At 44.6% G+C, this 72089-nt stretch overlaps 1 protein-coding gene across 3 annotated transcripts; it reads right to left on the reverse strand.

Annotated features, from left to right (window-relative positions):
- Positions 1-394: 394 nt before the first annotated feature.
- BNC1 (basonuclin zinc finger protein 1) lies at positions 395-38397 on the reverse strand. 3 transcript variants are annotated; one of them, XM_077918851.1, is made up of 5 exons: positions 38236-38397; positions 15664-15766; positions 14625-14860; positions 9017-10926; positions 395-5708 (listed from the first exon to the last, which is right to left on the reverse strand). In XM_077918851.1, the coding sequence occupies exons 3-5, from the start codon at positions 14769-14771 to the stop codon at positions 5021-5023; spliced, it is 2745 nt and encodes a 914-aa protein (XP_077774977.1). In that variant the 5' UTR covers positions 14772-14860; positions 15664-15766; positions 38236-38397; the 3' UTR covers positions 395-5020. The 3 variants fall into 3 exon arrangements, with proteins under 3 accessions (XP_077774977.1, XP_028561743.2, XP_077774978.1); XM_028705910.2 differs by having other exon boundaries at positions 38087-38397; XM_077918852.1 differs by having other exon boundaries at positions 5585-5708; positions 9652-10926; positions 38087-38397.
- Positions 38398-72089: the final 33692 nt, after the last annotated feature.

Here is a 72089-nt window from a genome sequence, read left to right on the forward strand (position 1 = left end):
CTCTCTCTCTCTCTCTCTCTCTCTCTCTCTCTATCATCTATCTATCATCTATCTATCATCTATCTATCTAATCTGTCTACCTATCATCTATTATGCAACATTTTGGTGGCGATACCCATCAATGGCCTATTGGCTAGTCTAGCTCAATAGACCTTCCATGTCATGAGGCACTATGCCTTTATGTAGCAAACACTGCCCCAGTTGTGAGCTTTGGGGAACATCTGGCTGGCTGGTGTTGGCAGCCAAATATTGTGATTAGGGTGACCTTTGGCCTTCTCCAGCTGGTGCCGTGCAACCTCTTAGGTTTGAAAGCTAACAGCATCAGATATCCAGAGTGCTAATTCTAGAAACCGATTCCTCAGGGGAGTTTTGCCTGGATGCACTCAGAAGAAAATTATTGTATATTTTTTATTAACACATAGAAAATTCTGAAGAAAATACAAAATGGTATTACTTTAAGGGGAACAGTGAAAAAACAAACCTCAAGAACTGGGCATTACAACTTTCATTTACGACAAAGGCTTCTTTCATTTTTTTTATAAAAACAAAAACAAAACCCCAAATCTTATTAAGATTAAGCAAGCACATTTATACAGCAATGACAACAAAACAGAGCTTGAAATAAATGGAAATATTGGTAATGGGCGTCAACCCTGCGCCCGGTTATACTGACTTCAGTAGGGTGACACAACCTAGCCGCATCAAGGCTGAAGCCTGTTGGTTTTGACCACCTTGTAGTGACCAAGGTTGGTGTTCAACTATGTCCTACTCGGAACAGATCCATTAAAATTACTGAACCTATGTTAGTCATGCCCATTAACCCCAATGGGTCTACACTGAGTAGGACTAGCATTGCATACCACCCCAGGCTCCCCGCAGTCCACTTTCTATCCAAACAAGTATTCCAACATGAAAAGTAAATGACACAGTTCAGTTGCAAAAACGAAAAAAAGTAGTCTTATTTCTGCTGCAAAATAGCATCGGACACAAATGTTTTCTGGGCAATAGTTTCATTATTGTATCCATCTAGCGGAAAACATGGCATAGCACTAAAAAAAAATGCACTCATTTCCATTTGCTCTCTCTACCTTTCCGTCAAACTGCTCATGATACGTTTATAGCTGTGGATGTGGCAGCGCTAAGCACTTCTCTCTCTCTCTCTCTCTCTCTCTCTCACACACACACACACACACACACCAGGTGCTAATCCTGAACCTCCTAGGCTATAAGAGCTAGCAAAAATTGGGCACATTCAGTTTCCTGGATCACCCACTAAGCTGAATGCAGCCCACCAGCTTTGCCAGGTGTTTATAGGCCAGTATTGGCATTAACACCTGGGATCATCAGGCAGCTGCCAGTGACAAATGTCAGCAGGGCCCACGCTGTGGGTGCTTGACCCACCTGCTCACCTGGCACCAGTCGTGTCACTCTCAGGCTTTGTGGGAAATCAAAACTGTGCCTTTCCAGACTCAGCCCAGCAAGTTCACATCTGGGGACCAAAAAAAGGTGGGCTGGGAAGGTCCTTCCAAAGGATGGGGAGCTCTTAAGCTGGTTCAGTGTTTAAAGTACCTGTTTCTAAAACAGCAAGATAGGTTTACAGAGTCTCTGGTAGGCTGCCAAACATGTATTACCAGTTGTGCAGGCCTGCTTTGAAACTAACACTGTTTGCAGGACCCTCAAAGTGGCCACTCCATCCAGGGCTCATTCATAGAAATGTATCTTGATCTACTGGTACCTGCTGTCCCTCGAGATGCTTCCTTTGTACCCAAATGCTGCACCGTGGAGCCAAACCAGAAACACAATAAAATGCTCCGTGGGTGAGCTTTTAGCCTGTTGTGGCTGATCAATCATCTGGGTATGTCCTAGAGAATTTGGAAACAGCTCCAATGTCAGGCTGATCAATTGTCTACTCTAGCTGCACCACCACATCAGATCGGACCATGCTGAAAAGCTAAAAAATGGTTGTTTCCCCATCTTTCTAACCTCACACAGTGGGTTTGGAATTCTTGTAGGTGTGTCTAAACACACAGCAGTAGCTCCGCTTTCTGTTTTGTTTAATGGAGTTGTCTCAACCTTAGTAAATCTAATGGTAAGCCACTTTCACAACCTTCAATTTCCCTCTGCTTTGCCACCATGTCGTGGTTTATTCCCTGCTCTTTCAAGCCCTTACGTAAATATTCATGCTGCTGCAGAAACTGCACTGCTAACACACCCAACACACCCATACCCACATCCAAGGGTATTCTGCCAGCAGCACAAACAACCCTCCTCTCCTTCTCTCTCTATTTTGCTCTTGAGAAATCCGTGCACAAACCCATTTTGCAAAGCTGGAATCCAGATAAGAATCAACCCAAGTTCTCTTGAAGAAGCGGCAGCTGGTTATCTGAATGGTCCCACCTCTATCTGAAACCAGCCAGCCAGCACTTTGACATGGGAAATTCAGAATTCTGATGGCTATGCATAGCTAGAATCTTCCGTTTTAAATCAGCTGAAGATCTGCATCAGCTGTAAATCCGAAAACTAGTTTACTGTGTATAAAAACTGAACCTGGAGTGATCTCAGCCTGAATTCCAGCACATCAAACTGTGTCCATCAAATGTGGCACATCAGAGCAACACATATCACCAATCTACTCTGTGATATGAAATTGTGCTACAAACTTTTTTGTGTAGAATAAATTAAACATTGAGACCCATGGACAGTTTTTCCTATTCACCCTACATACTAAGTCCAAGATTTCAATCTAAAGTTTTCAGTCACCAGCTAGCCAATAAAGCATCAAGACTAAAATTTAGCTAAACTGCAAACTCCAGGGGGAGAGGAACATTGCAGAAACCACAAAATACTCTTAAAATACTTTGGCATCGTATGTACAAAATGTGCAGTCAGTGTCATGCCTGGGTACCACAACAGATCAAAACTGGATTGAATGGGGGAAAATAATTTGAAATGCTTAGTCAATAAAAACAAGTATTACCCCCCTAAGCTATTCAAAATGATTTCATCAAAGACATTAGCACACCATGTACACAAACACAGCAATGCTATGACATGATTACAAATTAAATATTTTAAAAGTGGTTTTTTTTAAATACAACGTAAGACCAATCAAATTAAGTGCACAGAACATAATGCAGAATACTGGTACGTACAGTGACAAGGATATTGAACAAAGTTATTATATTTATACTAAGCAATGCTTTAATATAAAAGAGAGTGTCAACAAAGCTAAATGGATTACTCTTCTTTATGTTGCAACAAAGACCAGCATTCTCCCCTTGGTGGCAAACAACTACATCAACAAAACATAATGACTTAGTTTCCCCAATCTCATGCTGTTTCCTGTAAAATGCTGGACAATGCTGAGTAACGCCCCCCCCCCCCCGAATACCCAATGTAGCCATCAAAAAGTGCAATAAAAATACACACTGCATTTATAAAATGTCCTGTATGTGGTTCAAAAATCTTTGGAAGCATGTTATGACACGTTAGGCTGTACAAACTGATGCATTTCAGAGGCTCCCAAAGTTAACCAAGAGTCTTTTTAAAAAATAATAATAATCAAAGAGGGAATGTTCTGTTCTTTTCTCAAGGCTGGTCCTCTTTTGTGTGTGTGTGTGTGTGTGTGTGTGTGTGTGTGTGTGTGTGTATCCCCAGACATGGAGTAGCTCAGAAGCAGGTTCCAAGACAGACCCATGAACTGCTGAGTGGCTTCTGGCGTCTGGAAGTTTACAGATCCATCTTGGAGCCAGCCTCATTATTCATTTAGACAAGAATTTTACATGTCTTTTCTAGAACTGGGACCTTTCGTTCTTTTCCTCTCTTCAAATGTTGTAAAAACAATGGACAACCCACAGTGGAAGAAAACCCTACAATACGTCTTCAAGTAAAATAGCTCCTGAAATCAAGAACTCCAGAATCATATGCTACATTTCCCTAAAACCTCTATTTTAGTTTCTGGCATTCAATAATAAATTACGTGGGAAACACCACATTTATTTAATACTGCAAAGTCAGCCTCGGAGCAGAGGTGCGTGTTAAACAAGCATGGCGCTGTTGCTGAAAATGACGTCCGTGCATTTAGTTTCCCCTCCATATCCCCTTGGTTGCCACTGGGAAGAGGTGTTGAAAATGCAACAGAATGACATTATGACATGGATAAAGAGAGGAACGCGTGGACTTCCAGATGTTGTGGACTCCAACTCCCATCAGTCCTACCAGCATGGCCAATAGCCAGGTATGATGCAAGTTGCAGTCTAACCACATCTTGAGTGTCAAAGGTTCATCATCCCTGGGATAAATTTTTTTATTACTCATTGGGGAGAGAAAGGGAAAACTGGACATGGCGCTCCCATTTTCAAAAACAGCTTTGTGTTTTCTTTTGTAATGTGTAGCCCAGCCTTCACACTACGATGTTAGACAGAGGTGTGGAAAAAGCCCCATCATGGCATTATGGCATGGGCTAAGTGGGGAACCTGTATGTCCCTCAAGATGTTGTGGCACTCCAAACTCCCATCAGCCTCAGGGAATTATGGGAGTTGGAGTTTAACAGCATCTGGAGGGCCACAGGTTCCGGTTCCCGATCCTTGATCTCAGGATAGAAACGACAGCGTTAAAAACCCTCCAGTTCAACCAATGGGCTCACCCAGCAGTTCCCACCCATCCCTCCACATTGATCATGTAAACGAAACATTGGAATAGTGTCTTCACTGTGTCTCATCTTGCAAACCATCAAGAGTACCTTTATTATGTCTCCTGATCCTCTCTTTTTTTTAAAGTGTGTATCTACATCTAAGTGAAAAACTCAGGCTAGTGTTGTCGGTGTGCCCTATTTTGCTCGGTGAAAACACATACTGTGTAAACGGAAGCAGAACGTGGCCCTGTGTTTTCAGTGTGCACTGTGGAAGAAAGCACGCTGGAAGAAAACAAAACAAAGGGAAACCTCACTCTTACACTTTTCTTTTTAAAGTTGAAATGATGACTCTTAACCAAACAGAAGCTGCTGCCCAACAGCGAGATGTTACTGGGGGCTACCTGTTGACCTGATCAAGCTCTTGTGTAAATTGGGGTTTTGACTGTGTCGGTTTCTGCTGCGCACAGAAGAAAACATTGTATTGCAACCTGGGACTTTGCATTGGTGGAGCTGGCGGAGATGGACTGTTTTGTAATGGGCCCTGAAAGTTCCTTTATTACTGTAGCTTTTTTGGCATATGTGGCAGGTTATTGGCAAACTGGAAGGTATGCTTGAGAAACTCTCGTTAGTCTTCTCCACCAGAGAACAGTCTTGGTAGAGGTCTTCATTCGGGATCAAAGGTGGACTTTCACAGCTTTCGTCACTGTCCTCCAAAACCCCAGGACCTTCTTCATTGTCTCCGTCAGAATCCCAAGAGGAATGAGCACTGCCCTCCGACTTGATGCTGGACGTTGTGCTTAAATCCAGAACGGCCCCATCGTTTACCAGGTCATACTGGTAGCTCTCGGGGCAGGCCTCTCCCATCTTGCTCATTGGGAAAACCAGGCTGCCAGTCCTGTTCATCCCTTTGAAGATGACCGACGTTTGCTGCCCAACCTGTCCTATCAAAGAGTCGCCTGGACAAATCTCTTTCGCCATATCCTTCAAGAGGTACGTTGCATTGAAATGGTGGTTCTTGATTTCCAAGGGATCTTTGGTCAAAAGCTTATGGTGAAGGTTGAGGTTGGAGCTATGTCTGGAGAAAGAAGATCAGGGATGCTGTTAGAATCAAGGAGGAGAAGCAGCTGAACAGTCAACACTTAGCACAAACTCTGAATGTGAGCATTGTCCCAGCGTGGATACTACCCCTCGCCCAAGTGATGAATGCTGTAACAGCAATGTAACCATGGTGTGGAGATAGAGGCACCTTCCTTGGGTACAATTGAGATAAGGGTACTAAATGGGCAACCAAGGGCATGTAATATATTGATGGCTATGCCTCTAGGATGACCTGTCTCATCACAGCACTGCAGTCATTTCTCTTTGTTCAGGCTTGTGGGAAGGGCGAGGTGAGGATTGTATTTTTTCTGTTGCTGCGGTTTCATTTGCATGGAATTTATGTTGGCCTCTCTTAATATGATTGGTTTTAATTTTATGTATTTCTGACCTGAGACCTTCAGATGAAGAGCAGAATAAATAAAATTATTTTTAAAAATATATCTGTCAGGGAACTGCCATCGGAGCCAGGAGTGGAGACAAGGCTCTCAAGCGATGCCGGAGAAGGGCCCAGCAGGGAGAGAGGGGACTCATCGGCCGGGGAAGGAAATCAGCGTGGCACCAGGGAGAAAGGCGGGCAGAGGCGGGCTTCGGAGAGATGGCTCCAGGACTCTTCGCCAGAGACCAGCGGGGAGAGCACGGGTCCTCCGCTGCCCACACCCACCCTGCGCAGAAGACTTCCGCGCAGGGAGGCTAGGCGGAGACTATCCGTCAAGGAGCTTTTATGTTGGAAGAAGTTCAGGAAACGCCCACTGACGGATTCTGCCAGTGACTGAGACAGCCGCAGAGTCAGGGCTGTCCAGCCAGGGAAAGGTTTATCCAGGCAACCTTGCCAAGAGTGGCGGCAACTTACGCACGAGCAAACCCCAATTTCCATTACAATATCTTAAATTCAGTCCAGTTTGTTTGATCTCCGTACCATAAACAGCTAACAGAGCGTAGGGTGACCAAGACAGCCACATTAGCAAAAATTTTAAAAGGACAAGATACATCAAGTGGTGGAGAACTTTTGGTCTTCTAGATGTCACTGACTACAACTCCCATCAGCCCTAGCAAGCATAGCCAATGGGCAGGGATAACGGGAGTTGCAGTTCTGTGACATTTGGAGAAACAAAGGTTCCCCACACCTAATATCCATGAACAAATGGTGCCATAGCCTTAAGTAAGACAACACATTTTCTCCCAGTACAGAACAGCTAGTCCCGTTTTTCAAGATGAACAGCCGGATGCAGCAGCTAGTTCTGAGGTCTGGCGAGGGCAGTGAGCCAGCCAGAGCAGCCCTGTTGCATTTTCTCCTTAGTTCTGTCCCCACAGCCTGACACAGGAAGGCAAATCTGGCCACTACATACTGCTAGTAAAAGGTAAATGTAAAGGACCGCTGGTTAAGTCCAGTCAAAGGCGACTATAGGGCTGTGGCACTCATCTCGCTTCAGGCCGAGGGAGCCAGCGTTCATCCACAGGCAGCTTTCCAGGTCATGTGGTCAGCATGGCTAAACCGCTTCTGGCGCAACAGAACACCGTGACGGAAGCCAGAGCGCATGGAAATGCCATTTACCTTCCTGCCACAGCGATGCCTATATATTTACTTGCACTGGTGTGCTTTCGAACTGCTAGGTTGGCAGGAGCTGGGACAGAGCAATGGGAGCTCACCCCATCGCGTGGATTCGAACTGCCAACCTTCTGGTCAGCAAGCCCAAGAGGCTCAGTGGTTTAGACCACAGCGCCACCTGTGACCCATACTGCTAGTGGAGAAGGGGGGAAGCGGAAGCAGGAGGCAGCAAGATTTGGGGCCAGCAGCTTCTGAACAGGAACAGTCATATCTGACTGCAATCTCAGACCTTAAATAGTCCACAACAATTCTTCCTGTTTGTTAGCTACTTCCCAGCTGGCAATGGGATTGAATTGGAACCTGCTCCTGGGAAGAGCAAGACGGGGAACGTGTGGCTCTCCAGATCCTGTTTGACTCTCAGTGCCCATCATTCCCAGCCAGAGGAACAAAATGAATGTCTGGAATTCAGTTGGAGGTGATGTGCTTCTGAACACCAATTGCTGGAAATGGCAGCAGGGGAGGGTGCCGATGCACTCAGATCCTGTTTGTGGGCTTTCCATAGGCACCTGCCTGGCTGCTTTGAGAACAGCATGCTGGACCAGACAAGCCCTTGGCCTGATCCAGAAGGCTCTTCTTATGTTCTTATCTGCCCAGAGGGCAAAAAGGGAAGTGGGAGGGGAAAGCAGAGGGGGCAGGCAGGGAGTAGGCTGAACAGATGGTGTGATTGATGGAGGAGAGGAAACTAAGTCCTCTGCCATCAGTTCAGAAGACGATAGATGATAGATAGATGATAGATAGATAGATAGATGATAGATAGATAGATAGATGATAGATAGATAGATAGATAGATAGATAGATAGATAGATGATAGATAGATAGATAGATAGATAGATAGATAGATAGATAGATAGATAGATGATAGATAGATAGAGATGATAGATAGATAGATAGATAGATAGATAGATAGATAGATAGATAGATAGATAGATAGATAGATAGATAGATAGATGATAGAGATAGATAGATGATTGATTGATTGATTGATAGATAGATAGATAGATGATTGATAGATAGATGATAGATACATAGATACCACTGTAGATTTTGCTTTGAAAATTTAGGGAAACAGCTGAAAAGGCAAGTTAAATGCAAGACCTTGTTACCCTACGTGTGCAAGAAATTGCATCTCTAAAAACGACAACCCACAAATAAAATTATTTTCAACCACTGTTATCTACTAGCAATGAAATTTCCAGGGTTTCATTTAATGCCGTGGTTCCCAATGTGAGGCACACGCCCCACAGGGGGGCGAGTTGTTGTTGTTTTTTTGGGGGGGAAGACAATTCAAGATTGAGTTATTAACAGTGAATGGCCTTTTAGGCTTCCTCCACGTGAACAGGACTTTACTTTTTGAATAACAGTATTCTATGTCACGGGGTGTGGAGGGGCATCAGGATTTTAGAGACACTTAGGTGGGGCATAGCTAAAAAAAGGTTGGGAACCACTGATTCAATGCCTTCTTCTCCAGGGGGAAAAGCAAGGTTTGGTCCCATGGATTTTCAGTGCTCCAATAAGGTACGGAACAGCATGAGGAAGATACATGGGGTGAGGGGGCACACCACAAAAACATGCTTCAAAACTTATTTGCATTTCAGACTAGGCTCCATTGTAGGACTATTATTTTATTTTTATTTTTTTTTTAAATAATAATAGAAGGATTATGTGCACTCTTTTCTTACCTGTCTCGACTTCTACGAGAAGGAAAGGCAGCACTGCAACCCTCCACGGTGCAAATATGCATTTCTTTTAGGTGTACGTTTTTAAAATGCATTTTCACACTGTAGGGGTTTTTAAAGGTCTTCTTACAGATGTCACAATGGAAACGGCTGTCTTCCCTCTGAAGCCCTAGCGGCGCATGTTGACTGACACGATCTATCTCTTTAAAAGCTTCGAAACCAGGAACGGCTACACTCCTACCGGACAGTGTGCCAAACGCCCCCCTACTCAGCAAGTGGTGTTGCAATTCAGCGCAGTCGTTCATTGGGATCCTGTAATTCAGTTGCTCTTTAAGATAGCCATGGGGTTCTGTCACTGCTTTGATCACATCGCGCTGCTGGTTCGAATCTTTGCAGGCATTTTCACAAGAAACTACCTTTAACAATTTGCCTTGTTCGGGCTTAGCTGTTTTCTCAGGGCGATGCAACTCGTCCGCGTTGGTGCATGTGTTATTTGGCTCAACAGATTTAAAATATGTCGGCCCTCCATCTTCAGAAATGGATTTTTGTGATGTACCTGAATGGGACTTCTTTTCCATTGGGTGGTTTGGGTTTTTTTCTATCCTAGAACTGCCCATCTCAACATGCCCGTCACTTACCGGCCGAGGAGGCATGTCGTCTTCCGAGCTGGCAACTTCGTGAGCTGCGCTAGGGGTATCAACGGCTTCTGTCTCTATCTTGATGGGCATGCTAGACTTGCGGGATTTTTTCTTGGGCAGCGCATCAAAGGGCGATTCGTTGGAAACCAGCGGCTCAGGGATTGACGAGGAAACCAGAGGTAGGGAAGGAAGGGTGCCGGGAGTATTTGCAAGTTCAGCCGGTGTGACCGGACTGCGATAGAATGGAAGAACTGGCTGCACGGTCCTCAAGTTTGGAAAGAGAATGCCATTTTGGCCAGTACTGTGAAAACCTGGCTGTGTCTTTGAATCGCTGCAAGAGCTTCCGTAGCTGGAAACGGATCTACTGTCGGGAGGCAAAATATTAAAATCCGTCCGTTTGTTCTCTTCCAGTCCGGTGATGGCCAACCCGTTTCTCAGATCTTTATCCCGGTTGTTCCTGTTCATTGGCATGTGAAGTCTAGGGTTGGGGTTGGCACTGTGTCGATTTCGGCTCCGGAGGGAGCTAAAGACCATGTTGCATCCTTCAATGGTACATTTATGTTTGATCTTCAGGTGGACAGCGTTGTAGTGGATCTTCAGAGTCCCTTTGTCGTAAAAGGTCTTTTCGCACGCTGTACAAAAAACACGCCCTCTCCTCGTGGCGAAGCCGTTTTTATCGACAGATTTTATTTTACTTTCTGGGGAGAGCTGGCTCATTTCAGGCTTTGTGATGCTGCCGGGCGAACTTAAATCGCTTGGAGAAGTGTCGTCCTTCAAAGCGATATCTGGGCTGGTTGAGGCCACCTCCTTTTCACCTTGAAATGAAGACTCGGAAGTTAGGAAGCTGTTTGTTTCCGCAAACTGCATGGGAACATCTTGCTTGAGTTCATTGCTGCAGTCCTGACTTTGCTCCATCAAAAGCCTCTCAGGGGGTGAACCTATGAGGGGCGGAGGAACAGGACTGAAAAACTGAAACGGCAACATGAAGGCCATGTTGTTGACAACGTTCTCAAAGTGGTGGATGTTGACAGGGTTCATTTTGTCCAAGGAAGCCGGGAGGCTTGCACTCCTCTGACTGCAGCTTTCGATGAATGCCCTAATATCCATATTGGCTGCGGTTGTGGGGATGATGATGGACTGCCCTTCTTTCTCCTGAATCGCCATTAACTCCACAATGGACTTGGTCTCGCCAAAGCGCAGAAATTGCTGCAAAGTAGCCAGTTCTTCTTCACTGGTCATGATACTCCAGTGGTCCAGGACCTTTCCTGCAGCATCCTTAAAAAGACAACAGACAACACTGTACGTAAAAGAGGAACACACCAACATCAAATTCATATGGATGCTTCAGTGCAGGGGCAGCTAACATACCGTATTTATCGCCCTATAGGACGCCAAAAATGAAGGGGAAATGTGTGTGCGTCCTATGGGGCGGATGCAGGCTCCTTGGCTTCAGTGATAGCAACGCAAAGCCTCTGAAGCCTGTGCTCCGGAGGCTTTGCGTTGCTTTCACTGAAGCCAGAAGAGTCGGCTCTTTGAGGCTGGCGGTGGGGGAAAGCAGGGCTTCCCCACATCGCCAGCCCCACAAGCTGGGTCGAAAAGCCCGCAGGAGCCGCGCACCCTTTAAAGAGCGAGCGGCTCTTGGGGGCTTTTCCCCAAGGAGGGAGAAGGGACTGACTGGCCGAGTCAGTCCCTTCTCCCTCCTGTGGGCTTTTGCGGGAGATGGGGGAATTCCCCTACCTCCCGCAGAAGCCGTGCGCTCTTTAAAGGGGCTGCGCGGCTTCTGCTGGCTTTTCTACGAGGTGGGGGAATTCCCCCACCTTGCAGAAAAGCCCGCAGGAGCCGCGCAGCCTTTAAAGAGTGCGCCGCTCTTGAGGGCTTTTCCCCAAGGAGGGAGAAGGGACTGACTGGCCGTTTCAGTCCCTTCTCCCTCCTGGTCGAAAAGCCCGCAGCAGTCGCGCGCGGCTCCTGTGGGCTTTTGCGGGAGGTGGGGGAATTCTGCCACCTCCCGCAAAAGCAGGAAGAAGGTCTTGGAGTAGCGCACAGGCTGCGTGCTCCCAGAGCTGTGGGGGATCATATTTTTTCCTTGATTTCCTCCCCCGAAAACTAGGTGCGTCCTATGGGCCGGTGCGCCCTATAGGGCGAAAAATACAGTAGATATTGTTGGACTGTAACTCTCATAATCCTTGACCATTGGTCATACTGGCTGGAGCTGATGAGGTTTGTAACCCAATGGTATTTGAAAGCACAACGTTGCCTACCTCTTCTTGAGACGCTTATGCTTAACTTGCAAAGCGGAAGGGCCACAGCTCAGTGGCAGATAATCTGCTTTGCATTCAGATTCAAGTCCCAGGTTCAATCCCCGGTGTCTCCAAGTGTGGCCAGAAAAGACCCATGCCTGAAACCCTGAAGAGCTGCTGCCAGTCAGTGTAGACAATATTAACTAGACAGACCAACGTTCTGAATCAGCTCCCTATGTTCCTGTGTGCTCAAGTTGCTACTCTGCATGGCCTTCTCCACCTCCCAGTAAAAAAGGAGACAAGACAGACATGCTCCACTCACTCACTCCTTCTGATGTCCTGTCACTCGTCCCACTCACTCACTTGCAGTACAACACACCTGGGATTCTGCTTGCCAGAACAGGTGAAAGATGCTCCATGCACCATGATAACCACAGAGGGAGCAGGCTAGGGGAACTGTGTTTGCCTTGTCCCGTGCTTCAGTGGGAGTTTGAAAGGGCTATATTTGGGGTCAGGATGGCAATAATAATAATACAGTCATACCTCAAGTTGAAGTAGCTTCGGGTTAAGCATTTTCGGGTTGCGCTCCGCAGCGACCCGGAAGTAACGGAGTGTGTTACTTCCAGGTTTTGCCACTCGCGCATGCGCAGACGCTCAAAATGACATCACACGCATGCGCAGAAGCGACAAATTGCGACCAGCGCACGTGCAGACGTGGGTTGCGTTCACTTCAGGATGCGAACGGGGCTCCGGAATGGATCCCGTTCGCATCCAGAGGTACCACTGTAATAATAATAATAATAATAATAATAATAATAATAATAATAAATATTTATTTATTTATACCCCGCCCATCTGGCTGGGTATAAATAAAACATTAAACATTAAAAACTTCCCTAAACAGGGTTGCCTTCAGATGTCTTTTAAAAGTCAGATAGTTGTTTACTTCCGTGACATCTGATGGGAGGACATTCCACAGGGTGGGCACCACTACCGAGAAGGCCCTCTGCCTGGTTCCCTATAACCTCACTTCTCGCAGGGAGGGAACCACCAGAAGGCCCGCAGAGCTGGACCTCAGTGTCCGGGCAGAACGATGGGGGTGGAGATGCTCCTTCAGATATTCTGGGCCGAGGCTGTTCAGGGCTTTAAAGGTCAGCACCAACACTTTGAATTGTCCTCGGAAACATACTGGGAGCCAGTGTAGGTCTTTCAAGACCGGTGTTATATGGTCTCGGCGGCTGCCCCCAGTCACCAGTCCAGCTGCCGCATTCTGGATTAGTTGTAGTTTCCAGGTTACCTTCAAAGGTAGCCCCGGTGGCATTCCTGATTTGTACTGTTATTTTTTTTTTGGTAGGGGGCAGCTCAGACTAAATAGACACAAGGTGAGGGTTGTGTCTTAGGGTTAGCATTAGGCTCATCTGGCTTAGTATTGTCCACAGTGACTGACAATGACCCTACAGGGTTTCAGGCAGGGGTCTATCCCAATCCTACATGGAGATACCCAGAAGTGAACCTGAATCTGAGACCACCTGCATGCAAAGTAGATGCTCTAACACTGAGTTATCGCCCTTCCTATAAAGTGACCAAGTGATGGCCAGAGTTGGAAGTGCAGGGTGAGGAGGGTGAGCAGGTCAGGATCCAGCTCAGGAACCCACAGCTGCCCATCACTATTCCAGGCAGTTTTCTGAGAGGTTAGGCTTCTTTGTCTAGCCCAATCCACCCAATTTGCTAAGGCGGAGGGCAGCTTGTCTTGGCAATTCTGTGATATATATTATTCTTGGATTTCAATCACCCCAACATTTGTTCTTTCTAACACAGCACCGATGATTAGAAAGTATTTTGCAATCACCCCAGAAAAAAAATGAAGACGTGTACCAGCGAAACAACATGTACGAATGGAGAGAGAGAGATGGAGCAATCAGAAGAAGATTTAGCTCCACATTTAAGTCAAGTATTCTTCCACTGCAAGTTTAATAATCTTCCAAGCTACTAAGATCAGAGAACAAATGAACCTGCATCGATCCTTCGCCAGTGTTTACAGAGCACAGCTGTAATTACACTAGAGTGTTGCAAGTTCTTTCAAACTCCAGCCATACCTAACTTTTCCCAATATCTGTAATAAATATTTTATCACAGAACATGTATTTGATGGCCTACTGAGGGTTTTCACTGAGCACACAAGACTTCTCTAAGATGATAAAGAATGTATCATCATCAATTTTTCATGCAAAAAAGGTTCAAGGTAATTGAGCCCATATTTTTTAATCCTAACACTAAAAAGCAAAATTATCAAGTGCCATGAAATATTTATTCATACCATAACGTAAATCATAATGCTACTTTACATTGAAACAAGAATGCCAATAGAGAAGCAGCATTTGTGTAAACATAAGGAGCTAACTTCTGCCCCGGTGTAACGGTACTGATGATGCTGGAAAAGTTCAAAATGGCATCACTGAAATAGATAAATTTATGGTGAATGTCTGCATTATAAGGGTGCTAGTGCGGCTTCAAGTTCTGATGCAACTGGGTGAGCTGCTGGGATGCCAGCAGAACGTTCACAAACATTCAAACTTCTCAGGAAACAAAGCTTGCAGAAAGCTTTTCTTAAAAATTCTTTGTACTTCTCCAGATGTTGGGGTGCCCACCAACACACAGACCACTGGTTTCTCGGCCTCATTTCGGCCCCGATTCTCTTGTCACCCTCCTAGCGGGAGCGAGGACCTAGAGATGTACCTGTAAGACATATCCACGTATGTAGTCTTGAAGTGTCCAGTCCAGAGCATGGAGGATATGAATGACTTCTTCTTGCTTCAGGACACTGAAAAGCCGATCTAAGAGAATTTTGAGACGGACAGGAACTGCCTGAGTTCCATACAGCATGAGGCTGCTGATATCAAATACCACATTAGACTGGACTATTTCCACTTGGCTTGTGGGGTATAGGTTAGGGATCCTTAGCTTACTTAAGGCTGAAAAGAAAAGGAAAACAAAAGGCGAGTGACTACTTACGTATAAATGGGTATGAAACAATTAGACAAAAAGAACACCATTGGGGTACTAGGGGTTTGAACTTGAACAGTATTTCCCAATTATTTAAGCTTGGGGAGGGGTTGGGTGCAAATTTCTGGTTTGGCGCATGATCCCTTTGTTAGGTTGGCTAGGCTAGGGATGGATGGGGCTGTGAACTTTGGTTAGCTCCATTTTTCCACCTGGAAGGCACCATGTTGACTGTAATAATCATCACCATCTTTTTACCCCACCTATTCGACTGGGTTGCCCCAGCCACTCTGAGGCAGCACATACAAAAAACATACTAAAATATTAAACATCAAAAACTTCCCTATACAGAGCTGCCTTCAGGTGTCTTCTAAAGGTTGTATTGTTGCTTATCTCCTTGACATGTGATGGGAGGGCATTCCACAGGCTGGGTGCCAATACCAAGAAGGCCCTCTGCCTGGTTCCCTGTAAACTGTCCCCAGTTTAGCCTAAATCGTGTTCTGAACATTCAGAATTATGTAATCCTCTTGCAAAGCAAATTGCTATTAGTTACGTAGCAATTCATACGAGTTATGGATTGCACCAAAGAAGTGCTTTACTATCCCAAAGCTGAGCTGAATATGACTCTATAGACAATTAGCAATTTCTGAGTTTTGTTATTAGTGACTTTGCAATGTCTCCGTTAATAAACTGAAAACTGTACTTAGACAGCTGGTGGCTACTTGGTAAGGCAAGGATCTTTTATTTTCTTTTAAAATTCTTTGAGGTTTATTACCATGTGCTACCCATCCATGCCGACACTGGTCACATTGTCGCTGGTTTATTTTCCCAGGTTTGAAGCACTGGCAGCTGCAGCTTACCAGAGTGCAACGGATGGCCTGAAAGAGCAGAAAGAGATTAAAAAGTTAAGGGGTGAGTAACATGTGCAACACGCTGGAGAGAGGAAAGGGGAAGGGGAATGGAACAAGCATGGGCAAATATGCAAAAAATGAAGAATTATGAATATGCATAGATAGGGCTGCCATATGTCTGGAATTTCCTAGACATAGCTGGGATTCGTTCGTGAAAAATAGTGTCCGGGTAGAATTTTAAATGTCTGTGAAAACCTGGGTGTATGGCAGCCATATTGGAAGTGGGATTTTTTTGGTCAAAATTCCTAAAAAAGAGCTCCAAAACATCATATTTGGGGGGGGGATTTTTTTGGGAGGGAAAGCTGAACAACTTTTGTGTCTGGATTTTCACTTGTTGAAATATAGCACAATAGTCACAATGTGGGTCAACCTTTTTATGGACTGTACTACTTCAGACTAAGGATGGTTTCTCAAAGTTTGTCATTTTTCCAGTGTCAGGTTCAGTGCTTCACATTTCCCCATTAGTTTGAGGGTGTCTCTTTTTCTTTTTTTAAAGTTCTCATGAATATGTACCAGCATTTTAGTGTGAATTTCCCTAAAATACACATGTTTGTGTGCAATTTTGCCAGGTACACACCTTTTTGCATTTCTCTGTGCTATTTTTTTAAAACAATATATGGATTTTCATGCACACTCTTCCCCCAACATATGCATTTCTGTACACAACAAATGGTTGCAAAATTCAGAAATGTGCAAATTTCAACAGATTGCTGTGTTCCGGTTGGTATATTGTTTCGGAAAGCATGAATTTGGTGGGGTTGCTTTTAAATGCAAACTGAACTAAATTTCTCCCCTGCAGGTTATCCCATGTTTTCATATATATATATAGGTTATTCCATGTTTATATATATATATAAAGGGTAAAGGTACCCTTGCCCGTATGGGCCAGTCTTGACAGACTCTAGGGTTGTGCGCCCATCTCACTTAAGAGGCCGAGGGCCAGCGCTGTCCGGAGACACTTCCGGGTCACGTGGCCAGCGTGACATCGCTGCTCTGGCGAGCCAGAGCCGCACACGGAAACGCCGTTTACCTTCCCGCTAGTAAGCGGTCCCTATTTATCTACTTGCACCCGGGGGTGCTTTCGAACTGCTAGGTTGGCAGGTGCTGGGACCGAGCAACGGGAGCGCACCCCACCACGGGGATTCGAACCGCCGACCTTTCGATCAGCAAGCCCTAGGCGCTGAGGCTTTTACCCACAGCGCCACCCGCGTCCCCCTATACACACACACACACACACACACACACTTTTCCCACAGAAAGCTAGCACATCAGAGAGAACCATTCTCCTAGCTCAGCCTTCTCTGTCTAATATTTAGGGTCAAATGACAAATTATGCTAAATGTGTTTCTTTCCACCTCTCTCTCTTTAACTAAAAGCAGCCACAGGGATGGGGAGGGTGACCTAGATCAGCACAGCAGCACAAGGGGCGGGGGCGGGTTTAACCCTTTCCCTATTCATCCACTTCCTGCTGAAAGATCCCCAAAAGCTGCCATTTCACTCCCAGCTTTGGGGGAGCATTTTCAAAAGAGAAACACCCTGTGCTAGCGTCTTTGATCTGAATCTGTTCCTCCTTGCAGCTGCTGTTAGGTTGCTGGTTTTTTTTTTAAAAAAAAAGAGAGAGAGAGAAGGAGAACCCCAGTCACGAAATTCAAAGATATGTTTAGCATCACATGTAGTTTGACCCACATTTGCTACATGCCAATAAATAAATGGGACTTAAAAAATGCTTCACCTTAGAGAGATTGTACCCTAAAATAAGAAAACAAAGGGCAAGGTTTTCCCCCAAACCATGTATTTAAATGCTTCTAACTATCAAACTATAGATACCAATTGCAACCCAGATCATTTAAAAGATGTGTTATTTAGGGCTATCTTTTAAAATCTAAACAAAAAACAAAACAAAATATCCTTCCAGTAGCACCTTAGAGACCAACTAAGTTTGTTATGAGCTTTCGTGTGCACGCAAACTTCTTCAGATACACTGATACAGAAGTCACCAGACCCTTATATATAGTGAGAGGGTGGGAAGGGGTATTACTCAGAAGGGTGGTGGGAATGGGTGATTGGCTGATAGGTGTGGCAAACCGGATGACATCTGTTAACGACTGCAGTTGGTCTTACAGGGAAAAGCAAAGGGTGAGATGGCTAAAAATAGCTTTATCGTGTATAATGAGATAAGAATCCAATGTCTCTATTCAGACCAGGTCTCTCCATGGTTTTAAGTTTGGTAATACGTTGCAATTCAGCAACTTCTCTTTCCAGTCTATTTCTGAAATTCTTTTGTAACAAGACAGCTACTTTGAGATCTTGTATTGCATGTCCTGGGAGATTGAAGTGTTTTAAAATCTAGTTCTTCTTCCTGTAGTTCCAGGGATGGGAATCTGTGGCCCTCCAGATGTTGCTGGATTCCAGCTGCCAACATCCCTGACTTGGGATGCTGGCTGGGATTGATGGGACTCCAGAAATATCTGAAAGGCTGTGAGTTCCCCAACCCTGGTAGGGCATGTCATTTTAGGGGGTGAAACTTAATTTTTGCTCCCCCCCCCCAGGTATGGGTGTGAGGAATTAAAATCTGCTATTATTACTGTCATCAGACAACATATAAAATTATTATTATTATTATTATTATTATTATTATTATTATTATTATTATTAGGCTTGGTAAGTCTATGTTTGGTGAAGAAGCACATAAACTGCTTTCAGAAAAACCAAAGAATTTTAATGTTACCTTCTGAAAATGTCGCGTAATGATGACGTTGATGATGATAATAATCTGCAAGTACTTGGAAATCGTTTTTAATGATTTCCATGCAACTGTACACACATTTTACTTACCAAGCAAAACTAAACTATATTATTTTAGCCAGAATTCCCAGGTCATGCTCCAACTTTTTTAGCAACCCTCGTTTTGGGAATTTGAAAGCTGAAAAACTCATCATGCCCTACTGCGCCAGCTCATTTTGCAAGGGCTGAAACTTGAGCAAAGAAATTTAAGCCAACCAGTCATATGAGTTTTAACTGCATAAGTTTGCATGGGTAAAAAAGAGTATCTCCAAAGGGGGGGTGGGTGTGAATCTTTAGATGATGTCACTACAGGCATCATTCTGCAAATAGTGCACTGTGTCATATTTCATAGAGACTTTGTCAGGCGAGGCCTCCTTCCACCTGCCTTGACCCTCTAGTCTCTGCTTCTCAATTTATATTGTATTATTTTATGTACTGTGGCTTGCCATTGTTTTATTGATCATAGTTTAGAAATTATTTATTGTAACTGTTGAGTGGATTTCTTTTTAACTTTTATATGTTGACATTATTATTTTATACTGTTCTAATGATTGTTGAATCTTACTTTTTTGGTGTAGGTTGCTTATTTTAAAGTTTTGTTTTATTACCACATTTTTGTATCGCATTCGATTGTTAAAAGGTGTACATTTTTTGTTTCTTCAGCCTGTAAACCGCCTTGAGTATTGTAAGATAGAAAGACGGTATACAAATTATAAAATGATGGTGATAGTAAGTCGCAGGTGAGGCTTGGCATCTACAGTGGTGCCTCGCAAGACGAAATTAATCCATTCCGCGAGTCTCTTCGTCTTGCGGTTTTTTCATCTTGCGAAGCACGGCTATTAGCGGCTTAGCGGCTATTAACGGCTTAGCGGCTATTAACGGCTTAGCGGCTTAAAGAAAAAGGAAACAAACTCGCAAGAACTCGCAAGACGTTTCGTCTTGCGAAGCAAGCCCATAGGGAAATTCGTCTTGCGGAACGACTCAAAAAACGGAAAACCCTTTCGTCTAGCGAGTTTTTCGTCTTGCGAGGCATTCGTCTTGCGGGGCACCACTGTACAGGGAGCAATCGCTGATAGGAATGTTATGATTCCGAATAAGTTACATTCCCATTCTCAGACACTCACTCATTCTCACACAGACAAATACAGCCCATGCTGGTTTGGGAAAAAAGTGTTTCCTGAGGGCCAGAGACAGAGGTTGAAGGGCCATATTTGACCCCACCCCTGAAAGAGGCCTTCATGCACACTGCTTCTTCCCAGTGCTATTTTTCAAAAGTAAAAAAGGGCCAGAATTCACCATTACCACTTCCCTTTTTTGTCTTAGAATGGCAATGGTGCTCACCTGAGAGGCGCCGGAACTGGGTTCTGGCGAGTTCTGACAAAAAAAAAAAGCCCTCCCCATCCCGCATCCCGAGTAGTAAAAAGGCACACAGTGTGGTAATTAATAGTAAAACAGGGATAAAACGGGGGGGGGGGGGATATTGGGACAGGGGAGGAATGATCATTTGCAGAAAGCGACTAAATTCCTTTGTGTTTAAAAGCAATCTCCATGACTGATACCTCCACTGCCTGTTTATGGCAGCCCCCTGTACCTTGTGTACAGTTGCACAGAAAAAGGAATTCAAGCAAGCATCATCATAATAATAATAATAATAATAATAATAATAATAATTTATTTATATCCCGCCCATCTGGCTGGGCCTCCCCAGCCATTCTGGGCAGCTCCCAACAGAATACCAAAAACACGATAAAACGTCAATCATTAAAAACTTCCCTAAACAGGGCTGCTTTCAGATGTCTTCTAAAAGTCAGATAGTTGTTTATCTCTTTGACATCTGATGGGAGGGCGCCCCACAGAGCGGGCACCACTACCGAGAAGGCCCTCTGCCTGGTTTCCCTCACTTTCCCTCACTTCCACATGATGGGGTACAGTATCAAAGGAAATGTAACCCTCTTAGAAATTAATTGATAGCTTTCCTATTGATACAAGTATCGGTCCTTTAAGGAAGCAGGAGCTTCCATCTTCAACATCATCCACAACAACCTTTGGTTACTTTAGAGAGAGGAGAGGATTGGACAGTATATGTAAAAGTATGTTGTTGTTGTTGTTGTTGTTGTTGTTGTTGTTGTTGTTGTTGCTGCTGCTGCTGCTGTTGTTGTTATATTGCCCTTTATCCAAAGATCCCAAGGCAGTTTGCAACAGAAAAATAGGGAATGAGAATACAAAATAAAACAAAAACAAACCAATAACCCTCTTCCCACAAACACATTTGAAAAGCCATAGACCTGGTTATAGAGAAACATTTTTGTCTGGTGCCTAAAGATGTGTAAGAAAGGTGCTAGACCAGCCTCCCTGAGGGGAGTATTTCACAAATGGGGAGCCACTGCAGAAAAGGCCCATTCTTATGTTGCCAGCCGCCAGAGACACATGAAGAAGGTTCTCAGGTGATGAGTGTAAGATCGGGGTTGGTTCATATAAAAAATAAAAGTAGATTCCAGGTTACAGCAATGGTATTAAAGGCGAATCTCAAAAAAGTTTAAAGGCTATGGATGGAGGAACACTTTGTAGGAGTGGTTCGTTTAAAAAACGTTAAGTAAATCAGTAAGCGAACATTGCAAAAACTAAGAAATGTACCTGAAAAAAGCCATGAGTTTCCTGTGAATTTACAACACATTCATCACAACACACACTGAGAACTGAGCTCTGAGAGTCATTTTGCTTTAGATAGCCGGTTAGCCCAGCAGTTGGCATATTTCTGATAGAGCAGCAGAAAGTCATAAATTTTCTTTATAAGGTTCATCTAAGTGGGATGGGGGGGGGCGGGGAGAAAGTATGTTGTGTTGAGCCAAGGCCTCGTTGACTTCACGAGATGTCAACTATAACTGGAGTTCAATTATATTACCTCACTGCACTCCTGAAAGATGCCGTACTTTCCATAGACTGCGGTCTGTTCATCAGCCCCAGAAGATCAGAGTTAGATCAGCATTCCATAAATAAAGAGAGTCCGCAAAGAGGCGTCCCAGCAAAAATTGCAAGGTGTGTGTGTGTTTTTTCGAAGGCAGTTGTCCAAACAGATACATCAAGATGCAATCTAATATTCTTTCAGATAACCTTCACTTATTTCATGGGCTTTTACTTTCTTTCTCCATTCATCAAATTTCATCACCTCGCACTTTTTATTTGATTTGTTAGGCTGTATCGCCGTCTGCTTACAGGCATGAACCTCTATATAGGATTGCAAGAATGCTAAATACAACAAGGTATCCATTTGCTAGATACCGGGCCAGATTACTGAATATTCAGCTGATGTTGTAGGATAGTTGTGTGGCTAAAGACTTCAGTGCCTAAGTAAGAAACCCCTGTTTTCTAACCATTCCCTCCTTGCTTTTTATAGTGACTGGTTCCTGTGTATTTGTTGATACATCTCTTATTTGCTGTCATGTTATATTCACTTTTGACCAGGGTGGATTTGATTTAAATCCCTAGTCAGTAAGGCTTGAATTAGGTGTGTTTTTTTACAGAAAGACTCATTCTTGCTGGTATAATCTTAATATTGACAACCAAATGAAGGTTTCATTTTTGGAGTAATACATTTTCAGAGTATCAAAATCAAAATGTTTATTCGGCTTTACGCCCATCATGAAACACAACACAACAAAACAAATCAAAACAAATCAAATCAAATAAAACAGCCGACTCGTACAAGCCACAAGTAGTATAACACAGTTCTAAACTCATAAGGACAGATATTTTCAGAGTAGTTTTTACAGTTCTATCAAAAATTACTGATATGGTTATACTATTAGAAATACACAGACAGATAATTATGAAATTATTGTGAGGTTTAATAAGTTAACTGTTTATATTTGGACAACTTTTCTGCTGTACTTTATTGGAAGGAGAAAAATAATCATTTCCTTAATAGCAAGTTAAACAATTTATTTAACTAAAACAATAGCATTATAGCATATGTATCCATGTTTGTTAACTGATGTGGTTAATTTTTTTTTAAAAAAAACCCTCACAACTTATACTGAGTTTTAGCACACATGAAAAACAAATCCTTATTTCCCGATGTATAGCCTTTGGACTATAATGTAACTTAAATAGAAAACTATCTTTAGAAAGATTTTTCCTCCAAAAGCATTTTATTTTAAAAATCCAATTTAAATAAAAAAAATCTGATTTAAATAAAAAAACACCGAATTATTTTTTTTTTTTAAATCACTGATTTTTATCCACCCTGCTTTTGACTGGAAGCCCGTTTGAGTGGCATACACAGGCTACAACAGCAAAAGCAATAAATTCTTTTGGGAGTGTGCCTCTGGAAACCTTCGAAAATCCCTTTTAAAAAGCAGCAGCATTTGCCAGATTGGTATGAATGGTGGCAATGGCAGCTGTCAGTCTTCCTCATCGCTGGAGGACGATGTGGAAACAATGACAAGGCAGGCAGACTGGTACTCCAAAGTGCTTGGCTGTGATTCAGAGGTACACCAGTACCCTGAACTGCTAGCCATTTCCCCCACTCAGTGTCAGCCATTTTTTCAGTTTCCCCACTCTCTCTCTTTTTGGCTGTTTTTGCCCTCTTTGCGCCTTTTTGCAGATTAAACTGATGTATTTAATTCCGCCCCCCCCACCTCGCATTTACACAGTCGTGCGCGAGTTGAACACATGGCAAGTGGGGAGATGTCTGTATTCCACTCCTTTCCCCTTCTTTTCTTGACCCTCCCACCCCAAACCCTCGGTATCTTGCCACTGAGCACGCTCAGTTCTCATTGGGCTCTCTCCCCTCCCTGCCTTTAGGGGGAGGGGGCTCCCATTTCCTCCCCCTTCTTCCGCATATATTGGGAATCCCTCCAGCAGGCCGATATTTCCATTTCGTTTCCTTAATGGGGGCATTTTGCTGCATCACCATTATAACTTTACTGCAGAGTCGACCATCAGTATATACGATGCAATGTAAAGACATAATGGCCGGGTGTCCCACCTCATAGAAAGCATTCCTCCATTTGAAGGACTGTCCCGTCTGCCCAATTTAAACATAAATAACCATAAGGAGGGAGAGTGAGGGCACCGAAACTGCCTACCAACAGGAGTAGCTCCATCTGCACCACACATTTAAAGCAGTATCATTCCACTTTAAACAGTCATGGCTTTCCCTCATAATCCTGGGTTCTGTGGTTTGTCAAGGGTGCTGAGGGTAGTTAGAAGACCACTACTCCCTTCAAAGAGTGACATTTCCAAGAGTGGTTTAACAGTCAATCCTTCTTCCCAGGGACGCGGGTGGCGCTGTGGGTTAAACCACAGAGCCTAGGACTTGCCAATCAGAAGGTTGGCGGTTCGAATCCCCGCGATGGGGTGAGCTCCCATTGCTCGGTCCCTGCTCCTGCCAACCTAGCAGTTTGAAAGCACGCCAAACTGCAAGTAGATAAATAGGTACCGCTCCGGCGGGAAGGTAAACGACGTTTCCATGTGCTGCTCTGGTTCGCCAGAAGCGGCTTAGTCAAGCTGACCACATGACCCGGAAGCTGTACGCCAGCTCCCTCGGCCAGTAAAGCGAGATGAGTGCCGCAACCCCAGATTCGGTCACAACTGGACCTAATGATCAGGAGTCCCTTTACATTTAATAGCTGGTATGCAGGAATTTTTAACTGATTGTATTTGATAGTTGACCTGCAATGGCATTTGGTACAGGCAACGACCCATTTGTGTGGGGGTTACGTTCCTGAGCCCCATGCATGTTGGTGGAGCATGCATAAGCTCACTCTGCCCTATTATGTCCCATTCTGCCCCCTATTCTGGCCACCTCCTGGACACTGTGATTAATGTGTGTGTGGTCGTGCCTGTATAAGACTTGTCATTGTATTTAATATTTTTTGTGAACAGCCCAGAGACCTCCAGGTATAGGGCAGTATATAGGTAAACGGCATTTCCGTGCGCTGCTCTGGTTCGCCAGAAGCGGCTGAGTCATGCTGGCCACATGACCCAGAAACTGTACGCCGGCTCCCTCGGCCAATAAAGCGAGATGAGTGCCGCAACCCCAGAGTCGGTCACGATTGGACCTAATGGTCAGGGTTCCCTTTACCTTTACCTCTTCCCAGGGAATTCTGGGAATTGACATAACTTGCCACAACAATTGATAATTTTCTTTGTTGCTAATATTAACTTATGGCCTTTTACGGATGCTTCTTCCAAATGCTCAAATACCACTGGATATACTATTTCAGTAACCCTTACAACAGCCCTGTGAGGTAGTCAAGAACGAGTACAGTGGAACCTCGGGTTGCGGACGTAATCCGTGACGGAGGCACATCCGCAATTCGCAGCGTTCGCATCCTGAAGTGCCGCATCTGTGCCTATGCGATTTGGCACTTCTGCGCATGCACAAGCGGCGAAACCTGGAAGTAACCCGCTCTGGTACTTCCAGGTTTACCGCAGTCCGCAACCCAAAAACACATAACCTGAAGTGTCTGTAACATGAGGTATGACTGTATTATCCCCACATTGGGGGCTTTTTTTTTTTTTTTTTTGGCCAGAACTCACCAGAACTCAGTCCTGGCACCTCTCAGGTGAGCGCCATTGTCCTTCTAAAAGAACGAGGGAGGCGTTCATAGTGAGTCCCAGCACCTCTTTTCCCTACACTGGCTCCCAGTATGTTTCCAAGCACAATTCAAAGTGTTGGTGCTGACCTTTAAAGCCCTAAACGGCCTCAGTCCAGTATACCTGAAGGAGTGTCTCCACCTCCATCGTTCTGCCCGGACACTGAGGTCCAGCTCCAAGGGCCTTCTGGCAGTTCCCTCCCTGCAAGAAGCGAGGTTACAGGGAACCAGGCAGAGGGCCTTCTTGGTATTGGCACCTGCCCTGTGGAATGCCCTCCCACCAGATGTCAAAAAGAAAAATAACTACCAAACTTTTAGAAGACATCTAAAGGCAGTCCTGTTTAGGGAAGCTTTCAATGTTTAATAGGTTATTGTATTTTAGTGTTTTGTTGGAAGCCACCCAGAGTGGCTGGGGAAACCCAGCCAGATGGGTGGGGTATAAATAAATTTTTATTAATTATTATTATTATTAGAATAATAGCACATTAGAGATGGGAGGCTTGAGGGACAAAGAATGTGCAATTGAAGCAACTGCATATTATTTCATTGTACAGTCCTGCTTCCCTTTTGCTTTCGCTGTTTGTTTCCCCTGCGTATGTCTTTAGATTGTAAGCAAATTAGGGCATGGACCTGTCCTTTTGTAATAATTAAAGTGCCACCATGCTCACTGGTGGCGCTATATAAATTAGGAAATTAGTAAGTTATAATGCCATCGAACAAGTTTCTACCAAAGCTAAGGTTGGAATCAAAGGCTTCTTGGTTCACACCTCTACCTTTGGGATGAAAACAGATACTTCTATACAGGCAAACGTCACTGTAAGTTTTGTTCTGGCCTGCTTAATTTAAACAGAGACAGCTTTGTAGTCGGCATTCAGGGTGGCGATAAAGAGGTAGATCAGTCCCAGAGCAAAACTCGACCAACAGGACAGCTGGCAGATTTGTGGGTTTCACAATGGAAAGCAGACCGTTATCAGAACTCATCTGTCTCTGGATTAAGGTAGAAATTCTTTCCCAAGTGCAGTTTAGGTCATTAGAACATCTAAATGCCAAATTCTCTGCTCTGTGTACATGATGGGAACGAGAGAGTGATTTATAGCTTCTGCTAATAGACTGGCGAGCTTGGTACCAGCCGGGCTGTAAACAAGAGAGGGTGTTTTTCCTTCCCTTCCAGGAATCTAATTTCTTGGGTGCCATTATCCATTCAAAATATTTCCTCCGGCTGCTCTAAAATCTTCTTCCCTCCCCGAAATCCTTTTCCTTCTCACACACCCCGTTTTAGAAAAAATGTACCACCTCACTTGACACCCTTTTATGATGACAAAATTTCCCATTTTTCTTCATCTCCCCACAGTGAGATCCATACCAAACTGGGTCTGGATCAGATCTGAGCTCAGTCGTGCCCCCGGTCCCCTGAGATTAACCTTGGGAACTGCCTGCAAAACGTCAAGAACGGCGGTATAAAATTAAATTGGTCTGTTTATTAGGCAGTTGGCCTCTCTTAGCACATCTTGTGCATTTCCCTGTTGTTTACAACACATCCCGAAAGAGTCCTGAAGCAATTTACAAGAACTTGCAAGATTCAAAAGGTAGATAGATGACGTGCAGCAGAATTTCAGTGCCACAGAAAGATTTAGGACACGGTGATGATTGCCAGGGAAGGAGAGGGCAGGATTTGAAGTGAAGCAAAACTGCCCATTAAGAGGCAACCAGGGAGCCTGCTTTTATAACTCAGATCCTCCAAGTATCCCTACTTTCCATGGACAGTCCTGGATTTACAGAAGCCATCCTGGTTTCTGATTTGATCTCGGAATGTCCCACTTTTCCTTAGGACATCCCTATTTTCATTAGAGAAATGTTGGAGGGTATGGAGTTTTCCGACCCCCCAAGTCAAGGAGATAAGTAACTATATAACCTATAGAAGATATCTGAAGGCAGCCCTGTGTAGGGAAGTTTTTTTTTTAATGTTTAATGTTTTATTATGTTTTCAGATATGTTGGAAGTCACCCAGAATGGTTGGAGCAACCCAGTCAGATGTGTGGGGTATTATTATTATTATTATTATTATTATTATTATTATTATTATTATTATTACTCAGTGGTTTTCTGGGGGGACGCAGGGGTACACATACCCCTAAACATTTTGTGAATCCGATGACAGCTTCATTTCCTTTCCAGGTTATTTTCTTGAGTCAAAATGAGAGTACCCCTAAACATTTATTTTATTTTTTCAGAAAAAAGCAATAATAATATTAAATAGGGCACCTGTATTTTCATCAGAGAAATGTTGAGGGGCATGATAACTGGATTATTGTATTGTTGTAACCTGCCTTGGGAATTTATGGTGAAGGGTGGGTAAGAGATCTAATTAATTAATTAAGATGTGGCATAATGTCATATGGTGGTAATTTCCTAAACCTCTACACATGATGTACTCTGAAATATGCTTTTAAACTCAAGGTCTAGATTAGAAGATGAAGCCAGTATACATTTGCAAAATGCAGGATATAATGCCCTGATCCAAATCTGTGTGTACGCTTTTCTGCATGCCAGGATTTCTCCGTTTTAAAATGAAAGGCAGGCAGATATTCACCGCCCTTGAAATGAATGGAGAAGTCCTGTTGATCATGTGTTGTTAACTTACGGGTTAGTGAGAGTTATACCTTCAAAGGGTGGGGTAGAAGAAAAGAAACATACAAATTTATTTAGGGCTACTGTGTTTCTAAAGATAAACTTTAAAAATATATATTAAAGTTGACATTTGGTTTGCCAATACTTTGCACATACTTTGTACACGTCAGCTCCCAAGTAAGACCCATTGAGTTCAATTATACTGAATTAGGCTTAACTCTATCTATTGCTACTATTTAGGGCTATAGGAAGCTGCCTCATGCAGAGTCACCTCATTGGTCCATCTAGCTCAGTATAGTCTAGCTCAGCCTTTGCTAACCTTGCCAGCTGCCCCAGAAGTTTGGGGCTCAGCCCCAGCCATCAGCAGGTTGACAAAGGCTGGCCTAGTCTGACTGACAGCAGGTCTTAGGGGTTTCAGAAGTCTTTCCCAGCCCATTCCCAGCCCCACAGTGTCTCCTTCTTGGAAATGTCAGGGGCAGCAGAGGGGATCCAGCGGAAACGAAGTCAGTGCTCTCCCACTGAACTTCAGTCCTTCCCCAAAATTAAAAAATGGAAAAAGAAAACCTACATCTGAACTGGATCGTGAAACTGTATCTTATGCAACTCCATACATTTTAAACTCAACCGCACAGAGTATATGCACAAGATATCATCAACAACGTTAGAGACTTACGCAATATATTTTTTGCAGTTTGCATTACACAATGTAAAACAGAAAAAACACACACATATTCTCCTGAGGATGAGCACAACAGATTTTAAATAATTGCCTCTAATGATGCAATGCCATCGTGTTAATTTTCACGCAGGCAGCATTCCTTCCCAATGACTAGAAACTTTGGGAAGGGGAACAGCTTTCAACCTTGGGCTTAAGGAGTTGACCATTCAAATAAAATCTCCATCTTGGGAGAGGATTTAAAACATAAATAAATTTGGGAAGTGGAGAAAACTTTGAAACTTAGCTATTCTGAGCTAGTTGTGGTAGGGAAGAATTCTCTATTTACTTTTTAACATTCTGGGCTAAATAGGTCCATGGCATGTTGAAGTAAGCGATGGCAACTGAGATGTTTTTCTGCTGGAAAAGGTTTGAGTTTGAATACATTCTAGAGTCAGGCAAGCTAATTTTGAACTAGTTACAGGAAGAACTGAAAATATGGAACCAGTAAAAGTGTGTAATAGAGTTGCATCAGGCAAGAATGAGCTACAGGATGACCACTTGCAGATCACAAAAAGAGGCCTAAAGAGGCCACTGATTTGCATACAACTTGCGCATGCTAATTTATAAGTATAGGTGCACCTTTAGTAACAGTTACGATGATTTACACAGAAATACGAAGGTCCGTATAGTTAAAGCCATGGTTTTCCCAGTAGTGATGTATGGAAGTGAGAGCTGGACCATAAAGAAGGCTGATCACCGAAGAATTGATGCTTTTGAATTATGGTGCTGGAGAAGACTATTGAGAGTCCCATAGACTGCAAGAAGATCAAACGCATCCATTCTTAAGGAAATCAGCCCTGAGTGCTCACTGGAAGGACAGATCGTGAAGCTGAGGCTCCAATACTTTGGCCACCTCATGAGAAGAGAAGACTCCCTGGAGAAGACACTGATGCTGGGAAAGATGGAGGGCACAAGGAGAAGGGGGCGACAGAGGACGAGATGGTTGGATAGTGTTTTCGAGGTTACCAGCATGAGTTTGACCAAACTGCGGGAGGTAGTGGCAGACAGAGGTGCCTGGCGTGCTCTGGTCCACGGGGTCACGAAGAGTCGGACACGACTAAACGACTAAACAACAACAACAACAACACGAAACATCTCACCATAATGGAGAACACAATGACCAAGGGACGATGTGGAGTCTGACTGCCGCTGGCTTTTGATGAGTAACTTTACATTCTCCTTCAACTTCACTCTCTTTTCTTAAGGTTCTTCACTTTTGAAATCAACTTGCACCCTACAGCCCTTCAGAAAGAGGAGCGAAGGTGAGTCTGTGATCCTTCAGAAGTTGTGGGGCTCCAACTTCCATCAACCTCAGCCAGCATGGTCAATGGACAGGTTCAGCAATAGCTGGAGGCACACAGGTTCCAGGGAAGCCCAGAGAAGGGTCATCGCTCAGGGGCAGAGTATTGAATGCAGAAAGTCCCAGGTTTGATTCTAGCATCTCCAGGCATGGCTAGGAAAGACATTCCATCCGAAACCAGCCACAGCCAATCAGGGTAGACCAGATAGTCAGTGTAGTGCCCTCCAGATGTTCCTGAACTACAACTCTCATCATCCCTGGCTGTGGCTAGTGGGAATTGGAGTTCAACAGCATCTGGAGGGCATCACAGTGCTTCCCCCTTGGAGTAGACAATACTGGATGGAGCAATGGTCTGCCAAATGGCAGCTTCCTATGCTCCTGTGTCCACTTGAGATAATGTGCATGAGAGTAAGAGGCTGGATAAACAGGGATGATGGGAATTGGAGTCTAACAACCTCTGGAGAGCTATATCTTCCCCATTTGTAACGTAGAGCATGTGCTCAAATATATGACGATCCTCTGCAGAAGCCAGCTGCATGCCGACCCCACTTGCAAGCCCTAAACCTCAATACTGTTCCCGTCAATGGGATGCCAAGTCTTGCTTCACTTTGGATCCTGCCCAGATTCTTAAAGCAAGGGGGCAACACACAAAGGTTTAAAATGAGGTACTAAGCTGTAGTCCTAAAAATGTTGCCCGAGAGCTAAGGTCACATCTGCACTCCTATACCTCTTTAACAGTCATGGCTCTCTCTGGGAAATGTAGGTTCTTAAAGGTGCTGGGAATTGTAGCTCTGTGAGGGATCTCCTAACAAATCTCAGCACCCTTAGCAAAGTACAGTCCCCTGGATTCTGTTTAAAGTTGTATAAGAGTGCTTGGCGGGTAAACTATGGATGTGACCTAAATCAGCTGAAACCACAGAAGATCTTGTCCTCCTGCAAGATCTGAAGCGGCGTTTTAAGATGAGGTTTCTGATGCTAAAGCAATACCTACACATTGGCCAGAATGCTCAATTGCACTACAAATTTCTCTCTCTCTCTCCACTTAAATAGAGCAAATAGAGTCCAGAGGGAAAATAAATATTCATAACACTTTACTAAGCAAACTGAACAAAAACCGTGTAAAGTCTGAGGAGAAAAAAACAGAGAGGTTTTGTCTTTGTTACTTGCACATAGCAGGAAGACATTGACCTAAACATACAGAGTTAAACTCCCTCAGAACTATGCAGCCAATTGGAGCATGTGCTTCCTTAGTGATGATCACACCACTGTGCTTGGTTACTAAAGGCCATTTCCACCACCATCGCGGCTCTTCATTGACTGACTCACTACGAACAGAATTAACCCTTAAGCCACACATGGAATGATCTCTGTGGTTGTACTTCCAACATCTCTTTCTGTCCATGAGGCTCAAAAGCAATTTAAGCATCATGTATGAAAGAACTATAAGCCTTAGGGATGATGCGCCACTAACAATCAAATCCCGAATATCTAAGGGCTATAGCATGCATGGTTTTCTTTGCATTATATATCGGTGTATACGTTACATAGGAAGTCCAAATTTTAGTCAGTGTTGACACCCACCTTTTAGAAATCCGAGATCAAATTCATGAGTGCTCAAAAACAGATAATTATTCCCACACTTTTTGGACATAGGCTGCATTCAAATGGCAGTTTATTCCGTTTTCCTGACGCTTCCCCACTCTTAATTTCTGCATTCTGTTTGAGCTTTCACATGACATTAAACGCTAGCCCCAGAAAGACAGCGCAAGTGTAACACTAATTTTCATATTATTTGCTTCTAGAAAAAATCTGTTTGCTAATAACATGGCAATGAGTGCTAAACTTGAGCTGCATTCTGCTGTCTTTCTGGAAGTGGCTTTTATGCCATGTGAAAGCTCAAACAGAATGCAGAAAATACCGTATTTTTTCCGTGTGTAAGACTATATTGTTTCCTAAATTTCTGAAGTTTAAAAAAAGGCGTCGTCTTATACACAGACAGTGAATAGTGTGTTTTCTTAATTTTTAATCCCCCAAAATAGGCGGTGTCTTATACACGGAAAAATACGGTAACAATCAAGGGAATGCCAGGAAATGGAAAAAAAAGCCATATGAATGCAACCATATACACATGAATATTGGACCATGATTTAGGGCAAGTTTTGTCCCTCCAGGTGCTGTTGGACTATAACTCCCATTAGGCCTAATGGCCAGAGATAATAGAACTTATAGTTCAGCAACACCTGGAGGACCAAAGGTTCCCATACCTGCTTTAGGGGAGAGAGAGTAGCTCAGGGGTAGAACAACTGCTTTGCATGCAGAAGGCTCCAGGATTAAACCCTCACATCTCCAGGTGGGTTGGCAATGTCCCCTGTCTAAAACCCTGGGCAGTCGTTGTCAGCCAATGCGAACCAAAGGTAGCTGATATTGCTGGACTACAGCTCCCATCATCCCTGACGCAGGCCGGGGATGATGGGAGTTGGAGTTCCACATCTGGATGGTACCACAGGAAATGAGCCATTGCTAATCTGATGACTGACTGAAATGCTTTTTATAGCATAGTATTGGAGACATGCAAACTGACCACCCAAAAGCCACAAACCTTTGGGTCTACCCAGGAGAAAAAAAGAAGGAAGGGAATGCTTTTGCTGACTAATCGCCACTAACCTAGACAGCATCTTAAAAAGCAGAGACATCACCTTGCCAACAAAGGTCCATATAGTTAAAGCTATGGTTTTCCCAGTAGTGATGTATGGAAGTGAGAGCTAGACCATAAAGAAGGCTGATTGCTGAAGAATTGATGCTTTTGAATTATGGTGCTGGAGGAGACTCTTGAGAGTCCCATGGACTGCAAGAAGATCAAACCTATCCATTCTGAAGGAAATCAGCCCTGAGTGCTCACTGGAAGGACAGATCCTGAAGCTGAGGCTCCAATACTTTGGCCACCTCATGAGAAGAGAAGACTCCCTGGAAAAGACCCTGATGTTGGGAAAGATGGAGGGCACAAGGAGAAGGGAATGACAGAGGACGAGATGGTTGGACAGTGTTTTCGAAGCTACCAGCATGAGTTTGACCAAACTGCGCGAGGCAGTGGAAGACAGGAGTGTCTGGCGTGCGCTGGTCCATGGGGTCACGAAGAGTCGGACACGACTAAATGACTAAACAACAACAACAACAAGATGTACAGATGACAACCACATTAGGCAGCCTGAAGTTTCTGAAGAGTTTTCTTTGGCTGTGGAAAGCTGGAATGACTCGTCAGAGAGTTCAACTGGAGTATGGCACCCATTGGCACCCGGGCATCTTAGACACAGCCCCTTGGTTCCTGCCAAGGCAACCTTACACTACTAATTTTATTTTCATGAGAGTTGTTGGCTTTGGGGGCTTTTTGGGTTGTTTAGCAGGAGTCACCTATTGTCTGAAGGGCGCACTATATGATTTATTTATTTTTGGCCTGTGTTTTATTTTTTTGGGGGGTGGGTGGTATATATGTTTTGGTTTATTTTTAGGGGGTTCTGAGCACCACCAGCTTTCCTTCTGTGCACTGGGTATTTTGCGGTGCCTGTGACAGTTTCCAGGATCTCCAAACAGGCCCCCAGGTACCAAAAGGTTGAGATGTCCTGGAAAGGAACCTTCCTAATAATCAATTGAAAGGAAGAATGCAGTTGCTCGTTCGTTGCTCAGTTGTCCCAAGGCAGTCACACAATTTGCCTTTGCTAGGCAGTGGTAATTTTGGATGTGGGACTTAATGGTTCTCTTGAGGAGTGGTGCTCTTTTGGTGGTAATGTGCATTATTTCACTGGCTTCAAATTGTGGTGGGAAACCCTGTGGCGCTTTGTGGCTCCCCCCCCCCCCTTATTCTGCTGAGTGGGACCCTGGGCTGCCTGCCCTAAAGGCCTACACCAGGCATAGGCAAACTCCGGCCCTCCAGATGCTTGGGACTACAATTCCCATCATCCCTGACCACTGGTCCTGTTAGCTAGGGATGATGGGAATTGTAGTCCCAAACATCTGGAGGGCCGGAGTTTGCCTATGCCTGGCCTACACTAATGGTGCCACTGCTATTGTTCGGAGTTGGGAAGGGCCATGAATGTCATCTGGTCTCACCCCCTGCAATACAGGCATCTTTTGTCCAATGCGGAACTCGAACCCACAACCTTGAGACTCATTCCTTTAGCCAGGCATTCTGCTTCTAATGGTGGCAAGTGAAATTACTCTGTAAGTTAAAAAGGAAGGCATGAAGGGGGTGATTCAGCCCCTGTTGGTTGTCCACAGTATCTGGTAGTCCAGGTTACATGCTACCTCTGAATACAGAAGCTACATTCACTGTGGCTCCATCCATTGTAGTTACCCAGCACTGACAGACCAATCCTCCCATTATGGCTAGATGTGCCCAATATGGTCCCTTGGAATTTCATACTGGGCACCTTGGGGAAGAATATAGCAGCAGCAGCAGCAGCAGCAGCAGCAATAATAATAATAATAATAATAATAATAATAATAATAATAATAATAATAGTAAGGTAAAGGTAAAGGGACCCCTGACCATTTAGGTCCAGTCATGACCAACTGGGGTTGCGGCGCTCATCTCGCTTTATTGGCCGAGGGAGTTGGTGTACAGCTTCCGGGTCATGTGGCCAGCATGACTAAGCCGCTTCTGGCGAACCAGAGCAGCGCATGGAAACGCTCTACTTGCACTTTGACGTGCTTTCGAACTGCTAGGTTGGCAGGAACAGGGACCGAGCAATGGGAGCTCACCCCGTCATGGGGATTCGAACCGCCGACCTTCTGATCGGCAAGTCCTAGGCTCTGTGGTTTAACCCACAGCGCCACCTGCGTCCCACTAATAATAATAGTAATAATACTCAAAAGATTTAGAGGACAGGCCCTCCAAGTGTCTCTATTTTCCAGGGACAGTCCTGGATTTACAGAAGCAGTCCCAGTTTCTGATTTGATTCTGGAATGTCCCGCTGTTCCTTTGGACACCCCTATTTTCATCGCAGAAATGTTGGAGAGGATGGAGTTATGCGACCCCCTGGAGTCAAGGTGATAAGTAACTATGCAACCATTAGAAGACATCTGAAGGCTGCCCTGTGTAGGGAAGTTTTTTTTTAAAAAATGTTTAATGTTTTATTATGTTTTTATATATGTTGGAAGCTGTGGCTGGGGCAACCCAGTCAGATGGGCGGAGTATGATGAAGATGATGGAATAGGACGTCTCTGTTTCCAGCAGAGAAACGTTGGAGGATATGTTGTTGCTACCCAGCAATGATAGACCAATCCTCCCATTATCGCTTGATGTGCCTACTATGGTTCCTTGGAATTTCATATTGGGAACCTTGGGGAAGGATGTAGTAGTAGTAATAATAATCACAATATTTTGAGAATGGGCCATAGCTTAATGGTAGAGTATCTGTCTGGAATGGAGGAGGTCCGGGTTCAATTCCCGGCAACTTAAGGTAGGGCTGGGAGGGGCTCCATGCCTGAAATCCTGGAGAGTAGCTGCTAATCAGTGCAGACAGTATAGAGTTAGATGGACAAAGGAAAGATACATTCATTTCCCCCACCCTACCCACAACTCTCTTCTTTACGATTAAAGACGATAAGGCAGATTCGCAAGTTCCTACGGGGTATTTTTAAATCTGCCAGCTCACTCCATCCTAAAATATACGGCTTCAGTTACGAGATAAACCGCACCAGTGAACTTTAAATGAGAAAGGAAGCTGAATTTGGGAGAAGCGCCGCTACCTGTATCCTAGTACAGTGGTACCTCGGGTTACATATGCTTCAAGTTACATTCGCTTCAAGTTACAGACTCCACTAACCCAGAAATAGTGCTTCAGGTTAAGAACTTTGCTTCAGGATGAGAACAGAAATCGTGCTCCGGCGGCGCGGCGGCAGCAGGAGGCCCCATTAGCTAAAGTGGTGCTTCAGGTTAAGAACAGTTTCAGGTTAAGTACGGACCTCCGGAACAAATTAAGTACTTAACCCAAGGTACCACTGTACATAATGGATTTGAGGTTAAATGTGCGCAGTCTTGGAAGAGTCCACCGAGGCAACGCAGCGATGGCGAGGCATGCCCCTTCCCAAACTAATTAAACGGATTGCCTCTGCTCCTCAAGAGCCAAAGAGGGAGAGCAGCCCACACGGCCTGTCGCTATCCCTAAAAATCAACATCCAGCGACTGAAGACGGGATGCATCTCTGGCAATTTGTGCTGTGATCCCAGCGTTACAATGGGTAGCCCCAGCCGCCTACTTTGCAAAAAGAGAGATCCCAGGACTTTCGCTCTGTTGGAGTGTCTGTGTGTAAACAGCAGCAACCTGCACTATAATTTTTTCCTTTTTTTAAAAAAAAAAAGCAAGTTAATGGATAGCAAGATACACTCATTTTCCGCACCCCACCCACAATTTTCGTCTTTACAATTAAATACGATTAGCTGGCATTCCCTTTAACCGTCAGAGGCGCACAGTGGCAGATCTGTAGCCACAAAAGAGGCACAGTAAATGAGAAGAACATGTTGCTACACTGCATTTGAGAAAGTTTGGCTCCGAGCTATGCACTGATTAATATCAGATCTCCTCCTTTACTCGCCCTCTTGACAATCTTGTCACATCTGGCTGACAAATCCTTACAAGCTTATCCAAACCAAGGCAGCCCCAGTCATGCTTGGGGTCTAGCTGGAAGGAAGCGGCAACACCAGCCGCGCACTGATGTGCCATCAGTGAAACTAATGAAGCTGACTTCAGTTGCAGGCTCCCGGAACAGTAAAAAGGAGCACAACACGCCTCAAGGTTTTGCAACACAGCGCAGAGTTAGCTCACCAGAAGATAAGACAAACAATCACCTCCCAAGGTTCAAGGAGCCAAAGAACTGCATGATCAAAAAGAGAGAGAGAGAGAGAGACGATTGCTAACACACTTTAGCAGCAAGCTCAACCTAAAAAAACAGTGGTACAATTTATAAATCCTGCTCCCCACTTCCACTTTTCCAAAATAACAATTAATGTTCATATTTTACCAATCTTCCATACCTAACTCAGGTGCTGTTAAGCAGAAACATTTTCCCTCTGTCTCTATAACTAGAAAACAATTGTTTTCCCAAGAATCCAAAGTTATCGAGTGTGGAACACATCTGTATAAAATCGCTCCCCCCCCCCTTTCTTTCTCACAAACATTTTCAATTGATGGGTAATCGTTTTTATTTTAAAGCAAATGTTTTTTTAAAAGGGAAGGGATGGGATGGTGGCAAGAGGCTTGGTGTGTTCACCGAGCAGGAAAGTAAAATGAAATATTTCTTTCGCTATGCCAGCAAGACAGCACAAGAGTCTGTTTTGACAGTTTTGTGATGGTGCTTTGTTACGGAATGAAATGACAAAGGACAGAAAACCCCCAAAGATACATCGGTGTTTGCCAGTCTGGGATGTAATGATTTAGTCTTCTAGTTCTTCTTGTCTTTTAAAAGCACAAACAACAAACAACAACTTTGTGACAAGGGACTCCCCACCCCCCATGCCTATTTTGCAAGACATGTTATGGTCAGCAATGAAGTATATATACAAAAAGCACACACCATTGCTGGTCTGATTCCCAAAGAAACTTCCTTTGCAAAATTGCAGTGTCTAGTCTCCTGTGCAATTTTTTTTTTAACATCACAATAATGATAATGTATTTGCTTAGAGCACTTGACTCAGAACACACTGAAGTCACAAATCATGACTTTTATAGCTATTAATGTACAACCAGGACCTGTACGATTAAACATTGTCAGGTCGTCATGATTTACAGTTCCTGATGCTTCAACGGGGGAAAGATTAATTGGCGGTCCGATTCTGCTTTATCCCAATGATTTCCCATAACTTAATAGACAAAGGAAGGCAATCCCATCGTTTAGGGTGCGTTTTGTCCAGAAGGCCAGTGTTTAGTAAGTAAGGTTTGCTGTGCAAAGCACACTTACTTTTGAATCAGTTTTTTTTTAAAGGAAAAAAAAGATGAAATAAATCAATGGAGTGATTTCTGTGCAAACCTGCTTAGGCTCAGTCTGTTAAGCAAACAGATAATTCCAAAACACAAGGTAGCAGTCAAATAAGAAATCGAGTAGTGTGTAGCACCTTGAAATCTTATTGTTTGCTATCGCAGGATAATGAAGCAATTACAGCAAATAGCATTATTTCTATAGCACACGAGCTTGCAAGCAGGGAAAGGGGGGTGGGAGGGAGGACAGCCCAAATCCATGCACAAACTACAAAAGAACTTTCCTTACCTCCGACATTCTTACGGAGCATGTGTTTTGAGAGCTATAAAACAGTTTCCCATCCCCTCTGCTGTGAGTTGTACAAAGAAGAACCAGGAAACATTCCTGTCTGTACAAGTAAGGGAGGCAGAATCATCACACGCCTTGGTCTTTTTTACCCTTGTCTGAAGCGGAGAGCACCTCCACGCCTGATGTGCACTTAGAGTGAGCACAGGGGAGTGAAATCAGATCCCTCCTCCAGAAACCTACAGTCCTAAGTTGTGACTGCCTCTCTCTCTCTCACCTCTCCAGGATGCTCCCACCTCAGCGCTCCGGAGGGGAGTGTTTCGGCAGGCCCCTCCAGTCACAGGGCAGACCCCTCACAGCTGGCTGGGAGAGGGCATGACACTCATCTTTCACAGAGACTTGATCAAAAGGAGTCAGGGCGACCTCAGGCTCTCCTAATGCAGCGCGGGGAGAGTCTCTCTACCTCTGCTCTTACCGCCTAACTAAGGCATTAAATCAATGCAGCTAACCTAAGGCCTTTATTATTATTTTTTTGCTGCTTCCCAAGAATGTGAACAACTTTCTGCGAGTAAAGCTTGCTGTGGTGTTCTTTGTTTTTGCTTTTTTTAAGGCGGGGGGGGGGGACGACACTTCCCACCTTTTTCATTTTTTAGTACAGTGGTACCTCAGGTTAAGTACAGTGGTACCTCAGGTTACATACGCTTCAGGTTACATACGCTTCAGGTTACAGACTCCGCTAACCCAGAAATAGTGCTTCAGGTTAAGAACTTTGCTTCAGGATGAGAACAGAAATTGTTCAGGTTAAGAACAGACCTCCGGAACGAATTAAGTACTTAACCCGAGGTACCACTGTACTTAATTCCTTCCGGAGGTCCGTTCTTAACCTGAAACTGTTCTTAATCCGAAGCACCACTTTAGCTAATGGGGCCTCCTGCTGCTGCCGCTGCGCCACCAGAGCACGATTTCTGTTCTCATCCTGAAGCAAAGTTCTTAACCTGAGGTACTATTTCTGGCTTAGTGAAGTCTGTAACCTGAAGTGCATGTAACCTGAAGCGTATGTAACCCGAGGTACCACTGTACATGCAAAAGGTGATTTCTTGAGTTGCATCACAAAGCTTTAAAAATGGTTAAATAAAGTGAGAAAGTATTTTTTAAATTAAAAAAGGAAAAGTTTTTTTAAAAAAAATGAGGAGGGGGAAGCAAGTAAGAGGGGCACATCAAAACAAGACTTTGATCAGATATACTAATCGATGCGTGCTGTGAATACCAACATATCATATGTAGAGGGCAATTATCACTTCCTAGTATACAGAGCCAGCATTCGGTTGCAAAGCTGGAACCCTACCAATTAAACTTGGGAGCCCACATATAAGAGCTGATAAACATTTTGGAACACTATACCTTATGCTTAAGGGACGCGGGTGGCGCTGTGGGTAAAAGCCTCAGCGCCTAGGGCTTGCTGATCGAAAGGTCGGCGGTTCGAATCCCCACGGCGGGGTGCGCTCCTGTTGCTCTGTCCCAGCGCCTGCCAACCCAGCAGTTCGAAAGCACCCCCGGGTGCAAGTAGATAAATAGGGACCGCTTTCTAGCGGGAAGGTAAACGGCGTTTCCGTGTGTGGCTCTGGCTCGCCAGAGCAGCGATGTCACGCTGGCCACGTGACCTGGAAGTGTCTCCGGACAGCGCTGGCCCCCGGCCTCTTGAGTGAGATGGGCGCACAACCCCAGAGTCTGGCAAGACTGGCCCGTACGGGCAGGGGTACCTTTACCTTTACCTTATGCTTGCTGAGTTAAACTATCGGTCCAGCTAGTTCAGTATTGCCTACACAGGCTGGCAGCAGCTCTCTAGGGTTTCAGACAGAGGACATTCCCAGTCCTACCTGGAGATGCCTACGACTGAACCAGGGACTTTCTGCACGTAAAGCTGAATGAGTTCCTGTGTCCCCAGTGGAAAGCTGCAGTTCCTTTTTCTTGATTCCCTCTAGAAGGCAGCTGAGCTCAGGAAGTACCATATTTTTTCCTCTATAAGACTCACTTTTTCCCTCCTAAAAAGTAAGGGGAAATGTGTGCGTGTCTTATGGAGCGAATGCAGGCTGTGCAGCTATCCCAGAAGCCAGAACAGCAAGAGGGATTGCTGCTTTCACTGCATAGCAATCCCTCTTGCTGTTCTGGCTTCTGAGATTCAGAATATATTTTTTCTTGTTTTCCTCCTCCAAAAACTAGGTGCGTCTTGTGGTCTGGTGCATCTTATACAGCGAAAAATACGGTAAATAACTCATCCCAGTGGCAGGCACCTCTTTTAGCAAATGTAGGCGCTTTCCAATATATTCTCTCTCTCTCTCTCTCTCTCTCTCTCTCTCTCTCTCTCTCTCTCCTCCTCCTCCTCCTCCTCCTCTCCTAACACATTTTATTGTGTGTTATATTGCATTCTAACATGACCTAGAACCTGGAACCTGGGGGTAAGGTCATGCAAATGAAGGGGTGGAGCTATGCAGATTGGGGCAGGTTTGTTTATTGGCGTTTCCCATTTAATTATCTAAGGCAAAAAACAACAGGCTGCAATCAGCAAGCTGGCAGGGAGGAAACTCACTGCCATTTATTATATGCGCTTGAGCACAACTTTGCTACCTTTCACAATGGCCATGCTCACATGTAATGCTAAACCGTGGTTTGGAGAAACAGGCCTAAGCAAGGATGAGTTTCAGCAAGCCTGAGGATCACCCCCTTCTCCTCTAGTATGCCCAAAATAAATATTTCACCAAGGTTTGGTTTCTGGACAGTGGCTTGTTGTGTCATCCAAACTATGAGAAACGGTTGAAAACAAACTCTGGTAAGTTTAAGGCACACCAAGTTCAACAATCAGGTACAGTGGTACCTTGGTTCTCAAATGCCTTGGTAGTCAAACAACTTGGAAACCGAACACTGCAAACCTGGAAGTAAGTGTTCTGGTTTGCGAACTTTTTTTGGAAGCCGAACGTGCTTCCAATTTGAGTGCCATACTCCTTTTTTTGAGTGTTACGCTGAGGTCTGTCTGTTTTTGATATTTATTTTGCATTTTTGTTTTTGCGGCTTTTTTTGTGTGACTGTGGGGAACCCAGTTCAGCTACTGATTATTGATTGTGTGACTGCAGTACATTGTTTATTGCTTTCATTTTATGGGTCAGCAGTCTCGTTAGATAGTAAAATTCATGTTAAATTGCTGTTTCAGGGTTGTTTTTGAAAGTCTGGAACGGATTAATCCATTTTGCATTACTTTCTATGGGAAAACGCACCTTGGTTTTGGAACGCTTTGGTTTTGGAACAGACTTCTGGAACGGTTTAAGTTTGAGAACCAAGGTACCACTGTATAGTATCCAACTAAGCTGCACTCAGAGTAGACCCATTGAAATTAATGAACCTGAGTTCTTCATGTCTAGTAAATTTCAACGGAACCCAGCACCGGGTGTTGAAATTTTGTGCCCCTGAACAATTCTGCACCCGGGGCAACCGACCTTGTGGACCTTCCTCACAACACTATGCCACTGGCTAGGCAGGGAGGCTGAGCAGCCTAAAGGAAGCCCCACACGCCCCCAGTCTCTTTGGGGCTTCCTCCTACCTCACTGACGCAGCGGCGTAGTGTGGGTTGTCAGCACCCGGGGCAAGGCAAGTAATTTGCGCCCCCTAACCCGTGGATTTGCGCCCCCTAACCTGTGGATTTGTGCCCCCTAACCCGTGGATTTGCCCTAACCCCAGATGTTGCGCCCGGTGCGGCCGGCCCCCCCTGCACCCCCCACGCTACGCCACTGCACTGACGTCCTCTTAGGGCTCCGGGGAGGGGCTCCTCACAAGCCATGAGGACCTTCCAGCTCTCCCCGACCATTTCCTGGTTTGAATCTATCTATCTAGACCTATATCTATCTATCTATCTATCTATCTATCTATCTATCTAATCTATCTCTATCATCTATCTATCTATCTATCTATCTATCATCTATCATCTATCATCTATCATCTATCATCTATCATCTATCTATATCTATCTATCTATCTCTATCTATCATCTATCTATCTATCTATCTATCTATCTATCTATCTATCTATCTATATCTATCTATCTATCTATCTATCTATCTATCTATCTATCTATCTATCTATCTCTATCATCTATCTATCTATCTATGATCTCCTGAGACATAGGAGCAGGCACTGGTGATGTCATCAAGCATAACGCATTAAGCATGAACCACAGTTGCTGAGAGCATGCAATTTAAAAAAGCACACACACAAAGTCTAACAAATGAGCAAATATGGCACTGGCCGGAAATTAACCTCAGCTTAAAAAGGCACGGGGAGGTGGGGGAGGGGCAGTCCCTGGTCCAGCTGAAATGAAAGGGTACAGTGGTACCTCGGGTTAAGAACTTAATTCATTCCGGAAGTCCGTTCTTAACCTGAAACTGTTCTTAACCTGAGACACCACTTTAGCTAATGGGGCCTCCTGCCGCCGCACGATTTCTGTTCTCATCCTGAAGCAAAGTTCTTAACCTGAGGTACTATTTCTGGGTTAGCAGAGTATGTAACCTGAAGCGTCTGTAACCTGAAGCGTCTGTAACCCGAGGTACCACTGTAATTCTTTCTCACGTGCTTAGGGAGCCTGGGAAGGGAAGGTCCTCTTACTCAACTGGAGATACAAACCCTAACCCCGCCACCAGCAGGGCGAGGGCAGGCAAACCTGGAGGAGGAGGAGGAGGAGGAGGAGGAGAAGAAGAAGAAGAAGAAGAAGAAGAGGAAGAAGAGGAGGAGGAGGAGGAGTAGTAGTTTGGATTTGATATCCCGCTTTATCACTACCCTAAGGAGTCTCAAAGCGGCTCACATTCTCCTTTCCCTTCCTCCCCCACAACAAACACTCTGTGAGGTGAGTGGGGCTGAGAGACTTCAGAGAAGTTTGACTAGCCCAAGGTCACCCAGGTTCAGGTTGGTCCTGGAGGTCTGCCAACCGCAAGTGTGACCATCATTTTCTTTCAAAGAATGTTTAGATCAGGAATGTTTAGATCTTTGGCCCTCCAGATGTTGAAGGATTCGGGTGACCGAGCTGATAAAGGGTCTCAAGAGTTTTACGTGGAGCGGTTGAGAGAGCTGGGTATGTTTCACCTGGAGAAGACTCAGAGGTGAGATGAGAGGTGAGACTCAGAGGCCATATTCAAGTATCTGAACTGCTGTCGCATCCGTTACGCGGAGGATGCAGTAGGCTTGTTTTCTGCTGTTTCCGAAAAGTAGGGTCTGAAGGGTTCAAATTACAAGAAAGGAGATGGACCAATCACTGGGAAGAACGTTCTGGTGGTAAAGGTTGTGTGACAGCGGGACTGTCTACTTTGTAAGGTGGCGGGACGCTGCTTCATGGGAATTTTTTAAAGCAGAGGTTGGGTGGCCATCTGTCAGGGATTCTTGAGCTGTGATTCTTGCATTGCAGGGGTTGGACTAGATGACCCTTGGAGATCCCTTCCAACTCTACGACGAGATAGCAAAGAAACAAATAGTAAAAGGTAAACCTAAACATACCAGGGTAGGGGTATTGATGAACTGATGCTCAGCCACTCTCAACATTCCCTCCCCCTGCCCTGTGCCCCAACTTTTTCATTTTCTATAAATCACGTAGCATTTTATCTTGGGGCCAAAATTTGCCCTAAGATACAGATGGAGAGCTTCTACCGCACTCAACGAGAATTTTATATGAGCACCTAAGGGCAAGACTGGTCAATAAAGATCGCTGTAATGCGAAATGAAGAGAACGGAAGGAGGTCTTTGAAGATGATGACACCTGGAAATCTCACAGATGGGAATGCTGGAAATGCCGTGTTTTATATATCATGATCCAGCACTGTTAATCGTTATTTGCCGTATGCACAAAGAAGAGTTTCGCTACGAAAGGATGACAACTGCAACTGCAAGAATGTTGATGACGCTATCAGTGTGCATTTGTTTATTTATTTCCATATGCTTATATCCTGGTGGGATAATAATAATAATAATAATAATAATAATAATAATAATAATAATAATAATAATTTTTTATTTATACCCCGCCCATCTGGCTGGGCTTTCCCAGCTACTCTGGGCGGCTTCCAACCAAATATTAAAATACAGTAATACATCAAACATTAAAAGCTTCCCCAAACAGGGCTGCACAGTACTCCTTTTCCAACATCACAATATAAAGCCCATAAAAATATTACGAAAACAGGCAACCAGTAATACAAAAACAAGCAGCGGAGTTGGTGAAAGTATCATTTATGTCCCAAAGGCTTGGCGATTTTTTTAAAAAAGAAAACAACAACAACATTGCACCTCAATATAATCAATCTGGGACTCAAAACCCAACATAACTGGGGATGGAGTTCCATAATTTGGGGTGCGCCTGGCCAGCCCCTGCAATTAATGGAACAACAAGGGCATCTCCAGATGACTTGAAGAAGGCACTCAAGTTCTTGGGACTCAGATCATCAAGGGCTTTTTATACACCAATACTAGGGTTGAATGGTCCACTGGCTCTTGTCACGTGGTCAATGATCAGGGCTGTGGTGAGCTGTAGTTCAACAGCATCTAGCACAAAGTGGGATCAAGTAAATCAACAGCCATTTATTAAATGTGTATGCTGTACCACCTTTCGGCCGAAGATCATGGGTCGAGTACCAGTCGTGGTGAGCAAGAACAATAGATCTTCACGTGAGCTCCTTCTGAAGACATCTAACCAGCTGCTTTGTGAAGCAGGTTGTTGGGTACTTATGCCTGATCCAGCAGGGTCCTCCTTATGCCCCAAACTGATAAGCCGTCAAGCAAGACCTTTGCTGGGATGTCCTTTTCCTGTGCCCAGGAGTTTACAAAGCCGCCTGCTGGCTGGATATTGAGCTGTGCATTCATTACAGTTAATCTGAATTTGCTCAGCTTCACGGCCCAGCCGCTACCTCAAGTCATGTTGGATTACAAGGTTCTTTCAAGTTCAGCTCCTTGAGATGCTGGCTTTCAGGTGCATTCGTGTTTTTAAAACAAAACGAAACAAAAAAAGCTCCCACCAAGGTGCCCTGATGCAGTGGCGTAGCGTGGGTTGTCAGCACCCGGGGCAAGGCAAGTAATTTGTGCCCCCTAACCCGTGGATTTGCGCCCCCTAACCTGTGGATTTGCGCCCCTAACCCATGGATTTGCCCTAACCCCAGATGTTGCGCCCGGTGCGGCCGGCCCCCCCTGCAACGCCAACGCTATGCCACTGCCCTGATGAAAGTCTTCATTGGAAAACATCCTAGAGATGTGCATCCCATTCTCCAAAAACCAAGACTGCTATGGAGCAATCCCCTCTCTATCACATTTGCTACCACAAACTTATTTAAAATATGCAGGCAGGATGCAAGAGTAAAGAGCGACTTTTCTTAACTCTGCATTCAGAGGGCATTCGGCTCTGCCCTCTGGCTCCTTGCAGCATCACACCTGTGATGTCAAGGTGTTGCGTGGCATTGCACAAGTGACATCATAATGTTGTGCGGTGTCGTGATTGGGCCCAGACCCTCCAAGTGCCCCTATTTTCCAGGGATACCCCTGATTTACAGAAGCCATCACAGTTTCTGATTTGATCCCAGAATGTCCTGCTTTTCCTTAGGACATCCCTATTTTCACTGGAAAAATGATGGTGGGTCTGTCTCCTGAGAAATCTCTATTTGGGACAAGAAGCTACAGTTATAACTGGATATGGAACAACTGATTGGTTCAAAATTGGGAAAGGAGTACGACAAGGCTGTATATTGTCTCCCTGCTTATTTAACTTATATGCAGAATTCATCATGCGAAAGGCTGGGCTGGATGAACCCCTAGCCGGAATTAAGATTGTGTCCGACTCTTCATGACCTCATGGACCAGAGCATGCCAGGCACTCCTGTCTTCCATTGCCTCCTGCAGTTTGGTCAAACTCATGCTGGTAGCTTCGAGAACACTATCCAACCATCTCATCCTCTGTCGTCCCCTTCTCCTTGTGCCCTCCATCTTTCCCAACATCAGGGTCTTTTCCAGGGAGTCTTCTCTTCTCGTGAGGTGGCCAAAGTATTGGAGCCTCAGCTTCAGGATCTGTCCTTCCAGTGAGCACTCAGGGCTGATTTCCTTCAGAATGGAGAGGTTTGATCTTCTTGCAGTCCATGGGACTCCCAAGAGTCTCCTCCAGCACCATAATTCAAAAGCATCAATTCTTCAGCGATTAGCCTTCTTTATGGTCCAGCTCTCACTTCCATACATCACTACTGGGAAAACTATAGCTTTAACTATATTAGCTGCTTGAAATTCTTGCAAAAGTCAACTACCTCTCTGGGTTAGCCATATGTGTGCAGCCTGTTTTTGTATACATTGTTAAATGTTCTTAATTATTTTTGTGGTAGCAAGCAGAAAGCTTAATCCTAAACATAGCAGCTGCATCTGACAGCCTGTACACAGGCATAGGCATTTCAGACAAACACATTTGGGTTACTAATTTTTTATTTAGAAAAAAGGGCCTCGGAGCTGAAAGATTCTGGACTACACTAGCTTTCAGCCTCCTAGAATGGTTACTTGGCCAGACACAGTTTTACCAGTTGCAACTGAAAAACTAGCCTCTGGTTGCAAAATTGGCTGCTGTTGGTTCGATGGTTGTGTGAATCAGTTGCAAGATTCCAGTGATCAGTTTAATAGTTCACTTCGTAAGTTTGTTGTTCTAGCCAAAGACCATGAGGAATGATTAGGAATATGAAAAAGGAAGGAAGGAAGGAAGGAAGGAAGGAAGGAAGGAAGGAAGGAAGGAAGGAAGATGGTCACAATATTGGATTAGCATAAACAAACTTTTATAGCAATTAGCAATTTTGGACCAGCAGAAGCAAACTTTTATATTCATCTTCAGATCTCCTGGTGTTTTCCTGGTGTTTTCAAGCTTAAACTCCACTGCTCAGAAGTGATTTCTCCCACGTGGCATCTGAATGAGTAACACCTCGTCAATGTGAGGTGACAATTTCTCCATTGTTTCTATGGGAGTGTTCAAAACCATTGCACCAGTGACTAAACGTGTCTGTGGCAGACTGATACACACGAAACAGAAGATTATTCACTTGCTTTAAAAACTCTTCCATATCATAAAACCTTGTTTAGTCTTTTACTGCTAGTTGCCAAAACTAACCACAATACACCAAGACAATGGCGGCTTTCCCCGATGACACAGAATTCATGAGGCAGAGTAATTAAACAATGAATCTCATTTCTTCTGCCCTGAGCACATTTCCTTCAAAGTCAACCCCCTTCATTCCAATGTCACTAAGTAAATAGTCCTGAGACGCTTAGGGTGGGGCACAGTGATGTCATGGGGTGGGACTTTGAAAAGCAACACCCCCTCTCTCACCACACACCCTGATCCTTAGGCAAGGCCCAGGAATGTGGGGAAAGCCCAGAAATAAAGGGAGAGAGGCAGAAATGTGAAATCTCAGGGGGGAAAGGAAACAATAAGAGGCATGGGGGAAAGGTTGGAGAATGTTGCCTCGCCCTGCCATTTTTGCCCAGTGAAGAAATTGGGAATTTGGGGAAACAATATTTATGTATTATTTTCTCTCTGTAAAATGAGTGATTTTAAAAACTACATATGCTTATATCCTGTATTAGAGAGGGGTGTGTGTGTGTGTGTGTGTGTGTGTGTATAACAGCTGTCAACTTTTCCCTTTTCTTGCAAGGAATCCTATTCAGAATAAGGGAATTTCCCTTAAAAAAAGGAAAACGTTGACAGCTATTACACACACACACAAACACCCCCATATATATATATATATATATTCCAGTGTGTGTGTGTGTGTGTGTGTGTGATAAAAGTAGTGTTTTAAAATAATATTGCATCATCAATACTAGTAGACAATACTCAGTATTACTCCGTAGATAATACCAACATGGATGAACTCATTGGTCTGACTCTGTTGTGGTTGTTGTCGCCATTATTATTATTAGGCAGCTTATTGTGTCCCAGTTGTAGTTTAGGCTTATGGTAGCTTTGCCCCTTTTCAGGCATGGGAGACATATTAGAATAAGTGCTATTTTTCTAGAAAAAAGTGGTCCTGGAGCTCACCATGAACATCTCCCTCCTGAGAGGTGCTGGAACTAAGTTATGGCCAGTTCCAGCTGAGAAAAAGCCCTGATTAGAATGGTCCACATAGTGGAATCTGAGGAATTCCTGTGAGACCTAGGGGGTTCCTGGAAGGTCCTCTGGCGATCTCCGCCAGGGATGTGCCAGGGCGATGTGTCTTTGCCCTGGCATGGGGTTCATCTGATGTGACTATTGTCCTTCCTGGTTCACTGTTTCTGACCCACTGCACCCTGGGCTACTTTTGATTGATTCCAAATACCATGAAAATGAAGAGATAAACATTTGTGTGTGTGTTTTAAAAAAAGATTTGGCCTGGCAACCCTGTCCACACTGCATTCCAGACATTCCCAAGCTCCTGCTAGGGAGAAGCGCATTCTTTTAAAAAGTGGTATCAGCACCAGAGACTCCTGCTGAGCCAGTGGCAAGGACACAAAGACCCCGATGCGATTGATATATGATTCTTACGACTTGTATCTTGATAAATGGAATCACTCCTCAGCTCACACCTTCCTTCACCATGCCTAGTCATGCACTAAGTTGAAATTCCATGACACAACAGTACAATGCTGGCTTCCACTTAAGGCTTTTTCACACATTATGTCAGGTGTACACCTATGGTTTTTGTGCACCTAAGTGTGCACAGAAGTGTGCACCTAACAATGTAAAGGGTATACTCAATCAGGGATCCAAGCTTGGCTGACTTGGCAACAGACCCTGATTGGCCTTGCCTAATGTTTGATATGGCCACACCTTTCAGTTTTAACATTATTTATGTTTGATATTGGATTTTGATGTTTTCATATTATGGGCTAGATCATGGGCAGGCAAACTAAGACCTGGGGGCCGGATCCGGCCCAATCGCCTTCTAAATCCGGCCCACAGATGGTCCAGGAATCAGCGTGTTTTTACATGAGTAGAATGCGTCCTTTTATTTAAAATGCATCTCTGGGTTATTTGTGGGGCATAGGAATTCATTCATATTTCCCCCCAAAAATATAGTCCAGCCCCCCACAAGGTCTGAGGGACAGTGGACTGGCCCCCTGCTGAAAAAGTTTGCTGACCCCTGGGCTAGATGATGATGGTAATAATAATAATAATAATTGTTGTTGTTGTTAATTTACACCCTGCCCCTCTGACTGGGTTTCCCCAGCCACTCTGGTTGGCTCCCAACAGAATATAATAATAAAAAGCGATAAAACATCAAACATTAAAAACTTCCCTAAACAGGGCTGTCTTCAGATGTCTTCTAAAAGTCAGATAGTTGTTTATTTCCTTGACATCTGATGGGAGGGCGTTCCACAGGGTGGGCGCCACTACTGAGAAGGCCTTCTGCCTGGTTCCCTGTAGCTTCACTTCTCACAGTGAGGGAACTGCCAGAAGGCCCTCGGAGCTGGACCTCAGTGTGGCCGCATATCACTTTATCTTTGAGTGGCCAATGTGGCCAACCTGAAGGTAGGAACTGGCTCAGTAGATAAGTATCTAGACAGGAAGATATGCCTCAATGCCTTCCATATGTGCTGTGCCAAGAAGATTTTGGGCACCACATGGCAGGACCGATGTGCTCTTCCAAGCCACATTCCCAGCATGTTCACACTTCTGTCTCAGCAAGGTCTACACTGGCTGGGTCAAGTCTGTAGAATCTCCAAGGATGTGCTCTATGGGGAACTGGCTTCCAGGCAAGTTGGCAAACCAACTCTTAAGTTACAAAGATGTCTGCAATGGTGACAGGAAGGCTGGCAACATTAACCCTGCCATTTGGGAATCCCTTGCAGTGCCTGGAGTGCCTGGAGACAGGCAGTCGGGTTGTGTATCCACAGCAGTGACCAGAGGAGGAATGAGCGCTGGGAGGAGCACAGAGAGAAGAAACGCCATGGTGCATCTGTAGCAGCTAAACCAGATGCCTTCATCTGCCCCACCTACAACAAAACATGTCTCTCCTGTATCAGTCTCTACAGCCACAGCAGGTGCTGTAACTCAGCAACGGTTTGACTTTGTCCCCAAAGGCACACACTTCCATTGTCTCCCGAGACACACGGATGCCAACATATGTACTGTATTTTTCGCTCAATAGGATGCACTTTTTCCCCTCCAAAAATTAAGGGGAAATGTGTGTGCGTCCTATGGAGCGAATGCAGGCTCCTTGGCTTCAGCGATAGCAACGCAAAGCCTCCGAAGCGCAGAGGGAGCACTCCCTCCGCACTCCGGAGGCTACACGTTGCTTTCGCTGAAGCCTGGAGAGGGAGAGGGGTCGGTGTGCACCAACCCCTCTCGCTCTCCAGGCTTCAGAGATAGCCGCCTGAAGCCTTTGGAGCACAGTGGGACCTCGAGCTGCGCTCCAAAGGCTTCAGGTTCCTTTTGCTGAAGCCGGGAGAGCAGAGAGGGAGCACTGCGCGGCGCCCCTTCAGCTTCGCAGAGAGGGGGAGATTTTTTTTTCTTGTTCTCCCCCTCTAAAACAAGGTGTGTCCTATGGTCAGGTGCATCCTATAGAGCGAAAAATACGGTAAGTGGTGGATTTATACTGGACTGTCCGCACATCATTAAGTTTCATAACTTGTTCTGCAATGTTTCCTCAACGTTTTTGCGTTATTTCCAGCTGGAGGGTTATCCCCTGCAATATATAAACCAAACCAAAACAAAACAAACTAGAACATTTGAGCTATAAAAAGTTACAGAATTTCAGCAGAAAGTTACAGGACCTGCATTGATTGGAAACAAAGCAGTATGTCTGCCCTGAAACCTTTGCAGTTGCAAAGAGTACTGGTGGCGAGATTATGCATATCTACCGTGATTCCATCATGAACGCAAATCATCATGAATGCACAATAGAAAGGAGGGACCCTTAATGGAAGGAGGACACTGAAGAGGCACAGTGCTTTTAGCATTGCAAAGCCTGGGTGCCGCAGCAGAGAAGGCCATGTCTTACATTTTCCCCAGCCTAACGTCAGATAAATGTGAGATTTGCATCAAAGCCCCCTTCAAAGATCTCAACAGGGAGCAAGCAGTCCTTCAGAGACTCATGATGGCTATAAGAACCATAAAAACAAGAGTTTAAAACAGTCTATCAACAGTGTCTCCTTAACAGATAACTAAGCAGGCACACAGGTCTCCTGGCCACAGCCTTCTCCACTATATCGAGATGCGTTGTTTTTCTATTTAAATCATAGTGATTATTGCCAAATTTGCATCCGCACACTGGGTTGCATTCAACATAGCGCCATTCAGTCAGCGAAAGAACTTCTCCTTGCGTAACAGAAAGTTTTTCTCCTCTCCCTCCCCCCATACACCCCCTAAATCTGCTCTGCGGGTTCCCCCAGTCCTCTGGAACAGATTTGATGAGGGAGGGGAGCACATGAGGGGAGGGCGAAGTCCCATTGTGCCAATAGCAATAGTTGCAATGGTGGGACTATTTAGCTGAATACCTGCCATATAAATTAGCATATGCAAATCAGCACCCTCTGTGGCGGCGCTGTGTAAGTGGCCACCTTACCATGAAAGCTTATTCTTGTCTTTGTTGCTGGATAGAATTGAGTTGCAACAGCATTTTCAAAGGCAAGCCGTTCCCTTAAAATACGCCTGCCTATCTGCCTTCCACAAACAAATCCCATTCTTTTTTTAAAAAAATGTGCAGAGTACGCATAATTGCATTAAAATAATAATAATAATAATAATATTCTAGATATAAGCAATCTTCTTTGCAAACTAGCCGGTCCATGCTTGTTTACATAAACCCCATCACCACTGAACGCCCGCTTCTGTGTCTATTGGGACAAGTGGAAAATGTTTTCGCAATCTCATTTTTTTGGTGCGTTTGATGTAAATAAGCAACTGCGCAGCCAGCCAGAGAGGGGGGAAAGTTATCATTTGGTCCTTTTTTATAACCTAATTAGCAAGTAGCATACCACAGTGGTCCTGCTTGCAGTGGAATATGCAGGTCGCTTTACGTATCAATTAAGAAGTTACATCATGACTAGCCAGGCACAATTAGGAAAATGGATTCAGCAGACTTGAGGTGCTGGATGACATCAGTAGCAAATAAACACAGGCTAGCGGGTGTTTATACTGGAATTCTACACTCCTCCCAGGGTTTCTGACAATTGCATACAGAACTTTCAGATGAACAAGTGCCACTCCTGCCATCTATTACAGCCTGCAGAACGCTAACCTGGCTTTGAAACAGGCTCGAAAAATTCAGCGAGGTGATAAAATAACAGTAATCTCAGGCAAAGGCAAAGACAGGTAATAAACGATTCCATCCCCCTCCCCGTTCTCCCAAAAAAGGAATACCTCATCAAAATGCCCCACATCTCTTGAAACCACAGCGCTTAACGATCGTATGCAGAGATTGTTAAACTGCAGGCACAGAGTGTTCATTAGTGGCCTTCAGAAGGCTGGTCAACGATATATTTTTAATTCCAAAAGGCTTTTTTTTTCTTCTTAGGTAAGTTGAGGTTTCAAGTTAGGTTACATTACCGCTGGTTTGCTACTTTGATTGTTGGATGCCCACCTGTTTGAAGTGCTTACCTTATCTTGATTTTACCCCAATTGCTTTAATAGCTGAAAGGTTCTTAATCTTTAACATTTGTATCTCGTTTGGAAGTAGTTGTTATTTAATTTGGTGAGCTTTCTCATGGGCCTGGTGTGGGCTAGAGGGTAGGACATAAGTTAAAATGTCCCAGGTTTCAATTTTATTTCATTTTGCATAATCAGCAATGGAATTGTTTTAGCTACTGGATGTGCAATCTGGCTTCCATGACAGGGAAACTTTGAGCAGCTTAGAATTATAAATTCATGGAATTGTAGAGTTGGAAGGGACCTTTCTAGTCCCAACCCCTTGCAATGCAGGAATCACAGCTAAAGAACCCCTGGCAGATGGCCCTCCAACCTCTGCTTGAAAACTTCCCAGGAAGGAGAGTCTACCTCCTGCCCTAGCTCATTCATAGATTTGCCTGGGGCAATAAAAAGGATTTCTGGAGGGCCCCCCTTTGTATCTGATAATTTCATGGTTGTTTTTAACACGATATCATCAAGGTGCCTTGGAAATGTTTTTATGCTGATTAGCTGACATAGATCCATTGCGTCATCACCATAATTTATTGCTTATACCCCGCCCATCTGGCCGGGCCTCCCCAACCACTCTGGGCGACTTCCAACAGGGTATTAAAAACACACAAAAAACCAAACATTAAAAACTTCCCTAAACAGGGCTGCCTTCAGATGTCTTCTAAAAGTCAGATAGTTCTTTATTTCCTTGACATCTGGTGGGAGGCGCCACTACCGAGAAGGCCCTCTGCCTGGTTCCAAGGCTGGAAAACCCTTTTTTTCAGAGTGGAGAGCTGCATCATGACTAACCTCCCAGGGAATGCAGGCCAGTGGCAGGCAGGGCAAATGCAAAAAGTGGGGAGGCTGGGATGATGATGGGAGGCTGCGGGGACCAGATGAGGGTGTCCTCTGGTCCACCTACGGACCCTGGGCGAGGGTTCTTTACTTCTGCATTCTCACAGCATACATGATAGATAGATAAACAAAGAAGGCCAAGACTAGGTGGTCAATAGAATACACCCAATTGATGCTACAGTGGACATCTTTCTAGGCAGCCTTCCAGGTGTGTGGGGGGGCATGCTGGGAATGGGCAGGAACAGAGGCAGAAGTGTGGGCAGGGAGTAACAAATGTAGATTTTGCCTCTGTACAGTAGGCTGGTTCTGGCACGCACACCCACCCACCCGGCTTTCCACCCTAATAAACAGAGAGTTCAAGGAGAAATTTCAGTCAGGCAAAAGCACTCAGGGAGGATGGGGAGCAAGGCCAGAGAAAGGGGTGAGCTGTGGAAAGAGTGTGCGCTGGGGAGAAGGCATGGTTTGGGAAGAGTCTCTATTATTATTATTATTATTATTATTATTATTATTATTATTATTTTGAATTTATATACCACCCTATACCTGGAGGTCTCAGGGTGGTTCACATAAAAAGATCACAATAAAAATAAAAGCAATAACCCAATAATACCCCCCCCCAAAGAGCCACATTTTAAAAGGGTATGGGATGTTGAGTAGGTCAACCAAACGCCTGGTTAAAATGGAACGTTTTTGCCTGGCACCTAAAGGCGTATAATGAAGGTGCTGTGTGAATTATGGCACTATGGAGAGCATTCCACAGATGGGGGGCCACTGCAGAGAAGGCCCATTTTCGTGTTGCCACCCTTCTGACATCTCAAGGGGGAGGGCCTCAGAAGATGATCTCAGGGTCTGCGTAGGTTCATATGGAAAGAGGCGGTCCTTGAGGTATTGCGGTCCTGAGCCGTTTAAGGCTTTATAGGTCAAAACCAGCACTTTAAAGTGGGCCCGGAAACTAATCAGTAACCAGTGCAGTCGGACCAGGATCGGTGTAATATGCTCAGGCCGTCTTGCTCCAGGGAGCAACCTGGAGGTTACCAAGCATAGACAACAGTGGTTAGGTTATCCCGGTCCAGATAGGGGCATAGCTGGACCACCAGCCAAAGGTGATGGAAGGCACTCCAGGCCACTGAGGCCACCTGCGCCTCGAGCAACAGCAAAGGATCCAGGAGGACCCCCAAGCTACGAACCGGCTCCTTCAGAGGGCTACAGAGAGAGGCTTGGAGGGCAACATTCAATCTACAGGCCTGAGGTTTCGTACCCGCCAACATTCCCCTGATGAAAATCAGAGCGCATGTCTTTTGGTGCACCACTGCAAGTGCCGGCTAATCCCTGGGACAAATCAAAGGCCCGGAAGGCTTTTGTAATTTTGGTAATGTCCCGGCAGAATATGGATGAGGTTCCTCACCCCAGATCTAAGCTGTGTGTCTGCCTGTGCTCAACCTGTATATTTGCAAAGAGACACAAATATTATAAAGTGGCAATTAGCTTCCAGTGATCCAAGGGGAACCAAAAACCAGGTAAATGTTGGACTCCTGTAACTTCTCACTGCTCAAGAGAAGTGGAGTGAGCTTACCAGTACAGTGGTACCTCAGGTTAAGTACTTAATTCGTTCTGGAGGTCCGTTCTTAACCTGAAGCTGTTCTTAACCTGAAGCACTACTTTAGCTAATGGGGCCTCCTGCTGCTGCCGCGTCGCCGGACCACGATTTCTCTTCTCATCCTGAAGCAAAGTTCTTAACCCAAGGTACTATTTCTGGGTTAGCGGAGTCTGTAACCTGAAGCGTATGTAACCTGAAATGTTACAGGTACCACTCTACTTCCTCTTCGGGAGAATGAAACATTAGCTCCATGCAACTGGGTTTCCTGATCCTAGGGAACATTTTAACACTGTTCAGCAAAATGCGCTTACTTTCTCCCTTCAGACCTTCCCATGCAACACAGAAGGTCCACAGGTAGGATTTAATAACACCTGGGCAGGCCTTTTGAGGTGGTTGCAAGTGGCTAATTGTGGTGGTTAATTAAATAATTATTCTGCTACTGTGACTGTTCTGCTAGATGATGACTATTATTACTTCTGAAGCAACCCACAGGAAAAGGGGGAGAGAGAGAGAGAGAGAGAGGCAGACTGAAGACAAGGTAAGAAAGGCACAGACCTGCTGCCCCAGGGTTACAAGGAGCTTAGATACACCAAGGGAAGGGCAAAGGGAGAGGTGGAAAAGGCCGAGAATGAGTTTTGTTTCCTTTTAAAACAGGCATTTAAACACACCAATGGAAGGAGTTAGATCAGGGTAGCCAACGTGGTGCCCTGCAGATGATGTTGGACTACAAATCCCATCATCCCTGACTACTGGTTGGGGCTGATGGGAGTTGGAGTCCATCAACATCTGCAGGGCACCACACTGGATATCTCTGAATGAGATGGATATTAGGAGCCGAAGAGCTATCTTGCGCAAGGGTCTTGCTTTTCTACAATTGCTATTCCCAATTTGCTCTTTACAAGTACGTTGGGCAGAGTGAGGAGGCTGCTCCCCCTTCGCTCCAGTGCTGTGCTAGGTGCTGTACAGAGTGCACAGTACCTACATCAGGGGTCAGCAAACTTTTTCAGCAGACCACTGTCCCTCAGACCTTGTGGGGGCCGGACTATATTTTGGGGAAAAAACAAACCACAGACGAATTCCTATGCCCCACAAATAACCCAGAGATGCATTTTAAATAAAAGCACACATTCTACTCATGTAAAAACACACTGATTCCTGGACTGTCCAAGGGCCAGATTTAGAAGGCGATTGGGCCAGATCCAGCCCCTGGGCCTTAGTTTGCCTACCCATGACCTACATGGCCCTTTCCTCAGGCAGCTTGTATTCTCAAACAGAGCAAATGTGGCGAGCAATGTTTTGTCACCATACAGGATTAAAGGTCTGCAGAGAAGGGCCCATCACTCAGGGGCAGAGCCTCTGTTTTGTACACAGGAGGTAGCAGGTTCAAACCCCCACCCCCAGCATCCCCTTTCTGAATCCCTGGAGAGCCTCTGCCAGCCAGAGTAGGCAATACTAGAATGGGCCAATAGTCTGACTCAGCATAAGGCAGCTTCCTAAAGCGGGTTGGCTATCCCCCCCCAAAAAAAGTCAATAGATATGCAACTCTCTCATGGTTGCACAAGGTGCTCTGGAGCATTCCTTCTTACAACCTTTATTTCCAAGTCTCACATCCTGCCATTTCGTGGGGGCACCAGAAACAAGTGGAGAGGAAGCGCAAAAGGGGCAAGGTGAATCTCTGAGGTAGGGGTGACCATTGTCCCAGAGCACATTTCACAAGAACACGCCCAACCTAAACATACTATTTAGCCTCTTCTGAAGTAAACCCTACTGATTTTTAAATGAAGCATAGGATTGCATGTGTAGCATTATTCGCCTTATACAGTGGTACCTCAGGTTAAGTACTTAATTCGTTCCGGAGGTCCGTTCTTAACCTGAAACTGTTCTTAACCTGAAGCACCACTTTAGCTAATGGGGCCTCCTGCTGCCACTGCGCCGCCGAAGCCCGATTTCTGTACTTATCCTGAAGCAAAGTTCTTAACCTGAAGCACTATTTCTGGGTTAGCAGAGTCTGTAACCTGAAGAGTATGTAACCTGAAGCGTATGTAACCCGAGGTACCACTGTACAGTGGTATCTCAGATTTCGAGATCGGTTTTCGAATGCCAAAAACTCGGAAGTAAATGCTTCCATTTTCGAATGTGCCTTGGAAATCGAACAGCTTCAGCTGTGCCCCCCCAATTTTCTCCATTGACTTTGCAGACTGCCCTTTGTGCCTCAGTTGTTGAACAATTCAGAAGTTGAACGGTTTCCTGGAACGGATTACATTCGACAACCGAGGCACCACTGTATTTTTTATTTCCAGTTAATGATGCTGTTATAATTTGTACATGAAAATCAATGTCTGCTGGCCCAAATAGTGGTTTTCTACCTCCACTGTTTCAGGCAGTTCTGCCTCTGAATGCTTGTTGTTGAGCTGAGCTGAGCTCAGGTGCAGTTTGAGGGCTTCACATCGGGGTATCTGGTTGGCCACAGGATGCTGGACTGATCCACCGGGGCTCTCCTTGTATTTCTATGTTGATGGGAGTCTAGAAATAGCTACTCATAAGCAACTTGTACAAGGTAGTCTTCTTCTTCTTCTTCTTCTTCTTCTTCTTCTTCTTCTTCTTCTTCAATCACTCGTAGCCGAGTAAGATTGTCTTCCATAAACACAGTTTTAACAATGAGTCCGTAAGTGGCTGTGGAGGACAATTCTGGATCTACACGTCCTTCCACAGTGGGGACATAGGGTTCTGGGCGGGAGTTGATCAAGGTGAGGGTTTGCCAAACGTGCCTTCCTCTTAGCACGTTTCTCCCTTTCATCCTGAGTTTGAGCATCTTCAAAGCCCATGACACCTTTGGTAAAGGCTGTTCTCCAACTGGAGTGCTCACAGGCCAGTGTTTCCCAGTTGTCAGTGTTCATACTACATTTTTTAAAGATTTGTCTTGAGAGAGTCTTTGAACCTGTTTTCATCAGCATTACGTTTCCCATTTTTATGTTTGGAATAGAGTAGTTACTTTGGAAGATAATAATCAGGCATCTGCACAATAATAATAATAATAAATAATAAATTTTTATTTATATCCCGCCCTCCCCAGCTGAAGCCGGGCTCAGGACGGCTAACAACAATAAAATAAAATAAAATAATACAACATCACCAATGAACTGGCACTACCTATCCCTGGTTCCTTTGACCTGCTGCTACCTTCTCAGGCTTAGCCAATGGTACAGACAACAGGAGAATGCACCAAGAGTTGAATGGCCCAGGAACAGCTTTGCAGAAAAAGTGAATATTCAATTAGTGGGGAAGGAATGGCCTTGAAGGATAGAGACACAGAGGCTGTTCCAGGCACCAAGAGTATAGCAGCTCAGAGGCCAGAGGCCAAGAGTGGGAGTAAACGTCAGCATAACAGCTTAATCTTCATGTGGTAGCTTTCCAACCCAGTCCTTGAGAAAGACTTATCCTGAATCCACACTCCTCTGCACAACAAAACATCCATCCTGGTCAGGCTGGAAGCAGGAGACCAGGTGCAGAAAACATCTGCTTTCCTCAGGGCAGTCAGAGCGAGAGCAGGTAAACACCTGGCCTCATACCTGTGTGATAGATTTTTGTTCAGCTTCCTAAAGCAATTCAAGGGAGCTGGCAAAGGCATTTAAAACCTCTGGTGGTCACCTGCGAAACCCGTTCACTTTAAGCCAGGCCAGCACACACTTTAAGACCAGCCAAAAAGCCCCCGTTTTCTGAAATTAACCCTCACCTCAGCCAGGGAGGAGTGAAAATGTAGAACTTCTGATGAGGGCTTGAGCTGTTCATAACAAGGTATGTGATTCCACTGGAAGAAGTGAGAAACTTCACACAGAGCTGTCTTCTCCTGTTGTTGCTGTTGCTGTTGTGGTTTGTGCCTCCTTGGCTCAGCATCCTGCGCAGGGCAACCACCCACACCAACCTAAATCCACTGCTGGGCCCCTGTCCCAAACTCTGAGAGCAGCAGTACTAGCTAAGTAGCACCCTTTGCCTTTTCACTGTCAATATTAGACAGCTGACACATGACAGCAATCAAAATGGAACAGGATTCATACAATAACTTAGCAAATACAGTGGTACCTCAGGTTAAGTACTTATTTCGTTCCGGAGGTCCATACTTAACCTGAAACTGTTCTTAACCTGAATCACCACTTTAGCTAATGGGGCCTCCTGCTGCTGCCACGCCACCAGAGCACGATTTCTGTTCTCATCCTGAAGCAAAGTTCTTAACCCAAGGTACTATTTCTGGGTTAGTGGAGTCTGTAACTTGAAGCGTATGTAACCCTAGGTACCACTGTATTTATATTGTTGTGTATTTGGGGTGGGAGGTTAATCTGTATGATGCCTGAGTCCCTTCTAATTCCTGGAGTCCTGGATCCAACAAGGGTTAAAATCTAACGGAGGACTCAGTTGTTGAAGTAGCCATGCCAACTTTTTTGTGAGTTAATGGGCCTAAGTGTGGTCCTTAGTACAGTGGTACCCCGGGTTACATATGCTTCAGGTTACAGACTCCGCTAACCCAGAAATAGTGCTTCAGGTTAAGAACTTTGCTTCAGGATGAGAACAGAAATTGTGCGGCAGCAGGAGGCCCCATTAGCTAAAGTGGTGCTTCAGGTTAAGAACAGTTTCAGGTTAAGAATGAACCTCCGGAATGAATTAAGTACTTAACCCGAGGTACCACTGTATAACAAAGGAAGTGCAAATGGGTGGGACCCCTTCCTAACCTGGCTGGTAGTAAGAAAGCAAGCCAGAGAGTGAGGGCCATGCTTGATTTGATGTGTTGGAGCCCTAGACTGTGCTATGGAAGAAGCAAGATGTTCTGGGGTTTTGATGCTGTGAGCCCCTCCATCATGGGCTCAGGATGTACACATGGTGCTGGAGGAGACTCTTGAGAGTCCCATGGACTGCAAGAAGATCAAACCTATCCATTCTTAAGGAAATCAGCCCTGAGTGCTCACTGGAAGGACAGATCCTGAAGCTGAGGTTCCAATACTTTGGCCACCTCATGAGAAGAGAAGACTCCCTGGAAAAGACCCTGATGTTGGGAAAGATGTAGGGCACAAGGAGAAGGGGACGACAGAGGACGAGATGGTTGGACAGTGTTCTCGAAGCTACCAGCATGAGTTTGACCAAACTGCGGGAGGCAGTGGAAGACAGGAGTGCCTGGTGTGCTCTGGTCCATGGGGTCACAAAGAGTCGGACACGACTAAACGACTAAACAACAACAAAATAAACTATATATCACAAAGACACGCAGTCTCTGCTGTTCCTTGTTCCAAGGAATCTAACCCTGAGTAGATGCCTGGAAGCTCTTGCATCTCACACCCCTCAGAGATTGGGGTGGCATGCAATGCTATTAACTTCATTCCACTAAAACAGAAAAGGCCTAACTTTAGTTTTTTAGACTTGGACAGCTCAGTTGGGTAGAGCGTTGTGCTGATTACGCCAAGGTTGCAGGTTTGATCCCCATATGGGACAACAATATTCCTACATTGCAGGGGGTTGGATTAGATGATCCTCAGGGTCCCTTCCACCTCTACAGTTCTAGGATTCTATTATTTTATTCTGAAATTTGAATGACTAGTTTTGTGGTCCAGACTGAGAAACACTTGCATTTCCCAAATGTGGAAAACCACCTTCTTCTTTTTTTTTTGCAACAGTTCAATCCAGCCCTGCAGTTAATCCTGGTATGCCTGTGTGTCTTTTACACCATGATTTACACCCAATACATTCTACAGATTTCATGGCCTGGCTGAACATCCATGCATTTCTGATGTGTGAATTGCTTGGGACCCAGTTGACACTTTGGTGTAAGAAGGGATCTGTTTGGAAAGGAAGAAAAAGATCAGAGCCAAATCTACAGAATCCTTCCCCCTTCCCCAAAATCACGATGGCACATTGCTGCTGCTTTCTTACTGCCGTTAAATGATCATCCAAAAAAAGAGCAGGTGAAATTGCATAAAACTGCCATTAAAAAAGCAAAGGAGGAGATATGTAGCTTAACTGCAATGTTGCAAAACACAACTTTTAAGTCATAGAGAGAGGCTTCCCTGCTAGTGCAACATATTTTTACCAAATGACAGAACCCTTTCAAGGCATGGCACTCAATAATTTAGGACCAGACTGTGGCTAGTCCTGTCTGGACAGGTATGTGCTGAGAGAGGGGGCATAAGGAACACAAGCAAGGTCCACTTTCCGTAGCCATCAGCAAATATAGAGGGGACAGAAGATGCTTATCAAAGTGAAATCGTTAAAGCCCGGCAACTACAAAATGTAGTTTTGAAAAGTTTTATGCTTCCTAAATAGGCAACAGGAACCAGAGTACAGTGGTACCTTGGGTTACATATGCTTCAGGTTACAGACTCCGCTAACCCAGAAATAGTACCTTGGGTTAAGAACTTTGCTTCAGGATGAGAACAGAAATCGTGCAGTGGCGGCGCTGCGGCAGCAGGAGGCCCCATTAGCTAAAGTGGTGCTTCAGGTTAAGAACAGTTTCAGGTTAAGAATGGACCTCTGGAACGAATTAACCCGAGGTACCACTGTATTGAAAGCTATGTGAGCAAATCATTTGGCGGTGCAGTCATTTGGAGCTTGTAGAATTCACAGTTTCTCTAGCGATGAGAATTGTATGCCGTCCAGTAAGAAAAAGCCCAATATCAAACAAAAAACCCCAACAAAAAACAAATTGGCAGCAAAGAGAAGACAAATCTAACAAACTTAAAGAAGTATTAAAAAGTTTATTAAACTCCAATAATGTCAACAGATGTACAGCGGCACATCGGAAGTCAAACGGAATCCGTTCCAGAAAAATGTTCGGAAACCAAGGCACAGCTTCCAATTGGCTGCAGGAAGCTCCTGCATTTGGGTTTGCGGCATTCGGGAGCCAAAACGTTTGACTCGCAAGGCGTTCTGGAACCAAGGTACAACTGTATATAGATCATTCAAAGAGGTTTAAAAGCCTGAGAAAATAAAGACATATTAGATTCTTTTGCCCCATCTTTTTGTGCCTGCCAAACAGCTGTGCCATGCTTATGATAAAATTTTATTCTTTTGTTAATTATGCTGTTTTAAATGTGCGTTTTATATTTGACTTCATTTAGCTTCATTTTTCCCTTTTTGAAATGTTTTTTGTTTGTTAACTTTGTTTTAAATATGTATTCTGTAGTTGACCTCCTTTGTAATGCTTTACTTTGAAATCTTTTAAGATAATAGTTTTCTGTTAATTATGTTGCTTTGGCTGTATACTCTATATTTTACTTTCTTCAGAAATGTTTGAGTCTGGATTGTTTTATTGATGCTTTAATATGCTGTAAACCGCTTTGAGATTTTTCTTAAAAATATAAAGCGGTATAGAAATGAAATCAGTAATGATGATAATAATAATAATAATAATAATAATAATAATAATAATAATAATAATGTGCCAGCTTACTGTTTATGTTCATGCACAGGTACACAGATGCACAGGTACACAGACACACACATTTCTGTGCAGAGATTTAACTTCTTGAGGCCTGGAGTAAATAGCTGAAACCCAAAGAATGGCAATATACAAAGCCCATCTACTTGGCTGCAGGAGGTTTCTGGGCAGGGTTTATGAATTCCACTGCTTTGCAGAAAAGAAGGCACGAAAAGGTCTGGAAATTCCACCTGGATGCTATCAGTCTTGTCCAAGTAAACAAGACTGACATTAGTGCTAGCCTTCTGGTTGGTACAGGTTAGGAAGGGTCACAGAGAGAAAATGATGACCCAACTTGCCTCTGGATACACATGCTCTGGAATCTGTCACACAAGAGCAGACACAAATGTAGATTTCAGCAAGAAGGCCTTTTTTTGTTCCTGAGATTTAAAACGTATATAATTAAGTGTTGCATGCAAAACTAGGGAATATCACATTAGAAACAAATAAGGTTGGGTGAATATACATGCACACACACACACACTACGTCATGCATTTAAAACCCCCAAAAACGATCCCTTAAAAATGGTAACAATTAAAACAGCCCAGTCACAAATGCAATATAAAGGCAATCAATTTGGGCAGTATTTGTACACACCAGAGAAAACCTATTCAGACGTAGCCACTAAATATGCTCAGGGCAGTAGCAGCATTGCGCATCTCTTATGAAATGCGACACCAGCTCTGCCGGCCCCAAACGCTGTGCATTAATTGCAAACGGGACATTCAAAAGTGGTAGCCTACCCACCTGCTGATTATGCAGGGTGGCGCTGTGGTCTAAACCACTGAGCCTCTTGGGCTTGCTGATCAGAAGGTCGGCAGTTCAAATCCCTGCGACGGGGTGAGCTCCCGTTGCTCTGTCCCAGCTCCTGCCAACCTAGCTGTTCGAAAGCACACCAGCGCAAGTAGATAAATAGGTATCACTGTGGCGGGAAGGTAAACGGCATTTCCGTGCGCTCTGGCTTCTAGCATGGTGTCCCGTTGTGCCAGAAGCAGTTTAGTCCTGCTGGGCACATGACCCGGAAAGCTGTCTGTGGAGAAACACTGGCTCCCTCGGCCTGAAAGCGAGATAAGCGCCGCAAGCCCATAGTCGCCTTTGACTGGACTTAACCGTCCAGGGGTCCTTTACCTTTACCTTACCTGCAGGAACCCCAGCTGTTTACACATGACCAGCTGCTTCCACACAGCCTTCTCCTTTCAGTTGTCTGGTGGGGCCATCACAACATGGGGCTGTATTCAACAAACTTTTACTCAGAGTAGAACCCATCAGGCCCAATAATTCTTATGGGTCTTCTCTGGAAAAAAAGTTACCTGAGCACAACCCATGGGGTGGGGGGCTACCCGTAGGATGCCCCTTCTTAACAGGACCTGACTTTAAGATGATTTAATGGTCGTCCCCTCTGCCCAGATTGCCTGGGAACTGTAGTTATCTAAGGGTGAGTGAAGATATCTTATAGGGAAAGTTTCACCCTTGTCAAATTAAAATTCCCAGTACAGTGGTACCTCGGGTTACATATGCTTCAGGTTACATACGCTTCTGGTTACAGACTCTGCTAACCCAGAAATGCCACCTCGGGTTAAGAACTTTGCTTCAGGATGAGAACAGAAATCACGTGGCAGTGGTGCGGCAGCAGCGGGAGGCCACATTAGTTAAAGTGGTGCTTCAGGTTAAGAACAGTTTCAGGTTAAGAATGGATCTCCAGAACGAATTAGGTACGTAACCAGAGGTACCACTGTATTTTTTTTGGGGGGGGGGGTGTTAAAATGGGCTTAGCCTTAAGCTAAATTTGCAGTTCAAAGGAAGGAGGGATAATCTGTCTACAGATTACTGCCTTAAAACAAAGCTAGGCTGTTCTTTTTCTCAGCTCAGATCAAAACTGGTTTTGTGGGGAAATGTATCAAGATGCATTAAGAAATGACAGGCTAGATGCAGGCTACAAATGCATTGTGGCTAGTGTTGTGTTTTCACTCTTTCCCCAACCAACAGTGACAGCGCTCTAGGTGCATTGATCTGAAAATTTCTTAATCACCAGCCATGAGAATTAGCATTCTTTTTGTATGCTTTCACAAAAGGCACCTTTTGTACTGATCTTTGTATGTAATTCCACCTACAATATGCATTTTTATAATGCTTTTGCACTTCTTTGAACCGAGAACTGTTATTTGAAAAGTGTAAAAACTGAAGATAGGCGTGATCCAGTCTGGGAAGTCTGAATCAAGTCAGTTCAATTTAAAACGTGGACTGACTGAAGTACTCAGTACATCTATAGTGTAAAGGTAGCTTTGCAATAACAAATCTGGTTTAACAATAATTTAATCATTTCTTTCCTTTTCAGAAAAATTAAGAATGAACATGCTTTTTCCAAATGAACCATGAAACAAATGTGGCAACGAAATTGAAATTATTGCATATTGCTTAGAGAACTCAGCTTTGCTGTCTACAAAAGAGAAAACACTTTTTTTCCATTTTCTCCATGTTTAATGACAATCTGCACCATTGCACCTTCTTCCCTCGCCTAAATTTGCTTCGGCTCAATCTCTAAATGCACAATTTCCAGGTTTCCCAAGAAGAATGTGAGAATGTGAATTTGGGCTAAAACGACGAACCTTCATACAAAGTAGCTTTAAATAAGAGGAAATCAGTAACCATCTCCTGGTAATACATTTCTTTTCTTTTTTCTTAAAAAGTGCCAATCTTCAGAGCTGTAAGATATGTTTTGATTTTGGCTGCCCCTTCTGCTTTTTCAGTTGTTCAAGATATTTAAGAGAATACAAAGAATAATGAGATGCCTGAAGTTGCAAGTTGCAAGAAAATGTTGCTAAGGTCTCCAATTCTCCCTTTTCCCAACACACACACACACACACACACACACACACACACACACCCTGTGCCAGCTCTTTTCAGTGAGGCTGCTGATGTCAAAATCATCCCATTCCCCCTTATGTCAGAAAGACTGATGATCATAAAGGCTCTTAAAGAAAATCACACAAATTATCCTCGTGCCTGAGGTATGAATCTTCCTTTGATTTAGAACCATTCTGCTCAACAGTTTTGCTCTAGAACAGGAGAAACTGGTTCAGCATGGAGGGTCAAACTGAAAATAAATCAAGACCCAGAGGGCCGGATTGAGCACACAATCTTTTCAATCTGCCAAATTGCCGACATATTTGGCATAATATTTCCGCCAGTGTAACTTATATCAAGATATAAGCGGGAATAATGTTGCGTTTGTTCTAGTAATGATGCCAGCCCTAGATAAGATTAAGGAGAAAGCAAAAACTACCGGTAAATGGGGTTTTTATCCAACTCTGAGCCCCTCCATATACTGGTGCGTAGTTGAGGTGGTTTCTTTTTGGTGTACTTGGCAAGATGTCATTGATCAAATAATATTGCCTTAATGGGTTTATACAGGACCATTATTCTGCTTTCTCAGTTGCTCTGTAAAGCTATCCCAGTGTTATCACATACCGTATTTTTCGCTCTATAAGACGCACCAGACCATAAGACGCACCTAGTTTTTGGAGGAGGAAAACAAGAAAAAAAATATTCTGAATCTCAGAAGCCAGAACAACAAGAGGGATCTCTGCGCAGTGAAAGCAGCGATCCCTCTTGCTGTTCTGGCTTCTGGGATAGCTGCGCAGCCTGCATTCGCTCCATAAGACGCACACACATTTCCCCTTACTTTTTAGGAGGGAAAAAGTGAGTCTTATAGAGCAAAAAATACGGTACTTGCTGTTTGGGAGGGGGCACTCTCTCACCACAGTGCAACAAAAGTGGGACAATCTCCCCCCTGCCCCGCCAGAACATTTGTTGCATAAACATTACCCGATTTGAGCAGGAGGTTATGGGTCATGCAGTGATTGGAAAGGAATCAGTAGGTCCAGCCTGAAAGATTTGCAGATGTGCATTGTGGAATTGCACATAACTTCCCGGAATACCATAATGATCAGAAATCAGTGTGAATGCACAATAGAAAGGATGATAATAATAATAATACCGTATTTTTCTGTGTATAACATGCCCCCATGTATAAGACGCCCCCCCCCATTTTTAGGGACTCAAATTTAAGAAAATGGACGGAGATGGCACAGAGTTGTTGAGCTTTTTGGGGGAGGATTGTCCACGGTTCTTGAGAATTTCTTAGGGGGGGTTTTGCCAAAAATTGCTCACCCATACGTGTCACAAAATCCAACTCGTCTCTCCCCTCACCGGCAGAAGCTGCATATCACCTGCCCAATTGCCACAGTGTCAACCAATCAACACCAGCCCTTGATGCAGCAACCAATAACATGCCCAACAGCCAAAGACTGGCGTGGCAGCAACCAATCAAACGTCCACCCTATGCACTATCCATGAATAAGATGACCCCCACTTTTTAGCATAATTTTTAAAGGAAAAAACTTAGTCTTATACACGGAAAAGTACGGTAATTTATTATTTATACCCCACCGTTTGGCTGGGTTTCCCCAGTCACTCTGGGCAGCTCCCAGCAGAATCGTTGATGATGATGATGAAGATGATGATAATGTGATTAAACATCAGACATAACAAACTTCCCTAAACAGGTCTGCCTTCAGATGTTTTGAGGGGCCCTTGGAGCACAGGAGAATGTGTTATACCATGGTCTGAACTATTTGTCTTTCTAATCCAGTACAGTGGTGCCCCGCAAGACGAATGCCTCGCAAGACGGAAAACCCGCTAGACGAAAGGGTTTTCCGTTTTGGAGGTGCTTCGCAAAACGAATTTCCTATGGGCTTGCTTCGCAAGACGAAAATGTCTTGCGAGTTCCTGCAGCGTTTTTTCCCTCCCCCCCCTTTTCCCCAAGCCGCTAAGCCGCTTATCAGCTGATCCGCTAAGCCGCTTAACAGCTGATCGCTAAGCCGCTTATCAGCTGATCCGCTAAGCCGCTTAACAGCTGATCCGCTAAGCCGCTAAGCCGCTTAACAGCTGATCGCTAAGCCGCTTATCAGCTGATCCGCTAAGCCGCTTAACAGCTGATCCGCTAAGCCGCTAAGCCGCTTAACAGCTGATCGCTAAGCCGCTTATCAGCTGATCCGCTAAGCCGCTTAACAGCTGATCCGCTAAGACCGCTAAACCGCTAATAGCGCTAATCTGCTAAGCCGCTAATGGGCTTGCTTCGCAAGACGAAAAAACCGCAAGACGAAGAGACTCGCGGAATGGATTCTTTTCGTCTTGCGAGGCACCACTGTATTATCGACTTTGAATGGCCACTGGTGACTCTGAAAGGGGGCTAGAGAGGAGCTAAGGTTGGGCCAGGTGGTTAAGCCCTCCCTTTCCAAAGGTGATGAAGCAAAATAAACCCCTGCTGTTGTAGTCAGAGGCGGGTGAGAAATTTGATCCACTCTGCATTTAAAGGCACTTTTTGAAATAGCAGGTGAACCAAGCCACACAGCCACCCTTTGAAATTTACCGTATTTTTCGCTCTATAACACGCACCAGACCATAACACGCACATAGTTTTTAGAGGAGGAAAACAAGAAAAAAATATTCTAAACGAAATAGTGGATATATGATTTTTGTGGTTCATGCTGTGGCCACAGACATGTGATCTAACAGTGAGTTTAGAGTAGCCTAATGCAAAAATCCTGTGGATCCATGTGGATCCATGCTTTGTAACCACGGAGGAGGGAAGGAAGGGGAACCATGGATCACAACTGCAGCAGATCCCCCCCGCCACCCGCAGGCATTCGCTCCATAACACGCACAGACATTTCCCCTTACTTCCTAGGAGGAAAAAAGTGAGTGTTATGGTGCAAAAAATATGGTATTCTCTGAATTTTGCAATGCTAACCATCTATTGAACCACAATGGCAATTTTGCTACAAGGAGCTGGGAACAAAGGAGGGTTCTCATGAATCCAGGGATTGTGAAGAAACAATTGCATGCACACACTTCCACTGGCTTGCTTCATTTAACCCTTGACATGCTAGGGTTGCCATATTTCAAAAAGTGAAAATCCGGACAGAAAAGATGTTGAGCTCTTTTTTTTGCAAAATCTCAAAAAACACACACCCAACAACAACATTTTTCAGCAATTTTGGGGGGAAATCACCCAAAATGACACTGCCAACATGGGTCACCATACGTCCAGACGTTTCGGTGATTTCTGCCCTGACAGAGCCTCCGACAGCCAATTGCCAGCTATATCCGGGAAATTCTGGATGTATGGCAACCCTATGATATGCCTTCATATTTAACCTCTCTTGCACACCTCAGCTCACTTGAATGGGGAACTGTGAAGATTCTCTGCTTGGCTGCATGGGATCCACTCCAAATAGAAATAAACAAATTTGCACACAAGCAATCTAAGTTCTATGCTAAGAAAAACTGAATTCAGTAGCCTGCACAAATTATACAAATGGTGCACAACTGCATAAAATCTCTTATTTTCCGTCATCCATTCTGGTTTTGCTTACAGTGGGGAAGGGCAATGAGTCAAGTAGGGCAACGAGTCTCCCTTCCCCTGAAGCCTTATTTCACTGGAAATCTTAGACACCCACACATCTTTCTGGCTTTTGAAGTTAAAATAAGCACTGCCAACTAGGGATAGAGAGAAATCCGGTTCAACTCGTGTTTGGAGGCAAACCTACTTAAATTTCACTTTTGAAAACAATACACCAACTGAAACACAGCGATAATTCAAAATATGTATGTTCCTCAAGTTCTTAATGTAGTTCTGTAGCCAAGTGTACCAAAATAAATGAATATACTGGAGCAAATGTGTGCATGGAAATGCATGCATTGGTGTAAATCACATACAAGAATGCATTATATCTGGGGAAACGGCTTTGCCAAAATGTATATTGGGCAAAATTGCGTGCGGAAATGTTGTATATTAGAAGAAATCTGCAATGAAATGCTGATGAATTTTCAGGATAAGATAATAATAATAATAATAATAATAATAATAATAATAATAATAATAATGCAAACCTATGTGGGAAATGTGGAGAACCGGACTTAAGAATGGAAATATGAGAAATTGACACATTCATCCACCCCTAGTTGTAGTCAAGGCTGGATGATAAAAAAGAGGGAGAAGCGTTCCCTATTTTTCTAGGAGTGAGCAGATTTTTGCTTTGCAGGGAGGAGCTGAACTGAGCTGAGAGCTAATGCATGCAAGACAAAGGAGGGGGATGGACACAGAATTGCAACTGAGAGTGAAGAGGCCAAGCCCTGAATAATGAATTTCTAATGCTACATTTTTGACCATTGTATAATATTGATGAATTGACCATTCAGCAGAGATCCCCTACACATTTATTTTTTCCATGTAATATTGGATCAACTTACAAACCCCATGCTATATAAACTTGCAGGGTCCCTGCCAGCAGTGACTCGCCAGGCACAAACATATCCATACCCGCTGTCTGATATTTTTGTCTGGGGATGTCTGGGATTGAACCCAGGACCTTCTGAATGCAGAGTATGTGCTCTCCTGTGAAGCTATGGGCTCTTCCCTTGCGAGACTTCCTCCAGCCTCCTTTGTAAACCTCCTGGCAGACTCAGGGCTCTGGAATCTGCTTTACTTAGTTGCTCTGGAGCCAGCTGTGGGTTCTGACCTAACACAGTTTTGGAGATAGCACGGCCTGCCTCCTTGCCTCCTCAAGCTGTAATTTTGTAGGTAGGCATATTTCAAAACATGTGAGTCCCCAGCGCTGTCTTATCTCACCCTAGAAATCTGCCCTAGAACTTCCTAGTGCTTTGCCAACCGCGGGATAACAAAACACATGTTTCGGGAGCCCTTCTAACAACAGGGGCCCATGTGTGTAGCATCTGGACTTGGGGAACCTTTGGCCTGAGGGACAAATGTGGCCCCCAAACTCCCTCAGTCTGGTCCAATGGACTCTCCCTGAACCTAAGAGGCTAATAATAATTTATTTATTTATACCCCAGCCACTCCGGGTGGCTTCCAACAAAATATTAAAATAATGAATAAATATTAAAAGCTTCCCTAAACAGGGCTGCCTTCAGATGTCTTCTAAAAGTCAGGTAGTTGTTTATTTCTTTGACATGTGATGAGAGGGTGTTCCACAGGGCGGGCGCCACTACCGAGAAGGCCCTCTGCCTGGTTCCCTGTAACTTCGCTTCTTGCATTGAGGGAACTGCCAGAAGGCCCTCAGCGCTGGAGCTCAGTGTCCGGACAGAACGATGGTGTGTGTGTGTGTGTGTGTGTGTGTGTGTGTGTGTGTGGAGACACTCCTTCAGGTATACTGGGCCAAGGCCATTTAGGGCTTTAAGGGTCGGCACCAACACTTTGAATTGTGCCCGGAAACGTACTGGGAGCCAATGTAGGTCTTTCAGGACCGGTGTTATGCGGTCTCGGCGGCCGCTCCCAGTCACCAGTCTAGCTGCCGCATTCTGGATTAACAACCAGAATCACTCACCACCACCATATAAGAGTTTGCCTCAGCCCAGCACTGAATTACAGAAAGCATCTAAATCGTTTCAGAAATTTCTTCCGTTCCTTGTCATCATTCCTTCCTTTTTCTTTTTTTTTTAAAAAGGCTTGCCAATGGTTACGAAAAGCCTGGCTGGAGTCAGATGTTACTAATCACCTGCTATAATCCTTCGGCTGCGGAAAAAAGCAAACACAAGTCACCACAGCGTTTAGGCTCCTTGCGATTGTACCTTCCACCCCTCCCTCCATGCTCGACAGTTGCCTTTCTTTGCTCCAGTCCGCTCCCTTCCTGCCTTGCCATTTCACTGCTGCTCAGGCAGTTGTCTGCCTTGTGGCTTTCTTCTCTCCCCCCCCCCCCCCCGTACTGCTCTTGTGCTGATTTCTGCAGTGGCCCCTCCTCCCAGCAACATCCATAATGTGTTCAGACACCTGGGATGCTGGGAGAGGCTGTGCAGTCAGCATGAGGCCTGGCAGAAATGCCAGCTACGATCGCAAACATGCCCCGACTCAGTCTGCCTCCGCTATAAATTATGTCAGCTGCAAAGAAAGCAGGAATGGAGAGAGTCTTCCCTTTGCAGATGGCGAGGGGTGGTTTGAAGAGTCTGGGTGGATGCCAGCCAGCCAGCCAGCCTGCCACATGCAGCAAGAAATAACCCAGGGGTGCTAAATAGGAGAAGACTTACTGTCACGTGACCATTTTCTATCCCATGGGGGTATTTTTGAAGCCTAGTTCTTTTAATGACAGTAAAGATCAGCAGAAAGATGAGGGGTAAGTCTTGTATATCAGGGGTGATCAATCTCAGGCCCAGGGGGGCCAAATGGAGTCTTCCACATCTCTTGGAACTCCTTACTGGTCCTCCATTGCACCCACTGGTTTGGAGTCTTTTTTGTGACCCTGAACTCTGATAATGCCTTCTCCTTCTCTGCACAAAGGGTGGAGAGGGATGAGTGTCTATAAAAAGTAAGGTAAAGGGTAAAGGGACCCCTGACCATTAGGTCCAGTCGTGGCCGACTCTGGGGTTGCAGCACTC

This window comes from Podarcis muralis, chromosome 14, assembly GCF_964188315.1.
Source record: "Podarcis muralis chromosome 14, rPodMur119.hap1.1, whole genome shotgun sequence".
Classification (NCBI taxonomy): domain Eukaryota; kingdom Metazoa; phylum Chordata; class Lepidosauria; order Squamata; family Lacertidae; genus Podarcis; species Podarcis muralis.

What these genes read in the sequence shown, in the direction of transcription:
- BNC1 (XM_028705910.2), bottom strand. An exon ending in GCATGGATGGGTAGCACATG is followed by an intron (nt 14,861 to 15,663) that starts GTAATAAACCTC and finishes TTTTCTTTTCAG; the next exon opens with CCTTAAGTAAGCTAAGGATC. An exon ending in TCTCGTAGAAGTCGAGACAG is followed by an intron (nt 5,709 to 9,016) that starts GTAAGAAAAGAG and finishes TTCTTTCTCCAG; the next exon opens with ACATAGCTCCAACCTCAACC.